The 72,089-nt window shown below is 40.2% G+C and overlaps 1 protein-coding gene across 1 annotated transcript; it reads right to left on the reverse strand.

Moving 5' to 3' along the window:
• Positions 1-33,570: 33,570 nt before the first annotated feature.
• On the reverse strand, positions 33,571-57,010 carry triqk (triple QxxK/R motif containing). The gene is made up of 4 exons (XM_074613262.1): positions 56,817-57,010; positions 53,441-53,515; positions 43,893-43,978; positions 33,571-35,586 (listed from the first exon to the last, which is right to left on the reverse strand). Exons 2-4 carry the CDS (start codon positions 53,499-53,501, stop codon positions 35,479-35,481), a joined length of 255 nt encoding a protein of 84 aa, XP_074469363.1. The 5' UTR covers positions 53,502-53,515; positions 56,817-57,010; the 3' UTR covers positions 33,571-35,478.
• Between the last annotated feature and the right edge of the window lie 15,079 nt (positions 57,011-72,089).

The following is a 72,089-nucleotide window of genomic DNA, read 5'->3' on the forward strand; positions in this document are numbered from 1 at the left end:
CTCGGCTAGACTGAAGACTTTGGCAAGTTGCCACCTTCTTTTTCCACAGGCTGGTTTCAGTTTGAAGAATTATGGTCATGGCAATATAGTCTGTCTTTTCAGCCCTCCTCAGCTTTCTGAATGACTTGTGTTTAGTTTTATTTCCCATTCAGTGTTCCCATATTCCCTTTGCTTTGTATCATTTGCTATTTGCAAACCAGTTGTTAATTCATCGTTAAAATATAACTTGAATTGAGCGCCTGTCTTTTGAAAAGAGAGACCGACGGCCAGCATTAATCTGCACTCAAGAAAAACAAATCGAGATGTTAACTTCCTGCATGCCAAGAAGAATAAAAATGCTCAAGGGATCTTTTACAATCACAAAATGTTTGCACGACCAACACAGTGTCCCTGAAGTTGTATTTCACACATAAAATGTGGTTTTGCTGTTGTAGTTTTCCTCGGGTAACCCTGTTTTATTTTAACAGCTTGTTCTCAAATAAGTCAGATGTATCCCAAGAGATCTCACACACAAACACACCAACTCATACATTCTTATTCAAACGGGTGGAAAGTTACTGTTTCTTTAATGAAATTCTTCTTGTGTAAACATCTACTTAAACAAAAATAAAATGATAATTAAAATGTCCTTTAAGTGACGTTTACTTATTAAAACACAGACTGATAAACAATAAGACCCCACATTACAGAAGTGACAAAACAACGCAGACATCTTTAAAACTATTTTAAGAAAAACACCTTAACAAAATGAAAAAGCCAGACTCTACACGAGATTTCCAAGAGTCTTAAAGGTATAATATGTAATATTTCTGTACCAAGAGTCTAAAAACGACCAGACCTATGTCATATATTTGTTGAGTTGTGTACTTACATCATCCCAAATGTTTCCAACAATGTTCAAACCCAGAGAAATCCGTAATTTTATCAATGTAACGGTGAGTTTCATTGGGTCGCCTGTCAATGACGTCATATCCCTTCTACCCCCGCTGGTTGCTCTAACTTACGGGGAAACTCGGGAATGATGCACATGATACGCCTGTAGCTGTCGTTGACAATGTGGGAGTAATAAAGAGTTTGCCATCTTAGTTCAAACTATGTCACCTCCGTGTTCTTATTTTATTACCTTCATAAGTATAATAACTCTCGGCAAAACCTTAATACATTACCTCATCCGTCAGATAGATTTTCATCTGCAATGGTGGTTGTTTAACAATGAAGACAACAACTCCCATGATCCCAAGCTACTTTACAACGTCATCAGAGTCTGTTTTTTGTTATTGATTTGATTGAGTGACTCCTAAAGGCGGAAATTAGGCCTACATAATGTGCGTTTAAAGTGGATAACAATTTTGGAATATTATCTGAAGGTTACAAAGTATGATTTTGGATGAAAACAGACAAATACTGTAATAAATAATTGTGAAAGAATGTATTTTTCTATATTCAATTTCACACTGTAAGCTTACTGGACTTTAATTTCTGAAAAAAACGAATGTGGAAACTGGTTAAAACATACTGGTTAAAAATAATGTTAGCAAATCAGCTGGCCGGTGGCTATCACGGATACATTTTAATGTCAGGGCCTACAGCCCACACGCTGTGCTCGTGCAGACCTTTTACAAGCAGCTAACTTCATAGTTTCTTAAGTTTTTTTTCTTTTACAATGCAACAGATGCATAAATGAAGCATCCCAAATGCAGCACAAGAACTGAAATTTCAATAAAGTGAACGCTTTTTTACAGTGAAAGATACATAAAATTACAAGTAAATAGCATTATCTTTGCAACTGTAACAAGAAACATTCACTTTCAAGCCTTTATATATTGGTATAATGTCCAAATATGGGATTTGGTTCAAGTTTGTTCCAACCAGTTTTACATTATGGCGATGAAGATGAATGATTATTTTCTTGAGTGCTCCTACTACATAAATCCAGTGTTTCTATATACAATGTGGCACAAATACAGTGATACGTGTGTGTGTGTGTGGGCGTGTGTCTTTAGCGTGTGTTTACTCAGTTAAGCGGGCTTGAAGCCAGCCGTCCCACATGTGATCCTCTGTCTCCATTCCTTATCAACAGCACTTTGTCGTCCCTGCCTCCCTGTCAGTGCTGTTTGTCTGCACCACCTCCCTGCCCGATAGCCAGCAGCCGCCTAAATACACCTGCACTCTGTCACACTGCCGCCGTCGCTTTTCCCTGCTCCCTTATCCAACACACCCAAGTTTCACGTCCAACCGTAGCCATGGCTTTTGGTGTTATTTACATACATTCCTCAACAATTGCATGGGAAATATGATGCATTTAACTACACATCAGAAATTAAATGAAATGTATAAATTAATGCTATAGTTCATTCTATATACACACAAATTAGTAAGGAAAGTTGTGAATACCAAGGCTCGATCATAACTTTTCTCAGAGAATAATGTCCCTTCAATCAAATGAATCGAGAAACAAACATAGCCAATCATTAGCTACGCGTGTTTCCACACATGGCAGCAACAAATTGGACAATTAAGCGTAGCTGCAGGTCTGTCTGTCTGTTCTAGCAGCGACTGGATTGTGATGAGGAAAAAACGGCAAAACGATTATACTGAATTTGCAAGCAACACTTTGAAAGCTCAAGCTGTGTTTTCTTCTTTTGGAGTTCAAACAAGTGAGAGATAGAAATTTGTTTGACGACTGCTGCTGTTAAATTTGTGTGTAAACTGTAATGATGTGTTTAAAGAACTGAGATAATCCACGGAACATCCATCCTTTCTCCTGTTTGCCATTACGCACAGTAAGATGAAAGATCTACTGTGTCCCGCCGAAAGCTTTTCCCAAATCCATCCCACTCCACTCCACTCCACTTTACTCACAAGTCACTGAATGTTTATCACATTGCTTCTCATATTTCTTTCTACTGTACCCATTGCTCTTATCCATTCCAACACTCCCCTCTCTAATACACTGTACTGTATATCTTTTCTCTCCATCCCTTCATCCCACTAGTACTTCACCTTTCAGCTCCAGACTGTCTGGTTTCCATCAAGTGAGCCCGCTGGCACCATATTGACGCCCACCAGGCGTGGAGCCTGCGGTGGCTGATAACCTGCCCCGAGGCTGCCCTCATCCACAACCAAACACACTCCCTTTCTTTCTGCCTCGATCAGAGCAACATATCTTCAGATGAATAAAGCACAAAAAAATGTGGAAATTCCAACTATTTCAAACTTTAGTTTTACCACAAAAACATGTTTTTAGTATAAGCGTAACTTTGAAGGAATGAAGGTATCAACTCTGCCCTTAAATTAGAGGACTCAAGACCGGCGGGCTTTACTTAAATGTCCTTGGGCTGGAAATTTGATTCCCACCAGCTGTGTCATACACTAGATGCTGTGTCATGTCTGGGGGGAAAAGCAAAAAAATTATGGAAATGAGTCATTAAAGTAGCACAAACAGGAATATGTAGCCTTCTTTGCCTTTTATAGTTGCGTATGTGGCATTGTCAGTTAAGGGTGACATGATGGCAGCAGACAGTACAGCGCCATGGGGGCTATTTACAGGCTGCATGCCGTCATGGGTGAAGTGGGTTTGGAGTGTGTGTGTTTGCACAAAGAACAAACAAACCCTCGGGCAGGGTCAGGTATGTAGGAATGAAATTAAGGTCTAAAGCAATCACCTTTAAATTGCTTTCGAAGGCTGCTGACGATATTTAAACAAGTTTCATTTTAAACATCCTTTTTCTTTTTTCTAAATGTATCACTGTCTTTGCGCTTAGTGACGGACAAACCCAGAGAAGCCACTGACAACATAATACACCCAAAACACTTTCCACAACCCCGCGTCTCTTTAGAATCAATCATCCGCCACAAATCACTCTCTCATGCTTTTCCCATCAACCTCGCTTCCAACTATTTGTCATTCTCTCATGAAAAATCCTACACCCATATAACACTACAGACAGATCTGAACAGAAGACAGGGCCGACGTACACAGGAGAGTTGTGTGAGTACTTTAACAGAGTTTGGTGGAACAATAGCGTGGCGTCCAGGATGCTGATCTCTGCCCTCTGCACCTTCACCGGCAAACAGAAAAGGGAATCGACAGACAGTGAGTGGTTTAAGATGTGTGTGTGGCGAGTTGTGACAGGAGCACACATCTGTGTGTGGGCGGGAGAGAAAGTGTGTTTTGTGAATGATGATTGCATGCATTTCTTTGTTTTTGTGGGTGCATTTCTGCATATGTGCAAGTGTCTGACTATATGTCAACGTACATGTTTGTGTCTGCCCACGCATGCACGCCTGTGTGTGTGTAAGCAAGTGAGCGGCCTACAGTGAGTAGGCTCTGTCTGCACCAGCTGTGTGGGCCATGTGGAGGAGGATGTATCAAGGGGTCAGGAGCTGGCAGCTGGCAGGGAGGGAGGGAGTCCAGCGCCGTGTCTAGAGGCCCAGACATTAGGAGCTGCTTTAACACACTGCTCAGTGTGTGTGTGCGTGTGTGTGTGTGTGTGTGTGTGTGTGTGTGTGTGTGTGTGTCAGTAGGGAGTTTTGGTGAGAAAAAGAGAAAGCGAGAGGGAACACGAGCTTGTTGTGCAAGCATCCATGTCTATTAAATCTGATAAGCGCATTAACACTTGCACAACAATGAATGAAAACACCTCATAAGAGTTCCTCTCTGGTGATAGTTGCACCCCAGAGGCAGCGCACACACTCAACATCCATCCACACGCCGTGTTGAGTTTTCTGGCCGAGCAGTCATTAACACCTTCAGCAGGCATCTGGTTTTCCTCTGACATCACTGATGGTTTTGACCTCCGGAGTGGAGGGGTCACACACAAGTCACATGTGTTGTTTCCAGGAGCCACATAACATAACATCACCACAACACGTCTCACACAAGATATGGTGGATTAAAGCTTCTGGGTTTTCTTTGATTCACTAGATTAGATACTTTATTGGATAATTTAAGTTTATAACAACTGGGTCTTTTATTTTTGTAGTTTTGGTTACCGTTTCTATCAGTCATGATTTACTCACCAATATAATTGCTGAGATCTGGGAACATGGCAACATCGCTGCAATATTTGATGTGGCAACAAATGAGCAGTCAGACGGGTTGAACACAAACCAATAGAGAGTAGTCAGATTATCTAAACCACCTTATTTGGAGGTAAAACTGAATGTGAAATAGCAATAATAATAGCTTATTCCACTGGAAAACTGTATGCATACAATCACATGAAGTAACCAGGAAGTCAGTTTGTAACCAGTGATGAATGTTTTTAAGTTAAATCATAATTTTGGGTAAAATTAGATAATAATTAAATTTTTCTCTTTCAAATATGTTTGGTTAAACGGGAGTTAGTTTAAGACATGTCTGTCATACTTGTGTTTCTTTTCTCATCAACCTTCTTTTTTATTTCAGCAATTAACTTGGTACCATGTACCATGTTATTCATTACTGTACCAATAACAATGATGGCAACACTACAAGAGCAATCAGCCCAGTCGCCATGGAAAAATGTTGGTATTGCACGTTTAGAGAGGAAATGAGATGGTATATCAAGCGACCCTTATTTTGAAGGTACGTGGTATGATAATGAGTATAACAAGCAAGAAAGTCCACTTAGGGCAGGTGGGAGGGTTGGTGGACGGGTAACACAGGACTTTCACCAGAGACCATTGTTTGTGTCCCGTGTGACACCAAAAGTAAACGTTGACTTTTTTGTTACGTTGTTACGTTACGTTGTTACGTTACGTTGTTACGTTACGTTGTTACGTTACGTTGTTACGTTACGTTGTTACGTTACTTTGTTACATTACGTTGCGTTGTTACGTTGTTACGTTGTAACATTGTTACGTTGTTACGTTGTTACGTTGTTACGTTGCTACGTTGTTACGTTGTTACGTTGTTACGTTGTTACGTTGTAACGTTGTTACGTTATTATTTTAACACACATCGTGATCTTTTTTCTAATCTTAACCAAGTAGTTTTTGTTGCCTTAACTTAACCAATTGTTTCACAACTTAAACCATGTGTGTTTCTGCAAGCATTATACAAGGCTGATATGAAACGTATCTATGAAACGTATTTTTGGTTCAGAAACGTCGACATTCAACGTATCCTGTGGTTAGCAGGAATTTACAATGCCAACATTTTATCTGGCGACTGGGTTGGAGCAAGACTCAAGTTTTAATAAACTGGAATTATCCTTTAATAATAATGACTTGGAGTTGACATATTTTCTCACAAGGCAGTTGCGCTCACAGAATTGTGAATGTTTCATTAACAAAACTTGACTACACCAATAAAAGACGTGTTTGAAGTTAAAAAATCTGTTATTAGCCAATAGCCAAAATACTGCCATAAGATATTATCATCCACAGCAACTGTAACTCCTAAATGTTATACAATATTCTGTATTTTTCTAAACCTCACAAACCAAATGCCATTCCAATCAAACCACCTCTAATCATTACTGTCAGTGACTCCCCGAGGTGGATGTAATGTGTCTCGATCCCTGATAAAGCTTCTGTGTGCTGGCAGGTCTAGAAATATGCTGCAACATCTGTGAAGCTACTTGGGGTCCTAACGTTTCACTCCGCTCCCAGCTAAAGCAAACAAGGGGAAACATATTGAGAAGGAATTAAGGGCAGATTTGAGACAGGCTGTATTGTTAAGCCTTCACCACTGACGTGTCTGTTTCAGACGGCCTGACCTGGCAACCGCTTCATGGACCTGGCAACCCCAGTCAAGATTTGTGAGGTACTGATTTGCAAGGTCTGGAGGTTTAGAATATACATCTATTAGGAAATGTACTTTATCATGGACTTTTCACGTGTGTTTGAGGGGAGAAATAGAAATAATGGAGAAAGAGAAACATTTGAAATAGAGAAATTAAATATGAAAATTGGGGTCCGCTGAGGCCCTAACCTTTGCATCCATCATTGTGCACCTCACTCTATCCTTCCAATCCAATCAGATACATTCATGACAATCTCTTCCAGTCCTCTCACAGATGCACACACGCAAGCAACCACAGACCGGCAGACAGACGGACACCCGCTCATTTGTTCATTTGCTAGCTGAAAAACTGAACAGATGACGGCTTCTCCTTTCGGCGTGGTGCCGGTCGTGGTGGCAGTAGCGGTGGTTGGCGGCAGCGCGCTCATCATTCCACAAAACCCCAGCCAGATGTCCCCGAGCCTGGGAGGCAGGTGGGCCGGGGCCCCCCCTCTGCCGCACCGCGACGGTGCTGGCAGCTCTTCAAACCTGCTGGGTATAACCTTTAATTCACATGCTTTTCCTGGCACGGCGGGCCGAGGGGCTGCCATCTGCCCGGCCTGTTGTGGTATACGCAGAGAGATGGAGAGAGGAAGAGTGGCTGTGTGTGTGTGTGTGTGTGCGTGTGTCAGTGCGAGTGGTGGGGTGGCACAGTGAGTGACCGAGTTGCCCAGAGGCCACCTCACAGAATATTGTTCTGGTGGTCCATCAGTTTGGTATAACACCCTCTTGGCCCATGTGGCACATACAGGCATATCAAAGCATGAATGCAGCTACAGTATATTCTCAAAATCATCTTTGCTTAATGCTTACTATTCAGTTAATGTGTCCTCAAGGTAACACATGCTAACTCATAATGGCTCACACTATCCAAAAAAAGAGGAATTTGAAATATGCCCTAATAATGATTTAGCAGATTACTGCATCAAACATCAACACCATGTGGAGCGAACAAATTACTGTTCTCTCCATGCAGATGCTCGCCAGATGCAGGGATTTCCACTTGAGTCAAACACACCTTAGATTATTTCACAGTATCCCTTTCATCTGTTAGCTAGCAGAACCTTTCAGTACACTCCGTCATGGAGGAAGGGCTGGTTTGGTTCAGAACAGATGTCATTAATAATCCCCAACATAATGAAACGCCGCAGATCCCTAAATCACGATACAGTCAACAAACATGGCAACACTCAGCCTGGAGGTGAGCGGGAAAATGGGGCTGCTTGAGTCGTATAAACACACAGGGAAAAAAAATCATATTACAATGTGGGGAATTATTGCCAGACTGAATTAACTGATAAGATCGAGGGAGGAGTGGAAAACAAATTGAAAGTGTGTTATCGCTCGATGTGGGGTAAATCTCAAAGAATTGTTTCTGCACTGTGTTGCTATTTTTTATTTTTTGGACATCCTAGTTGGTGCAACGTTTATAAATGATACGAAGAGGTTTCATTTCAGGGGTTTGAAAGAAGATAGAGCTTTTTACAGTTCGAGCTTTAGAAGACACAGTATTAATAAAGTCGCCTATGAAAGCGAATGAAGTGTTTTACAACACATTAATAACTAGCAAAAAGCCTTTGACATAACTATAAGTGACAAAATATAATGCCAATATACTGTACAGTACTTGTAGCTGTAGAGTAAATTATATAGTCCTAAATGTCAACTGTAATCACACTACCACTATTGTCTTAAATGCTAGAATTTACAGCATCTAAAGATTAAAGAGTACCTATTGTGCTTATTTTCAGGTGCATACTTATATTTAGGGTTTCTACTAGAACATGTTTACATGCTTTAATGTTCAAAAAACGCTTTACTTTTCTCATACCGGCTGTGCTGCAGCACCTCTTTTCACCCTCTGTCTGAAACGCTCTGTTTGAGCTCTTCCCCCACCCTGAAAAGCCCAGTCTGCTCTGATTGGTCAGCTGGCCCTCTCCGTTGGGATTGGTCAACCAAACCACACTCTTCAGACTCCGCTCCGCCTCCGCTCTAACTAGCTTTGTTTGAGGGTGTGCCAAACTAGCCGCTAGGCACGTATCATGCAAATTTATTACACAGCTTTGTTTTAGTACTCGATTCTTATTTGGCCAATCACGGCGTTCTACGGTCTGTTATGTCTTTATAGTAGACCGTTGCTATGTATAACAGACCGTTGCTATGGGTGCAGTTCTGATGTCGGACTCTGGATAATGTACAGCTAGCAGATCATTGTCAGGGTTTATTTCACAACAATGACCGGCTCACTGCACATTATCCTTTACGCATTACTTGATGACATCACCATGTTACGGAAGAAAAGGCGGGACTTCAATCAAGGTGTTTCAGGCAGTTCAGGAGCAGTGTTTCTGTGAGGGAGAGTAACTCCCTTTGGCCTGTACTTTGGGCTCTGTAACTTTGCAGACCTTTTACATGCACAAAAAAAACTATATGACACACTAAAGGAAAGGGAAAAAGCACAAAAGCATAATAGGTCCTATTTATATCAGCGATCTGAAATTATACACCAAAACCTAAGCGCATATGCTCTTACCCGTTAATAATAGAAACAGTAATACTACAAATATTACTCCCGGAATATATTATAATTAATTGTTGAATGAGGATTCAGACATTACACTGTGGCATATTGGCGTTTGAGTATGCAAATCCATGTCTGGGTCTGATCTTTCACAAGACAGTTTAAAGTCAATCTTGTCCCATCCCTACTTTTTTTCCAGCTTCAGAGGAAATGGAAGATAAAACAGGAGACTGTGTCGGAGGAGCAGAGAGAGAAAAGAAGACAGAGAGGGAAAACAGAGCGAGTCAGATCCAAGGAATTAAATAAAGAGACGGAGTGATAAAGGCAGAGAGAAAGAGAGAGGGAGGCAGAGTTAGACTGAGAGAGGATGGATAGATGGTGAGCAATACGTAGCACATGCGAGAGATAATGAATAGAAAGAAAATGCCAGAAATAGAAAAAGAGGAAGAAGTAGAGAGATAGAGAGAGAGAGAGAGAGAGAAAGAGAGGGGTGCTGCAGAGAGGCAGCCACAGGCCTGCTGTGCGGGGCATGGCGGAGGCTCATCATTCAGCTAATTATGATCAGGCTTTTCCCTGCAGGCACAGCAGCGCTGGAAATGGAAAGTCTTTGTTCTCGCACACCCCAATGGAAGCGATGGGGCATGGCGCCATGCAGATGAGATGTGTGTACACACACACGTACACTGGTATACAGACACATACACACACAAACACAAGCAAATCGCGCGGCCTCATTAACACTGTACATGCGCGCACTGTGCTTACTCCCACACGTACATTCTTGTATACAGGACACACACAATCACCATTCACACCACACTTCTCTCTTAATGCATGTTGCCAGCCGTTTATACATTCCCCCTCACACACAGACACACACCTCTTCCTCTCGCCCTCACTCATAACCATGCAGCGCCACACACACACACATGCACATACAAATGAATACGAGCTCGAGGGGTTGCACACATGCACGCTGACAAACACACACACACACACACACACACACACACACACACACACACACAGAAAATTGTACACAAACATTAGATTCCGCTTTTCTCCAAGAATGCATCGGAACATTATGATGATACTATCAATTAAGTTTGCACCTACTGAGCCAAGTTATCCATCTCTATTACAGAGTACAGACCTCATTTAGGAAGACCAGTGGGGTATTCAATTAGAAAAGTGAAGATAACAAAGAGATTCATATCCAACAAGGACTAAAGAGACTCCTAAATTCGAGCTTCAGTGACCGGCTCTTTTTGTGCCAAGTTGGAGCAATTAGGACAAATACACAAACACATTATTCCTAAGCAGACATGTGGGGTCAAATATCAAACCAAAATATCCATAATGGCCACAACTACCTGTCAGTACCACGCTGTGAAGTTCATGGCCACTGAGCAGCACTCATTAATTGAAATTTATGGATATTTCAAACACTTAATTACAAAAAGGACAAATAATTGCTTTATTAATAAATAAAGCAAAAGAGAAAGCCTGCCAGGAAATTGACACTTGGACTGAATGCATAACTACTCTCCTTAGTTCAAATATTTTATAATAGTTTAAGAGGGCCTGTAATAAAATCTCTGTTATTCAAATATTTCTGAGAACAGAATATTGGTATGCTATTAAAGAATCCTCTACAGTATATAAACGTGGCAGTCATGAAATCAGGATGTCAATATGTACATTTTCACTCTCTTTTCATCAATAATTATAACGTGACATAAAAGAAAATACTTCTTTTTAAATATGAAAACACTTTTATACAGAAAGAGTAGGCGGTGAAAACAAAACACACAAATGTCAGAGCAGACTTTAAGTGGAAATAAAAGTCAATAAGTTAAAAAATCATTCATTTCCTTGATGTATTAAAACTGACGGTAGATATATATGGTATAAATTGCAAACAGACCGATTTCAACTGTTCCTGTTTCAAGAAGAAGACAGAAAGAGCAAGAAATAGCTACTAACATTAGTCAAAGTTGGTTGGGATGTTTAAATTTAAATCTTAGAAATCAAGTGTATATAATATATCATATCATATCATATCATATGCAAGGGATAATGTACAGCGAGTTGGTCATTGTTGTGAAATAAACCCCGACAGAGCGATGTTCGCGTCGGGTCTTGCATCTTGCATCGTCCTGAAGGGGTTAATTTCACAACAATAAATCCGCTAGCTGTTACTACTTACTTAAGAAATCAATAATTTGACACAAATATGGTCCGCCAGAGTCCAACTAGAACTGCGTCCATAGCAAAGGACCGTTATAAAGAAATAACAGACCGTGTGACCGACCAATCATAATTGAGAATTCAACAAAGCCGCGTAATAAAATATAATATTGTGTATTATTTTTGGCATGAAAACCACTTAGTTAGGTGTAGGAAAGAACAACATGGTTGGGCTTAAAACTACTACATTTGTACAGCGAAAATTAAACTGAATGTTGTGAACACGGGACATGAACGAACAGCTGATTGTAACGTGACAGTGAAACTTAACACACGGGACACAAACAGCGGTCTCCTGGATGAAACATTTGTGTTTGTTGGACCCTTCCACCTCCCCTCCTGCCTGCCCTTTGTGTGTCTTTTCACTCTTTAAAGTACGTCCAGACTCCCAGCGCACTTTCTCAGAGGGTCTACTATTTTTTCGGATGTGTTTACATTATAGTTAATGGAACACGTGTTTCATACCGGCCCTAAATGGTGCCTTGTGCGGCGGTATCGAACGCCGACGGCTGTAAAAACGCCTTGGTATTTGACCCCCTGGGAATGAGAGTGGGCCGGCAACACACCTCCACCTAACACAAAAGGCAAGTCTAGTACAAGCAGTTATTAAAGTCATCCTTCTGATGTTATTTTCTCAGTGGTTGCACAATCAATAGCAACATATAAATAATGTAGGCCAATGCTAACACTAGCCTGTTAGCTGCTAGAGTACGTTCCATAGCAACCACCTCGGTATGTGCAGACAGACAATCCAGAAAGGCCTATTCTATTAAACAATTTAATTTACGGCCTGTCATGAGATATCGCTTATATAAATTAGTATAATAGATATAGTTTACTGTATACATATAGTGATATTGTGGAGCACAGAGCAGGTAATAATTCTGTTTCATACTCTTTTTGTGGGGTCACTCTCGGGTGGTTCACACACTTGGTAAGCAGCTCTGTATCTCCCAGGCTGTGCCACTACCCAGGCCTGCAGAGCTGGCCAGCATATCCCTCGTCTCGCAACAACACTCCAGAGAACGCACTTACACAGAATAACCATCTATTATTTCCAATGACAAGTAAACTGTTGCAGCTTGGAAAAAATGATGTAATATTTTACATTGCCACAAATTAAGTGGGCTGTGTATCTTGTGCCTGTTGCTGGAAAAATGAAGAGGTCAGAAAAAAAAACCTGCAGTGATGGACTGAGCCAGCGCGGGCGGCTACTTTGCCTCCATATTGCTGATGAAGCAATGTGCATCACAAATCATCTAAAGGAAAAGGGCTGGAATAATATAGGCCAAGAGAGGAGGAAATAGCTGGAGGATAGATGTGATTAACTACATTTTGAACTGTGGAGAGCAATAAGTAGGTCTACTCTATTCAAAGGTTCTGATAAACAGCACATCACTGAAATTACGGGGGGGAGAAGGAGGACACAGCCCTTTTCAGAGTGAAATCTCATTGTGCTGCAACTTACAAGAGCAGTATGTCAATTAGTAGAAGCGTATCTGCACATTGACGCTGTGGAATGATTTATGATTGGCATAATTTGTTTTGTGGGGAGTGAATGAATGCTTCGTAAGGACACGGTTATAGTGCCTCGGAAAGCCGATGAAAGGAAAGGATTCCTCCAACATCTGCCAACAAGACTGATGCTTGAACTTAAATTAAATTCTATTAAAACTAAGTTTGTTTGCTGCTTTCAAAATCAATGAAAGATGATGAACAGGTTCAGATGTGTGTGTGCTTTACACAAAGAGGAATACAGTTGATTTGCTACAGTCTTTAGCCGCATACCGGCGTGTGCAAAAGAATTACATAAACATGTATTGTTGTGCATTCATGCAAAGCATATGCTCCTGTCCATATTTTTTCATGAAGTCTAGCATTGCAGCCCCCTGGCAGGCAGCGAGGATCTCTTGGCATGGCTCCGCACCGCTCTCCGTCTCCCCTCTCTTGTTTACAGTACAAACACATCTGCCTTTCACGCATAAGTGGCTCCTCAGAGTTGTGCGACGGTAAACGATATCCCCCCCCGCTCCCAGATAGAGGGGTGTGTATCGCAGAATAATGTCCCCAAAGCTGAGAGGACTTGGCAAAAACACACAGGTTGTTTTAATGAGCTGCTTATCATTGGGCGCGTGCCTATTGTGTGTTGTATCCAATAGACACACACTGTCACACAAATGCAACCAAGACTTTTTGTGTAAAGCTTCCATGACTTGGCGTTTCTTTAACCGGGTTTGTACAATCAGCGTATTTTATGAACAGATGATTTTTAGGCTGTTGACAGTGTCAACTATAAACTTTGATACATTTTGATTTTGATGATCATCCCAAGTAAATGATGCAAACACTTTAAAGTAACACTTTCTATGATGCCCATGTCTATAATTCATTATAAACATACTTATAAGTAAGGGATAATGTACAGTGAGTGGGTCATTGTTGCAAAATAAACCCAGACACGGTGATGCAAGACCTCTCTGCTTCGCATCAAGGTCGCAACAATGATCCGCTCGCACTGTATCATAAATATTCATAATGCTTTATAACAATAATCATAACACAATATAAACCATTTGATAAGGACTTAAAAGTTCAGTTATCATAGCACTTAATACATAATTGCTGGTCACTCTGACATTTTACTTTTTGCAAGGATCATAGTGTATTATAATTCCAATAGTTGTAATACATTACAATCATTATGATCTTTTTATAATGCAGTAAAATTACTGTTGATGCTGTACACACATTACAATGCTGTAATGCATTATAGTGGTGATGTATAGCATTTATAATGCATCATAAACATGTGAATAAATACCAAACTTAATTTAATACAGTGATGGAAACAGAGCAATGCATCAGTTGGTGATAGAAATGTACTTTAGTTGCCAATAGTAACAGTGACATGAAAGTGAGTGAATTAATCTGAATGTGTGATATACTGTATGTTGTTGCTGTCCAGTGAAAATGAAATGAAAAATTGAACTGAACTGATTAACTGAAGGATTGGAGTGTACCTTACAGGCAGACAGAGATGTACGTACATAGAAAGATACTATGGCTGTAAATCGATTAAAATATTTAATCGTGATTAATTGCATGATTGTCCATGATTAATGATCGCAATTAATCGCAAATTAATCGCACATTTTTTATCAAAATGTGCTTTAAAGGGAGATTTGTCAAGTGTTTAATACTCTTATCAACATGGGAGTGGGCAAATATGCTGCTTTATGCAAATGTATGTATATATTTATTACTGGAAATCAATGAACACTAAACATTGACAAATATTGTCCAGAAACCCTCACAGGTACTGCATTTAGCATCAAAAATATGCTCAAATCATAACATGGAAAACTGAAGCCCAACATGCAACAACAGCTGTCAGTGTGTCAGTGTGCTGACTTGACTATGACTTGCCCAAAACTGCATGTGATTATCATAAAGTGGGCATATCTGTAAAGGGGAGTCTCGTGGGTACCCATAGAACCCATTTTCATTCACATATCTTGAGGTCAGAGGTCAAGGGACCACTTTGAAAACGGCCATGCTGGTTTTTCCTCGCCAAAATTTAGCATAAATTTTGAGCGTTATTTAACCTCCTTCTCAACAAGCTAGTATAACATGGTTGGTACAAATGGATTCCTTCACTTATTCACTCTAACTTTAAAACTGAGCCTGCTACAACCTCTGAAATCGCAAGTTGCACTAATGTCTTAAAGAAATTAGTGGCGTTAAAACAAATGTGCGTTAACTTGTTATTATCGAGTTAACTTTGACAGCCCTAATAGATATGTGTTTGCAAAAAATGTTTACTTCATTCCATAAAAACCAGACATTTATCTCCTGAATCATTACTGATGCATAGTATGCACACACAGCACAACACTGGCTGTAACCTTTGTGAAACTTCTTGCTGCCCAGACTATCATTAGAGGTGAATCAATATGCCACAGAATGGGACACCTCTGAGAGGAATCTGGATGGGGGAAATTATGTGCCATTACCAGGCAAATGCCTTTCGCGTAATTATTACGTGCTGGACATGGTTACAAGCCATTATATAAATGCCCCATTCATACTGTGCCTGCATATTGATGCATCTATACGGGCTTATTGCTTCACTCACATCTCAGGTGTATTGATGGGCAGGTGGTGATGCTTTAAGTTGTGTCCTGCAGGGAAGTGATGGTGTACAAATGCAGTATACTGTAAATTTATAGCATGTACAGATGTTGCCTTATTCTGTTTTCTCATATTTTAAGTCACTCAGAGGAATATTCAGCTAGAGGAATATGATTGTATGTGTTCAATGACATAAAGTGCTGCAATGATGTGAAACTAGAGCCAAAATGTCAGGGTCATCAGCTACATAATTAAACAGTTAAATTAAATGTGGCAGATTGTAGACTATCAAACCATTGTTGATACAGATAAGGTCATGGTGAGATGTTGCTCTATAGACAATTGAGAAAACCATGTATTGGCCAGACAGTATTCAAAAATACTCCAAAATACTGAACTACCAGCTGATAGCAATCTGAATCCCCAATAAGCACAAGGCTTTCATCCAGGAGACTGCTGTTCCTGTCCTGTGCATTAAGTTTCACTTTCACTTTCCAACCAGCTGTTCGTTCGTGTCCCGTTTTCACAACGTCAAGTCACATTTTCAAATTTGAAGCCCAATGTTGTTTTTTTTCTTAAACCTATAGTTATATTAATTCACAACATTAAGCACGTGTTTACTGCGACCAAAAAGTGACACAATATATGAATTTAAATGCATTAAACTCCTTAAACTCCTCCCACTGCACTGTATGTATCAAGTACAATTCCATAAACATATAAACTCATTTAGCCCATTGTGGCTTTAACAATGTCATGAAATCAAAACATACATACATAACAATTCCACATGCTAAAAGTCACAGGTGTCAACTTGGCCTGAATCGACCATTTTCAAACAGTGTCATTGTGAAGCAGCAGCTATACTAAGTGTGTGACTCAGTCTGTACAGAACAACAACAGCTAAATCAAAGAGCGTCACTCTGAAATTACACATCTCTTTAATTGGCCTAAACTCTGGCATGCTGGGAAAGTGGATCTGAGGTTTTGACGGTCACATCAGACACAAACGCCGTCTCTCCTCTTCATTCTTAAACTCCCTCTCACTCTCACTCTCTCCTTCTCTACTAAGTGCCTCAATGTGTGGCAGAGCTGGCCTGAGAGGCAAGTAGAGAACAGTGGACAGACAAACTGTACAGCAACTCCCCAACAACCCAACTAACCAGATAGTCAGTCAAGTAGCCGATGTCGGAGCCAGTCAGCCAGCCGAGTGCCTCCTCCTCCTCCTCCTCCTCCACGCTGCCAGCTCTCTGTTTTCTCCCAGTAGCTACAATGTGGGATTGTTTACAGCTCTTTTTATAGTCCAGTGAATAAGCCCTTATTTTCTCCCAATCTACCCCTGCTGGGAGAGCCAGCCCAGACAGTGGGAAGTGGCCCTGGGAGGTCGTAATTATATTTGGCAGTGTGTGCAGAGCTGCACACACGCACACACAAACACACACACACACACACACACATAAAGCAGTGTTTAAATACCATCACTTGCACTTATCCAAAGACACCTGAGAAAGAAGGTGTACTTACAGGCGCTTGTCTGCAGCTAAAACACATCATACAATCACATACTCTTTGAAAACAACACACATATTAAAGGTACAACGCCGTAATTACTCACACCCTCACAGAAAAGCCAGCATCCATACAGAACAGAGACTCCTCCGCAGCCTTGCAACTTCGCACAAACTCGCCTGACGTCTTCGCCTGAAACATATGTTTAACAAGCACTCTGGCCCATTTGGATGACTCACTCTGAGGCGCCATGGGGACAGTGGAGGATCATGGGATGCCTGATCCCTTTTCGTCAACCAAACTGCTTCACACCAAGAAACACCACCAATTACAGTCTTTTGAAAACACACACTTCACTTTGTGAGGCTCCTTGCATGCTCCAGTCGAATACACCTAATTTACTCAGAATATATGGTATATGTTGTACACTTCCCTGCTTTCATCATGCAGAGATAATAAACGGTATATATTACACAATAAATATAGTGTAGGAGAGGGTACTTGGCTCATTTTTCAGACCTTTTTTTTTTCATGTTATGTCTAAAAGTTGATACCAATTCCTCGGGGAGCAACAATGTGCAAGTGAATACAATTAATAGTTAAGTAGCGATGGCGGCATCTGCATATATGCTACTCCCACAGAATCTGCGTTACCGTGATGGCAGATTAAACTGATTTGCAAGAAGTAATCTGGGTGTCAGCCTCTCAAGCGAGGGTCATAGCGAAATAATGGGAACAGTGGATGTAATCGTTTTGCCTTTTTCTCTGGCGGCAGTTCCAGGGGTCCTCTTAAGTGCTCTTTGTGTCTTGTAACATGTGTGAATACGCGATCCATTCCTTCTCCACGAATGCAATTCAGCCTTTCAGTGTAACAACATTAAATGAGATGAATAGGCCATCAATTGCGCCACAGAAAATTTGCAGCGGAGGGCAGCACGTGGCTCCAGCTGAAAATTGCACTGAACTGCAACTGGGTAAAAATGGTTGTATATTCATTCATCTTCTACACCTCACATTCCCTTGTTGTTGTTTTTTAACAAAGAGGCTATGGTTAATGTTAAGCCAGAGTAAATAAAACGCTGGAAGCAACAAATTCAGAGAATCTTTTCATATTCAGCTGATGCTCTGACAACACAATAGCTATGGGCGGAGGATGAATTGGATCATAGCTCTGCAAAGAAACCATTGGAGCGCTACAGGAATCCCATTTATCTACAGTATGTGGTGCTCGGATGTTGTTATCATAGCAACACCTTCCTCTGCAAATCAGACTTAACATGAACATCCAAGGTTGATTTATTTTTTTTTTTTATACTGTCAAAAGAATGCTTCGACAACGTGTCATGGTGCAGAAGAAAAAAAAACAATGCGGTATTAGTGGCTACTTTGCCATGCTTTCTGGTTTAGGTGCACGCTTTAATGTGTGACATAACCAGTACATCAACCGGTCATGGTATAACAAAATAGTACTTGTGACGGCAAACAGCATCTGTGCAGCTCTGTATACTTGAAAGCTTAGGTTTCTATGTGGTGAATGGTTACCTTGTTATTAGTCATATAACCTTTAAAATAATTCATATAACTAACACTCAGACTCATATTTGAATGCTCTTCTCAACCACTACTGTCGCCAAGATCGCCAGTTACCATCAATCAGAGCAACAAAGGGTCGAGTTAATTGGTATCCTGTGTGTGTCAATTGATTAATGCCTGATTTCAGTGTGATGTGGATAGATTGTACTTGACATGGTCGGCTTGGTGGCTCCTGTATATACTGTATCGCAGCCTGTTCACACGAAAAGGCGTATGAATGACACAATAATGCACAAGGCATTTAGCAGTGCAATAAGAACGCCTTTCTTGCATGTGTCGTTTGTACATCATGTATCCCGTATTGACTACAATCTAAACGCATCTGCGTAAATATGCAATGCTCAGAGCTAGTGATGTAGAATAAAAAGTGAGAAAGACCAATTATAGCGGGCGAGTGGGGAGGTGCATGGGTCCAACAACCACAGGACTTTAAAACCAGAAGACCGATGTTTGAGACTGGTGTTTTGTTTTGTAAGTTAGTGACGCTTGGCACGTGTTTTTTAGTGATTGTGACGTGTTTTCCGTACTTATGTTACGTTGTTTCCGTAAGTATTTTACTTAGTTAACGTACTTATTTTAAGCCCAACCATGATGTTTTTCCTAAACCTAACCAAGTGGTTTTGTTGCCTCAACCTAACTGCAGACATTAACATAGTTTGTTACGTGGCGTGTAAATGACACGTGAAAAGCCTATAATGCGTCCTCATGACAAGCGAAATGTCATTGTAATGTTGTTCTATTTACACGCCTTCCTGTGAGACCGGGTTGCGTATCACTATCCCGCTTGTACCTATCTGAAACGATGCACTAAAGACATACTGTATCGTAATATTTAGTCTCTGTTTGAGTTTCAAATGTAATTTTCCTTAAAGCAAGTGTAAAAATAGGCAGATTGAGATAGTAAACACTTGTTCATTATGCAGTATTTATCTTTCTACAAACCAGATACAATGTAAGATATTTGTATTTGTTTAAAGATGAATATATTTTAAGACCAAATACCAAAAGACTGTGAACATTAAACAGCTTTGAGAGTTCCCTTTGGGGATGCTATACTATGGTTTCATTTGATCCCAGGGAGAAAAGCAGGGGTCATTTCAGGAGGCAACGGCTCTCTGTACAGATCCCACACAATGCAAGATGATGAAGCACAACCCTCTGCAATTGTAACCTTAAGCAATACAGTTTGTGATGAGTTTATGAATGAAGTGTATTAATTATTTTCTTCATTTCATTGGACAAGAGCAGCATATTTTATCATTCAAAAAGCAAAGTAATAAAATTAGATTAGTGTGTGCTATTCATTTTACACAGGCAGGGTGACACTACAAAGATGGCAATGAGTAAAAAAGTGTTAAACCTGCAAATAAGCAGAGCATGCTGATTAAAATATTCCTCCATATGCTCTGATATTTATATTTCTTTGCGGTTTTTGCATCTCATTTTCATTTTTATGACAAACAGACATTAATGGAAAAAAAGCGTGAAGTCAAAAGTGGAAAATAAAAATGAAAGTCATATCAAAGCTAATAAAACGGTCACACAGAGAGGTTATAGTGTGTTGTGATAAAAAAAACAAGAAAATGGCTAAAAGCAAAGACCGTGAACAGAAAAACAAAAAGGGAAAAAAAAAGAAGAGAGACGTGAAAGGTGAGACAGACGAGCGAGCGAGCGAGGAGGGACAGGGGTGCGTGGGAGACAGGGGAGGGGGGGAGCTGGATGAGCTCACCCCAGGCTCGCGGGTGAGTCAGGGGGCAAGTATGCAAGGGATGCTCCCTGTTTCACCCTGGTACTGGCTTGTGTCGAGGCCTGGGATCCGTCTGGCTCACCCCCGTTTTTACACTATCTGTGGCTGAGGGAGGAGACGTTGGGTCAGGGCTAGGTGTGTGTGTGTATTGGGGGCAGTAAGTGTTATGAGCTTGGGAAGGAGAGTGAATATGATGGTAAATAGTGTGGATGTGCAACAGGGTTCGAGGGGCGAGGCAGAGGCAGGAGAGATGACCTGGGAAACTCTGAACTAAACCACAAGCTTCTGCTTAAATAAGTCACAGGTGGCAGAAATGCACGCACAAGCCAAGTCTATTTAGAGACGTGGTAAGCACCTGTATATGATTTTCAGGGACTTTTTCATTCATTAGTTCCCTCTGGTCAAGGTGATGGGGTGATGAGGACAAGGTGTTTGGAAGGCCATTCTTTATCTACAGCCTATAGTTGAGGTGGTGGGAGTTTACTGAGGTAGGCGGTTCATGTTCAATTTGAAAACACTGGTCCGTGTTCGCATGAACATAGTGATTTATAACACTCTGAGCAGCTTTGTTTATTTTTGGGAGGGAGAGTGGAGGGGAGACAATTAAAACAAGCTGTGAGCTGGTTTGGCGGAACATATTTTGAACGCTCTACGTCAGCCCGCTAAGCTGCAATGAGCACTTTTGACGTGATATCATAGTGAGGATAATTAATGCATGTTTTTGCGATACGGAATTAAATATTGTTGTAAAGCCTGCTGTAAGAGCATAGACTGTATAGAATTCAATTCAATTCAATTCATTTTTATATAGCTTCAAATCATAACAGAAGTTATCTCGAGACGCTTTTCATATAGATCATGTCAAGACCGTACTCTATAATTTAGAGTACCCAACAAGAGTTATGAGAAGTGGACGTGGTCACCATGATGTCACCCATTGGTTTGTGGACTGCCGTTTTGAAGCCTCAAATTCGACATTTTGGCTGTCGCCATCTTGGCTTTTTGCAACCATGCAACCAGAAGTGACACGAGAGGGTGGAGCTAAGTACAACCGAACAATGAATAACACATTTTTAAGCGACCGAAATGTTACAAAAAACGTTCATGAACTGAAAACATACTGTGAAAGAGTTCAAGTTCTACGACGAAAACACGGACAACTCCCAGACTGGACAACGCCGTAATAGCGACCTGTCAATCACAAGGTAGCCATGCCCTAAAGCATACCGTGCTGAACATCATGCTGTATTGAAGAAGACTTGAAACTAGCAATGTAGACCATAAACTCATGTTTACTGAGATAATAAATCAAGTGAGAAGTAGGGTCATTTTCTCATAGACTTCTATACAATCAGACTTATTTTTGCAACCAGAGGAGTCGCCCCCTGCTGGCTGTTAGAAAGAATGCAAGTTTAAGGCACTTCAGCATTGGCTTCACTTTTCAGGGCCGGAGGTTACCGCCCGTGAAAGAGCTATGATCATGGCCATGATCTCCTAAGTGATTAAACCTCCAGCTTTTTTGACAATGTACTCAGAATTGTAATATGCATCTTTATGTGCAATAAAATAAGAAATTAACAGGATATGTCCAAGATGAACATTAGCACTTTGTCACATTCTCTGGTTTGCTGGGAATCTTCTACACACAAAGGGAATATTTCTATATACACAGGGGAGCAGCAGCAAAAATTGTTAGAAATTGCAAGTATTAAAACTAACTAAGGCTAAAAAAAAGAAGAAGAAGAAAAAAAAACACAATAAACTGCAAACATTTTCTTTTTGTAAATTTTTATCTTCACATTTTTTGTATTGTTCTCACCATCTGTATTGAAATTATTTGGATTTGTATTCAGCTGAAAGGCATGTTTTGTTGTTTTGAGCCGTTTGTTTTTGTCATTGTTTGGATATTGATGCATTAAAGCCACTGTGCAATAAAAAACATAACAACAGAATAACAACAACAATTGCCAAACAAAAACTTTAATTCAAGGAACTGTCAAACCCACATTTTCCTTTTAATGACATTCATGTTTGCTCATTGTTTGTCATCTGAAATTGATTTTTTGTTATTTCTGTGGTTTGACAACATCAATAAAAAAAGATATATTCACTACTTTGCTCAAGGAAGTTTCATTTCTCATGCCAGATGATTTTCATACCGTATTCAAATAATGAAAAACCGTTGGCTGCTGCAAAAATATGGTGTCAATCTGAAAATCACGGCAGATGTGATTTGCAGCGGACTGGAACTTTCCTCAGAGGCTTTCAGGATACAAACAATTATTATCACATTTGGGAAGAACTATATAAAGAACATTATTTGTACTTAAGAGGATGCCATATTGGGTATCAGGAACATTCTTAGTCTTTTGAGGGTTTGTTATGGAAACCAGCTGTGTTATTTTTGGTAGACAGATAATTAAGATGAGTGAAGTGTTTGGGAGCTAACCAAACTGAGAGGAAGGGAGGCATGTTGTAGTTTTAACATCCAAACAAACAGTATATGATCGTGCATTAAGTGATCAACAATTCTGTGGTGGTAGACGAGCTAAAGTCGAGTGGGGTGGGGCGCCTCAAGCAAACATGGACAGTGTGGAGACAAACACAGGATCAGCTCAACGGCCAGCCATGCACCTGATTAGACTGCTGTCGGGCCATTAAATAGGTGTTATCGATCGCTATGAGCACCATAGATGTGGGTCAGTAGGGGCCTACTATGTTGTAAAAGTGGAAGCAAACTTAAAAGCAACACGTTCTAACACATAAGACTGAATGAAATGTTACGTTTTTAAAACAAACAAAAAGGCTTCTTTGGGTTTAGGCAACAAGAACTACAACTTCTTTAAGTTTAAACCACACAAACTACAACTTCTTTAGGTTTAGGCAACAAAAACAACAACTTCTTTAGGTTTGTCACATCCATCAGCCCCGACCTCCACCCCATATGGAGTTTCATGCTGTGTATACTACAGCGCCTGACTTTCGCTTCTGCTCCTGTCATAATTACGACGGTCGTTAGAGGTCACTGTTGTCTTCTTTTAGACCTTCTCTCAGTGATCTACCAAGTGAATAGATGATAAAACCTACTAGTGGGTGTAGTAGGCCCCTATTGACTCACATCTATGATCCTTATAGCGACCAATAACGCTTATTATATGGCCTGACAACAGTCTAATCGGTTGAGCCATAGGGGTGTGTGTGTGTAAATATTGAAAAGGCCACAGGTGTGTGTTATCTAATCCCATCATTAAAAATAGGTCCGGTACAGATAGGTGTCACATACACACCCGTACGCACACACACACTCACACACACCTACATACTGCCCTCTGATGTGTATTAAATTTAATGAGACATACCCACTGTGGTGTAAGAGTCGTCCTTCAGAAAGGTATTGGTATTAGGCCTGTCTGTGTAAATTTCACTTTAGCCTCAAGGCCTGTCAGCTCGCTGTCTCTCTCTCTCTCACTCACTCATATGGTGTGTGTGCGTGTGTTTAGGTGTGTGTGTGTGTGTGTGTGTGTGTGTGTTTTAGAGGAGGATATTTAGAAGTCAAATGCAAATATCACAGGAAGTTTTTTTTTTCTCTTTTGGTGAGCGGACCTGTGTAAACTGCTGTGTCACTCGATATGTCACTGTGTGTGCAGACGGCCCAGACAGCCGCCTGTCAGGTGATGTTGATCCTGTGATAACTTTAAGCTTTTTGTACACAATGACTTCGAGGCACATCTTGATGATATAAGCAGCTTTGTAGGGTGCAAACTTGTTGGAGCCTTAAAGGAGACATATCATTTTCATTTCATTTTTCATTATTTTCAGGTTCATACTTGTATTTTGGGTTCCTACTAGAACATGTTTACATGCTTTAATGTTAAAAAAATAAAAATTCTAATACTGTCTGAATATACCTGTATTCCCCCTCTGTCTGAAACGCTCTGTTTCAGCACCTGTCTCTTTAAGACCCCCTCCTGAAAAAGCCCAGTGTGCTCTGATTGGCTTGCAAGAAAAATATGGTGCACCTTTCCAAAGGTAGTTTTCAAGCTATGGGTGATATATTCTAATGAGCCTGTATGTGACATAGGAAAGGAAGCCATATCTGGATGGCTTGTTGAATCACATGTTTTCTGATCGGCAGCCCACTGAAAACTGACTGGGTTGTCTTATTTCACAGTTTGTGGGTTGGTAAGTACTACAGATACCCAAATGTATGTGCACAAGCACTGAAAAAGTGAGTTTTTCATGATAAGTCTCCATTAAGTGTCCCAGCAGTAATAATTCAGAATTTATAATCTCTGAAGGATGACAATAAACTCTTAATGCTATAATAATAATAATTTTGCTCCGCTGAAGCTGGTATGATGTTTCTCTTTGCTGAGGTAATTTATAGCATCACTAAAGTGCCTGGAACATCACAAATCAGCATAACAAGGCCTTACAGTGTGCTAAACACAGAACAATGCTTCCACTGGCTGATCTCTGCACTACAGAGAAGAAATCAACTGGACCTGAGGAGAGCAGTGTTTTGAATAATAGTGAGTGTTACTTTGAGATGGCATAATGTCAGAAAAACTGTATTGCAGGAAAGTATTTCAAAATCAATGTTATACTTTTATGAGTCACACTTTTTATTAAGACTAAATGTGTGTACAGAAAGAAACCAAAAGTGAAATTTTGCCTTCTGTCATTCATGCGAATTTGACCACTATGCCATTTGTGTGTATGCGCCCCAAACAACAAATGTACAAACCGTATGGGTTAGGGCTGTCACGATATAAGATTGTCACTACATGATTATCGTGGCAAAAATAATTCATGATAACGATATTATTGCTTTATCTACAGAAAATGTTAAAATAATAATAATGCCATCAGTCAAATTAATCTTTATTTTTATTTATTGTGCGTTTTGTCTCTTTTTCAGCAAATTAATTACACTCAAAATAGGAGTTTAGGGAGGTGGAGAGAGAGTCTGCAACCATAACTGTAGGCTATATAAAAATAATTTAAGAGGCGCTGGATTTATTACACAATATTATAACGTGTGTATTATTAACATGATATCAATATTTCATTTTTAAATATCACAGTAATTGTCAATTCCAGTGTGCAACATCCCTAGTATGGGTATTAGCTGTGAGCTAGCTAGCAACGGACAAACCAGAGTGTCAAAAACACAAATGTCAATGTTATGGGCTCTGGGTTGACCGCTCCTTATTTCGTTTTAGTCTGCTGCGTTCTCCCTTTTCTCCCCTTTTTCTCTCTACTTTCGCTTGTTAACTCGTTTGATTGTGTAACTGGAGTCAGTTTACCTTATCTTCTTGTATCTGTTAACTTGTAAGAGGCACTAGTTTTGTGGTTTTCTTTTGGGTGGAGTTTAGTTTGTGTATTTGTTAAGGGATCTACTGGATTAGGAGATGTGCTTTTTCTTTCTTTGTCAAACGTCTTGGCGGCACCGAAGCCCTTGCTTTTTGATATTTAAGTGCTCTTAACATAAGTGATTGTAAATTTTTTTCCTTTATTTTCCAACCAAGGCAATAAATCAAGTGATTGCCTGAGAACACTGGCTGTTATGTTGCTTCTCTCACCCCTACACCACCTCTGGGTTGTAACGGTCAATCTCATGGGGTGATAGGGAAAAGTGAAGGGACCACCAAAGTCATTACAAGTTATCCACAGGGGATCTTGAATATGTGCACAAAATCTCATGGCGATCCGTCCAATAGTAGCTGAGATATTTCAGTCTGGACCAAAGTGGTGGACTGACCAACTGCCCACCACTGCCATCGTTAGGATGGCTAAAAACATTCCTCCAACATCTATACATCAAATATACATGTCATAAAACAAAAGATCTATTCACAAACCATAATGATAGCACAAAAAATTATAAAATGTATATCCAATGTGTGTCACGGCAGGACAAAACCCAAGTCAAGCCCTTATCCAGGCACAATAAATCCAGCATCTGGCAGCCATGAAAACATCTTTGAACACTGACCATAGCCCGTTGTCTCACTAGCCCTTTGACAGAGGACTTTTCTGGCGCCAAATATCTAGAAGGACAGAGGTGCAGAGATGGAAGAAAATGAAACAAGAGAAAAGAATGGCACTCTTTCTTCCACTAAGGCCCCTCTGACTGAATGATATCTGCCCTGACCCCGAGTGACCTCTGGCTTAAGGGGACAAGAAGGAGAGAGAGTGGACAGTGGCATGCAAATAGAGAGGGCAGTGTGTGAGGAAAAAGGAGAAAGAAAGAGCATGTCTGTGGGTGCCTGCTCTCATTTAGCCTCCGGGGTATGACTCCTGTTGCTTCGACTCTTCTAAAATCAAAGACAAAGATGATCTCTGAATGACCCTCTCAACATCCCCTAAAGGAAACCATTGAGAGACCTCGCTCAGGTAAAAAAACAGAAAGTAATCACAAATCAAAATACTCACAGAAAGACACACGACCGCTACATACATCTCCATGGTCCCCGAAAAACTGGGACTGCGTTCTGGCTCGTTACCCCGGTGTCATGTGATATCTGTTCGGGTTTGTTTCACCCACAAAGAGGGAACAAGTGAACAAGATGGAGAGGTGAACAGAAAGATTGATAGCCACCATCTCCTCGGACCATGTATCATCTGCCATTGTCGCTGTTGCCAAAACACAGTGACTGCTGCTTCAGCCCGTTAAAATGTCACCGCTAACGATGTGGGTTACGCTGCTAATGTAACTAATGTGTTGTTCCTTTGGGGTTTGGTATCGTGCCCAGGTCAACTCTGGGCCTGTAAAACGTGAAGACGGAACAATGGCTAATTGTTCATCATCTGCTGTTACGGATAAGTTTAGAGAAGAAAAACAAATTACTAAATTGAGGTTGAAATCAATTTCAGCGTAACTGCATGTTTATTGTATTTAAAGCTGCGCTAATCAATTTTATTAATCCATCAAAAGACTATGTGTAATGTGAAAGGTATCGCTTGTAGTAACTTTCACCCAAATCTGCCGCTTCCTTCAGCTCTACAGAGCCGTATAGCGTCCTTCAGCTCATTTTTTTGGTTCATAGCAATTGACTATGTTTACATGCACACTTATGTGCACATCCACTTATTCTAAATTAAGTATTTTCTGCTTAAGACATGTGGGATATGCAGATATTATTAAGGTTTAAGGAGCATTCTACTGTGCATCCTGAATATGCGTCTCATTCAGGGTTTTTACGGCAATTTGCGACACATATCTTCTTGCCCGTTTACGGTCAGCTCTGTGTGTTGTACACAAACCAACTAGCCGACAGTTTGCAGAGATGCAAGCCCAAAAGAAAAGCCCACATTTCTGGTCAGAAGGAGAAACACACCTACTTTTAAACAATATGAAAGACTTGGATATCAACAGGTTTTTGGATATGTGCAAATATCGCAACACCGACCTTTTCAAGAAGGTGGTTGAAGGAATGAAAGAGGGAGGCTGTGTTTGCACGGTCAAACAAGTCCGACACCAGTTATGTTAATCGGAGTGTGCACGGCTGCATGTAAACGGAAATATCAGTGGAATATTCATTTTCATTAGCCATGTAAACAGCTTAGTAGGAATATTGTTTTTGTTAAATAAGGGCAAAAACAGGATTTTTTATGCATGTAAACGTAGGAACTGAAATTGATTTGGTTCAGTCTTGCTACTCTAACCATCCTCGTCTCCAGCTGCATCAGGCAGTTTGTTTTCAGTGAATTAACTTGGATACACCCAATGTAGGATAACTGCTCAGCACCAAACGACAGACAGACAAATTGAGAGACTAGTTGGTGAACGCAGTGGAGCATTTAGCAACTAAGGAGCCAATCAGTACTTGGTGGAGACCAAAACTGAGCTAAAAGAGAGTGAATATTGGAGTACATTTGTCAGGTTTCTAACACATTATCCATAACAACTTTATAAGGTGATAATAAGTCAATATTGTGTTCACAGCTTGTCCTGTTGCCTTTAAGTGGTTGGAAAAAAATGCATCACTACTGCTATTAGAGCACAAACATTTAAATAGGCAAATAATATACAAATACATGTTCGAAAAACAATGAAATTAAAGTGTTTTAAATTACAAAACAAGTAAGGCAACCCCTGTATCACTTAAATGAATAAATAACTGAAAGTTTTTTTTAAAAACTGGGTAGTGATTGGAGAGCCTGATGGTTGAGAAACAATCAAGTGAGCCACTAAGCCACTTGAATGCACTCATCAGTGCTTGCCTACTCTCTGGAACAGTGACTCACAGAGAGAGAAGGGGGGGTTGCTGAGATCTCCTTATTTCAGTAAAAAAAACAAAAAAACACAACAAACCAGAAAGAAATGGAGACAACCTGTTTGTGTTATTCCCTCAGGTAATCCCACGCTCACTAGTGCATGGCCAAGCAGACCATTGTGAGAAACACAGAAACTCTGTTCGGTTTCTTCGAGGCCTCTCTTTTCTCACTGGGGACGACTTTGTCCTCGTCTCCGGCACAATAAAGGGCAGTTATTGATTAATACAGACAACAAGCAAAAATCAAATCAAACCTGCTGTCAAATATTTTGACTATTTTCCATGTATTTCTTTCATCGTTTGAGACACTTTTAAAGCCTCTAACACAAGACATTAAGTAAGCAAAGGGCTGCTCGTGTTTTTAGCTTATTTAAAATATAGTTGTCTCTGTTGCCTGGAGAGGTACGCTGATCTAAACAGACGAGCCATGGCCGAGTTTGGCATCTGCCACCGAGGTTTATTCACTGGAATTTAGCTCAGAAATCTCTGATGCATACTGCCGCTTTTTGTTGGCATGATAAACCATGCTTGAAAAGGCAAAACAAACGGATGCCCAAAACAATCAGCCTTAGAGAATCCAACAGAAGTACCCGATACTTATTAGCTTAACGTGCTAACAGAGTCCTCAGTGCTCTCCTTTTCCATTTAACCGGTGTGTACAAGAGGGACGATTCTCAGGTGAGCCGGTCTCAAGTGGGTCTGACTTGGATGGTTTACTCAGTGTGTTGAGTCTCCTGGGAACTGGAGGATAGGATGTCAGCTGCTGCTTCCTGCTTCAGCCAGTAACAGGAACTGGCTGTGTTCCAGTGTGTGTGTGTGTGTGTGTGTGTGTGTGCGCTGTCAGACCAAGGACTGGGCAACAAGCCCAGGTACAGCAGAGCCCAGGTGTTCCTCTATGAAGAACACAATGAGCGTGTGCAAACATGGAGGGACAGACAGGCAAATGGAGAGGGACTGGTATCAGAGAGCACACCTGTTGAGCACCTGCCCTATGCGCTCATGACACACTGATTATGCAAACACACACGCACACACACACACACACAAAAAAAACTTGCACATTTCCTTCAATTCACAAATACTGCAACAGAAAGCTCAGCGACGTCTTTAGTGTCAGTCAGTAAGAGTTAAGTCATACTTTTCTATCAGACCTCGAACACCTTCTGAGTCGTCGCAACTTTTCCTGTCACTTTCCCCCCTGCCCTCCCCGCCTTTCCTTCCGCTCTCCCGCTGAGTTCTCCGGTCTCTGTGTCATTAGGCAGCGCATCAGGGATTAAGAAGGGCGATGGGAGGATGTGATTCGCAGCGGAATCCGCTAAGTCTGGCATTACCACACACCTCACAAAGCACAGGGGAGTTTCTAATCCACCGCACAGCGCAATCCTGCTAATGCATTCATATCAGACACACGGGCAACAGAGGTCGGCGGAGAATTAAACACCAAAGTCTTACTGTCAAGTTCGGCGTTGACGCGGTCATGTTTGTTTTTCACATTAAAGTCGGCGGATACCTGCATTTTGGTAATGCGGTGGATAGGTAGAAGAACCTGTATGAAAAAAAACAATGCAAACAGCCACATATTGGTACAACACAATACTCTACATCACTCACTGCATTAATTAGATGAGTTACAGTTTTCAAATATGCAATGCATCACTCAGATTAAAAGAGAAATTTAAGCTTTTATGTCGTTTTACCATTATGACCCTCTGACTGTGGATGTATGCACCAAAAAATCTTACATGTTATTTATATACATGTTTTAATTTTTAAGCAGAAGTGCAAGCAGTTAAAGAAATGCAGCAAATCGACGAGATGGGGAAGACAAAAGGAGGAAGGTGGGGGGGGAGAGAGAAAGAGGGAGGCAGTACAGTAGTACTTTGTGACATGCATCATCAGTCCTGTCTTCTCGCTATATCTCCCTAATGGGAGCGCAGCAGCAGTGTGTGTGTGTGTGTGTGTGTGTGTGTGTGTGCACATCTGTGTGTAAGAGAGAGAAGGAGCGATGAGTCTCCCTGTCAGAGTGACTAGTGGAGTCTGTGTGTGTGTGTGTGTGTGTGTGTGTGTGTGTGTGTGTGTGTGTGTGTGTGTGTGTGTGTGTGTGTGTGTGTGTGTGTGTGTGTGTGTGCGTGCGTGCGTGCGTGTGTGTGTGTGTGTGAGATAGAGATAGGGACTAAATGAGCTCCTGGCGGGACTGACCCTCCTCACTTCTCACCGGTCCGTCAGAGAGACTGAGCGCTCCATTGGAGCATGGCCAAAGGCACGGTGCTGAATACTGAAAACACACACACACACACAGATGAACACACTCAGGAGAAAGGCAGCTGCACAAGCCCCTCTGTACGGCATGCTCCCACACAACACAAGAAATGGCACCAAAACAGAAGTAAACGCCGTCCTAGAAACTAAACAGAAAATTCTCTGAGGTCAACGTGCATTTATGTTCACATGACGTCATGGCGCGGACAGAAAATGTGACAAAACGCACGTGTTTGTTTATGTCTAAGGCAAATACCACGAGAGCCAAACCTAGCGTGCTCCAAAATGCGCAGTGTCGAGTTCACCAGCAGTCGTAATTATGATTCATGTCTCGGTAAACAGCCGTACATGTATGAGAACGTTTCCTACTGGCTCGAGTGTGGGAAAGTGCAGCAACATTACGTATGTGTGTGTGTGTGTGTGTGTGTGTTGTTGCATATGCAAGTTTGGGGCTAAGTATAATTACTCTTGGTGACATACCTCACATGACTAATGAGTAGGATTTGGGCGCGTGGCGTCTAGCTCATTTGTCACAGGATGGTAGGTAAAGCTTCAGCGCGTTCAACTCCTGTGGAATGCTGTTAAGGTCATGCTAAACGCTCATACAACGCTACTGGCTGATTAATTTCATGCGTTTGACTTGCGGTGAGCAGGAGTCAGTGAAACGCCGTCAATTAGCAGACGAGTGCTGACGTCACACCCGTGTCCTTTTGTCATTGGTGTGGATTATCTCTGCTGTGTGGATCTATACTGTAGCATCTCACTGAGGGAACGTCGTCACGGTTACACTTGTTGACACACAAGCAGCCTTGCTCTTATTAAGGAAAGGCCATGACACGACATATAGACCAATGAAGACATTACTAGTCAATACAATTTAATAAGCCATCACTGATAGAACACCGTTGTTTATAGCTTGGAATTGAAGCAATCTAAGAGAAATAATGGGATGCTTATACCCCATAAAAGTAAATCGACAATGGGATTTTTTTAATTCATTAACTTTTAAGACTCAAGTAATGACTACACCTGCATTTAACAGCTAAATATAAACCTTCACGGATAAAGAAGTATAAAACATTACTGGTAGTTAAGATAATGTCAAGGTGTTATCTAAAGTATACGCTGCCTGATCAGCTGCTATTGTGTTTAAATGCAACACTTCCTTTATATTATTGAATATTTGCGATAATGGTCAGAGCTTTGCAACAGAAATGGGTTTAGACACGTTCAAGCATTTGGAAAAAATCTGATACTGCTGTCTGTTTATGCTCAGGACACCCTCACTGTCTGCATTAGCTAGAGTATTCAGTTTTAAAGGGGAACACCACCTAATTTAAGAATTCCAATATGTTATTTCCATGGCCTTGTAAAGTTCAATCAGTATGTGTGAACATGAGCTCCTCTCTCTCAAAGCCAGAAACCAGAGAAGTGAGTCTCAAACTTGTGATGTCATAGGGTATAAAGTCTGGACAATGAATGACAATAGACAATGAATGGAGACTGATTTTGTGGACCCACAGGATGTTTGTTTTCTTTTTTATACCCAAATGAGCTTTATTCTATTGTAGTGTTGTCAGATGTGAAACAGAAATTGTACCTTTATACTCAGATCATTCCTCTGGGTGCTCTCAGTGTCATCTAGAACATCTCTCCCCATTCATCGTCTACGGAGCAGCTCCACACTTAGACTATATATATACAGTACGAAGTGGATGTAGTCACCGTGAAGTTGGTTTGTGGACTGCCTTTTTGAAGCCTCGAGTTCGGTATTTTGGCCTTCGCCATCTTGATTTTTGGCCAAAACCATCTTGTATTTTTGCAACCACAAGTGACACAAGAGGGTGGCGCTGAGTACAACCAAACGCTGAATAAGACATTTTTAGATGAACTTTCATGAACTGAAAACACAGTGTGAAAAGGGGTGAAGTTGTAAGACAAAAACACGGACAACTCCCAGACCGGACAACGTCGTGGTAGCGACCTGTCAATCACAAGGTAGCCACGCCCTAAAGCATCCCCTGCTTTATGGTCTATTTGACTCAAAATGGGACCATAATTTACTAAATGAACATCATGCTGTATTGAAGAAGACTTGAAACTAGCGATTGAGACCATAAACTCATGTTTACAATGTTTACTGAGGTAATAAATCAAGTGAGAAGTAGGCTCATTTTCTCATAGACTTCTATACAATCAGACTTATTTTTGCAACCAGAGGAGTTGCCCCCTGCTGGCTGTTAGAAAGAATGCATGTTTAAGGCACTTCAGCATTGGCCCACTGCTTTACTTGATGACACCACAAATTTGAGTTTTTTAGCACCCTAATTTAGGGATTTGGGAGAATTGTTTATGTCTACTGATATTTTTTTGGACTGTATAGACCATAGGAATTACATGTATGAATTTTTAAAATAGTCGTAGTTCCCCTTTAAAAGCTGAAAATTTATAGAAATTTATAGAACATGCCTTTTTTCTAATGTCATGTAGGCAGAAGCTGACACATATCTTGGTTCACACTTGAGATTTATTAAAACAGAAAAAGGTCCTTTAATCTTATTTTGCATTATTTATAGTTTCTTACAAAGAGATGCATGATTTTGATTTTTAAAGCAATTTAATAAAAAAAAATACAGAAAGATAATACATAATATATCACATAGTATCCTGTAACTGAATCAAAACGACAAAGCAAACAGTAAAAAAAAATGTATATACCAAACAAACCAATTCAATAATAGCACTTTTGTGATCTCATCTTGCCAAACGTGGGTCTGAATAAATCGGTTGCGCTGCCAGATCCTTCCCATCGTGTGCCGATGTCAGAGCTCTTGAAGTTGGTAACGGTGACCTTTTAGATAACAGGTGTCACATATGAAGGTCTGTTAGGTCGGACTTTCTATTGTTACATGTGAGTGACTCACGATGGTGAAGGAGGGGGGGTCTGGATGTACCAAGGCCAGATAAAAGCCAGTGGGAGGGTGCACGCTTATCATAATGGTTTCTTGGACATGTAGTCTTTTACTAGAGGTTGAGAGGTCATGGGAGAAAAGAGGGTAAAAGGCAGAAACTGAAAGCTCAAAATCAAGTCTCACATTTCATCTCAGCCACAGTCAGGCACAGACACAAGACTTGTTTTTAAAAGAGACTCAGTGGGAAAGAAACATGTCAGGAATGAAAGAAGTCACAAGGTCTTGTGTGTATTTTGTATTGGCCTTCAATGCATTACACTAATATAAAAGAGTCATATCAAAACAATGCCTTTTAGAGAACAGTATTGCTATTGATAGAAAGACCTGATGTGTGCTGAGAAAAACACGGAATAGAAAGTGATAACATGGAAAAAAGAAAGTGCCATTTCAAACAAAATGGACTAAATAAATGGCCCTGACTCTTTGCTAACAAAGAAGCTCTCAAACAGTGGAAGCACTTGGACTGGAATGGTTAATGGAAGGTCAGACCTTGCACCTTGCGGTACTTGTGCACAAAGGGTAGCGATAAAGAGGCTCTGACAAACCTTCATACTCATATAGAGACACATCACATCCTTATGGGGACAACAATGCATGCATCTGACAAGAAGGGAAATTATCAAGGTGTTCCTTATGAGAAACATAAAGGCTCACCTCTATTCAGTCACCATTCATCTCGGTAATTTCCATTCAAATGAAAGAACAGGATCATATTTGTAATGCTAATCCCGTGGATGCGTGTCTCTGCAGCTGTATGTTGAAAGGTAGAATGTGTTGTTCTGTATTCTGCACACACTTTCAATCAGGGCGAGGGCTTTGTGGATTCTAATCTCACACTTTGTGATCTCCAGATATCCGGGAGGAGAGGTTTGTGCACTGGAATGCGAGGCAAGTGTTTGTCTCGATGTGACGGGAGGTTCGGCGGGAGATTTACATTTTTCTATTAGTGGAGAAAACAGTGGGACGTGACTCCGCAGAATATGATTAACAGAGGACTTGACTGTAGTTTGGAAGACTTGTGTTAAGAAAAAAAAAAAAAAAAAAGGCTGCTCATCTTCTTTGCTGTTATGTAGATTTTGCAGCAGGATGTTATACAAGTGCCACGAAGCAAGAGGTCACTGACTTTTTCAGGGAAAGATAATCAAAGCTCAGATCTAGACTCAGGGAAAGAAAAGAAGAAATTAGAACCACAGTATAATAAGTGTCAGTATAATAATGATTACAGTTGGAAGAAAATAAAAAGGAAAGAAGAAACTGTGTCTAGATACAAAACAAACGGCCTGAAACACGAGTTATTTGATGCATCGTCTCATTTCTCCCGAAGAGCCAGCTCATTGTCACCGTGTCACCAAAGATGCGTAAAAAAAGCTGACAGACTGTGCTCCGTCCTCGTTCGTGAAGCGTAGAGACGAGACGTCGTCGTCGGGCACACTGTCCACCTCTTATTAATCCACATCCAGATCCAGGTTAATCTCGGTGCTCAGGTTGAGGTAGAAGAAGGCGTAGACGCAGAGGACAAAGAACAGAATTGCAGCGATGACCAGGAATGCATCCTGAGGAGGAGATAAAGAAAGAGGAGGTTTTATGAAACAGTGTTTTTCTGTTGAACTATTTATACATCTACCTCCCTGGTATGTCTTTACGCACAGGAGTAGCTCTACTGTGTTTGCAAGGCTCTGTAATTATTGTGCTCATCTATTAGTGTTATGTCTATATTTGCCAAGTCCTTGTTGTGTTTCTTTTCATCTAAATGTTATTGACTTTGTGTGTGAGAATATATTTTTTATATTAGCTTTGTTTTGAAAACTAAATATTAAACATTAAAAGGTAATTTGCGAGTGTGCTTTTAAAGACAAATGTAATTATAGCACTGTCAATCATTATACTTTTATTTCAGCCATTAAAGAGAAAATCTGTTTTACTACGAAGACGTAAACTGTTCAAATAAAATTAAGCCCGGTACACACTATTGCAGGTAAATATAAAAACACTGTCTTAAACATGTAAGAACATACATGTCACTGACTGTGACAAATACTGACAATTGTAATTCTTGAATTGCTGCATTGAGACCTCAATCAATCCTACTTCAATCAAATCATAATATTTTATACTATCACTGCACAGAGAATGACATTTGCATATTGTATTTTACATTAAAAAAATAAGCAACTGCGAAGAGAAAGCCATGTTTGTTCAGTTTAAAAAGGTTAACAAGCTCATAATCTGTCAGCGTTTCCTGTCCACACAACAATACAAGCTACCCGCGCTGAAGAGCATTTTTGAAAGCTTTGTTTACAGCGGTGGAAAACAAGAGATTACTGAAGATGGAAGGCCAAAACAGACAAACAAGATGCGTTTTCAAATTTACCTGCATTTTGTGTGGAAATGGTTTCAGACTCTTTAAAAAGCAAACCAAATCCCTGCAGTAGGTGTTCTAACTCTAATGACAGAAATACTCTGAGCTGTGGTGAAATCGTTACCTTATGAAATGAAAGGGACACTGACGGTAAATATACTGCGGTAAAATTGCGTAATTTATAATAGCATAAATATTTTATAGTATATATTTACATCAAACACAACATGATGTTAATTATGGTGTATTATAAAGCTACAAAAGCTATGGCTGTCAAAATAACCACAATACCACGCTGTTGAAATGCCAAACGCAACCGCCACAACCGATATGTTCTCGTTTCCCTCTTTTAAATTTTCTTGCAATGGCAGCGTCATGTATTTACACTATGCTACGAACGTCAGCCACGTGACAAGGCGCCGAGCGTCTATTCCGCACTAAACGCTGCACGTTTGGTGTTTTTTTTCTGGTTGTCGAAAACGCTGCGCTTGCCACTGTCACTTTTTTACCCAGCCGTCCAATCACGATGGAGGAAGGGCGGGATAAATACCATAAAGACCAACCATCACATCTTACATGTAGGCTACAAGTGCTAAAAGAAAAACAATGGGGGAGAAATTAATACACATAGACCGGCGTGTCGGTCCTCTCTCCCTACGTGCTTCAGGCTTACCTTCATCCAGAGCAAGTACTCTACCTTGTGCCACCATTATTACTTCTGCAGCTATTCCATATCATAGCAACCACATGCAACCAAATCATCTCAGGTGAGAAAAACGCTGCGCTTCATTGCCCTTCTGTGTTCTGCATTTAACAATAAACAAGTATTTAGTTTAAAGACTGTCATCTTTGTCATTTAAAAAGCAACAATACTCCAAATAATAGCCTAACAATAACGCCTATTTATATAGCACTATTACAATATCAGAATAAATTAAGTAATTTGAAAAAAAAAGAGGCAATAATACCATATATTGCGCTGTTGAGCCAATTATTATCACCGCAGGGGAAATTCCTTCACCGCGACAGTCAGCCCTAACAGTAGCTCCCCTCCACACACTGTGCCGGGGCTAATGTTGGGTCTAGCTGCCAGCTTTGGGACATTTCCCAAAAAACGGAGAAACTACTTATTTGGGGTTTGTATAGTTTAGTTTGAGGAAAGTGTGACAGCACATCACGTGCCTCTGAATCATTGAATTGTTTCAGGTTTTCTGTTTAGATTAAGTGGAAACATATTGTGCAGTAAAACCATCCAAGAAGAAAAATGTAGTATCACATTTCAGAAAATCAAGCATTGAGTGGCCACAGTATTATAATCTATTCAAACTGCAATCAGTCTCCTCTGTTCTCCTGCCAGGTTTACCGAGAAGTTAAACTTTCTTCAACAAAAATGGCCTATTTATTTTATTTATTTTTTTTAGATTTTCTATTGGTTAATTGTCAAACAAATTGAGGCTTTCCAGAGGAGTGGCATTCAACTTGAAAATGGGAATTTGGAGCGCTCGTTCATTATGTGGCGCTCGCACGATTACAATCTTCATCAGCTGGAGTTTCATTAGGGCCACTCAGAGTATTGAACAATGCCAGTTATTCTTTATCAGGAGAACTCATTAGCAGCAAACTTTCTAATCAACACTGGAGAGCTTGGAGAGCTTTAAAAGGGTGCGGAGTACAGTCTGATTGGGGGTTATTCAAAAAGAAATATTTGATTTGAACAAGGAAATTAGTTTTTACATGTAAACTGGGCCACAACAACAAAAGGTGACAAGACAAGTGTATTCAAAACACATGATTGTAATCCTACGCAAACTCATTTAGAACATCGGATTCCAAGTTTTACAGATATCTATAATCTTGGTCTTCTTTTGATAGATTCTTTTAAAAAGGTGCTAAATTTGATATCCATCCATTAATATAGCAGCAAACAACTATTTGCTATGTAAAGATATAGAGGGGTAATATCTACCTGAGTAGAGAATGAAATCACTCTCCCTTGACATCCGCTATTTAGCGCCTTTAAGACTACCTATCTAAAAATCGACCTGAACCATGATAAACTAAATCAGCCTGTAAAGTCCTAATATGTGGTATAATTATGAATGACATGCTGAGGTGACACAAGGTTACAATGAAGGAAAATGACAAAACAGGAAAGCAGCAAAAAAATTGTAAAGTAAAGTAAGTAAAACAAAAATAGAAGCAAACAAAATATATGAATTATTATTTGAGAAAACATCAGTTCAGTAATTGCCATACGTAGCACGCACACACAGAGATGAGTGCAAATTCAACCCACTGGCCAAACTGCAGAGAGGAATGACAAACACAAATGAAAAACAAGAGAGAGAACGAGAGGGAAAACAAGAGAGAGAACGAGAGGGAAAACAAGAGAGAGATAAGGCGGTGGTGGGGGGCTAATAATAATTCCTATCCGACGAAGGGGGGTGGGGGGTGACAATTAAAAGGCGTCACGGCGTCCCCAGCTATCTGTGTACACGTTGTAGTGCCTAGTCATCAGCAGCATTGGTCTTCATTAGCCTCAGCCCACATTTATCTCCATCCCGGCAGCCTCCAAACAGCTTTAAGTCCTTGCTTAATTGGAAAACTTTTAAATTTCATGCACTTTAGTTTCATATATTAACCGCCAGGCTCCCACTGCTTGATTTACTTTTCTATTTCGCCCAGGCCTCGGAGAAAAGAGAACCGTTATCAAATCACGGAGGCTTGATTGTTTTCTGCTTTTTTTCTTGTGTTCTCTCGCAGCTTTGAAAAAAACATGACAAAGAAAAGCGTTTTGTAATTCTGCCGACAATATCGGAAAAGAAAATTCGGTGCTTCTGACGCAGGTACGCCTTTCACTGAATTGCGACTGAAACAAAAGGACACACAAAAAATCGCAATCCAGGTTTTGATTTTTTTTTTCCTTTCTCTGCTTCAGGTTTCGGAGAGGAAGGGAACAGCTGGTTACAGCGACTTGTCTGTGAAAACAAGCTGGAGGGGTTTTGGTGAAAACACTCGAGTTGTAGGAAGCACCTGCACTTGATTGAGATCATTGTTTTCGAGGAGAGTGGCCCACTGTGTTGACTCTTGCCTCGTCTCGCAAACACATTTGTGTGCGCCCACTCACACACATACTCAGACACAAACACACAGCCTCTCTGCCCACATTGTGATGGAGACCCCTGGATGGGGCCCAAGCATCATCTTCATCATGTGGCTCTCTCAGCACCGGCGGCAGCTGCAGCGCACTCGGCATGCTGGGAGCTGGGTCCCTGTCACCCTGGCGACAAGCCACAGCTCAGCAGACATCCCCTCATCTGGTCCGCCTTTTATTCTCCTCCTGGGTTTGTTTGTGTGGGTATATATGTGTGTGTGTGTGTGTGTGTGTGTGTACATCAGTCTGGATGTGCCTACGTGCTAAGCAAGACAGATTCAGTGTGTTTGTGGCTGTGTGTGGGCGGCAGATAGACACAAGCCACAAACAACTGTTGGTGCATTTGGGCTGCGGTTGGTAAGCATATCTCATCTGTACAAGTCACCATGACAAATAACCAGCCATTAGGCTATAATTTATGACTGGTTAAATAAAAGTTAATGGTGATTTTTTTTTTTTTTTTTTGGTGGCTTGATGGCTGTAAAATGTGATGCAATGCCTTGATATCATTATACTTTGGTCATCAAACACATCTTGTATCCTTCATACTTTCACTCTCATCCATTTAATATCCTTCCAGTGCTGCAAGTAGGGCCGGGACGATATACCTATCTCCCGATCGATACTATCATGATACTTGGTGACGATTTGATATGTATTGCGATTTTACAAATATTGCGATTCAATATTATGATTTATTGTGATTTTTGTTAACTTTTTAAACACTAGACTATGGGCAGAGTTGAATCATACACTTCTAGGGACTTTTATTTTGGAAAATATCTAAATTAATACAGTAAGAATGTTTGATTTTCAGCATGTATTTAGTCAGAGATGTCCTGAAGTCAAATATATCAATCATTGGCAGGAATTATTTATTACATTTTTCCAGCAACCCAAAAATCAAAGAATAAAGACATTTGCCTCACAAATTAGTGGTATATTCTTTTTAATTTATAAAGGACATGTAATGTTTTATACTTCTGGTGAATATAACCCAATCAATCTTATTTCCATATATGTATTTTGTATATACAGCTCCCTTTGTTAACACCTTATTTTGAAAACCGCCGTTTACTGCTGTGTCTCTCTCTCCGGCCGGCTACGGCTTGTTTTGGTTGACGGATACGGAACGGATATGACGTCACGTTACGCTGACTACAACAATAAAAGCGGTAACTTCCTTCGACCTCCACATAGACTCAAATTAAGCAAAAAATTTTATTTTGGCATTAAAAAAGTCGCAATACATAGGTGAATTGATTTTTTTCCCACCCCTAGCTGCAAGTAATGATTATTTTCAATATAGATTTATTAATCTATTGATTTTTTTCAGATAAATCATTATGTCAGAAAATAGTAAAATAATACATATCAGCATTTCCCCAGAGCTAGAGGATCACAAAGTTTACTTGAAATAATTACTTGATATCAATTTCTTGCATTCAACTAATCATATAATAGACTAATTGTTTCGGCACAAATCTTTTGTAAAATATCATGAGCTGTTATCGCAACTTTAAAATGAAAAGATTACCATGTGAAGAACTGTAATTAAAATAGCTACATGCTGTAACCTACTTTCACTTTTTTTGCCTGCTGATTATGTTAAGTGAAACAAATGTGCCTTTTACATACAGTAGCTAGAAGCCTTTTGTTATACAACCCTGCCCTTTCTGCATGCTTTAGAGACTCTTACAAAAAACATCTCCAAGGACAGAAAAACTCTTATCGCCACTATTACAACTCATTGAGTCTTTTCATAAAGCTTTCTGTAAATTAAATGGCATAAAAAGGCCATAAAACCTACAAATTCCCATGTGCTATCTGTCCACGCTCCTAACCAGCTCCAACGTGTGAACGAGCCTCATAAACCTAATGGCCAGCACAGATAACAGATCCAGTCTGCTTCAGTGAGAGGCTGAAGCAGATGCTACAGTTTGGCAGTTCTCAGCACAGCATCCCTCACAGTTTATACTGATACTTTTTACTCAAGTGTTTATCACCAATGACTCTGGATGGTGCTCAATAATTACAGCGCCTGCTCATCTGAATTGCTCCTTCTAGACAAAACTAACTGCTGTATGACTCTAGTTATATATTTGTATGAATATACATGTATTGGTACCCAAAACTAAGTTGAAGGAATCACAAAAAGACATTCTATATAGTCGTACATACATTCCTAAATGACAGCTGGAAGATACCCAGAGTCATTATCTGTATCCTCCATCCTCCGCCAACTCCATAAGCTATTTTTCCCCAACTTTCTAGGCTCAGCGGCTATATAAGACCGAGGGAAAATAGTGCAGGACTGAACAGAAGGCTAGTGTGCCAATTAGACGAGGCAGCAGGCTTGTTTCCTGTGCTGCAAGCTAGTGTGCTGGAGCTACTTCGAAGGCGCTTCTTCTTCTCCTGGCAAACTGAGGAGAGACTGCCGACGACTTCCTGCCAGTTTCTTCATCTATGCTGTCGTGACCCCCACACCCATCCAGAGTTTGAAGGAGCAGGACAGAAAATATGTCCACGCTTGTATTCAGGCAGTAACAAGCTACCTTTGTAAACACACCGTGACTCAACGTGTGAATAAGAACACACGCAGCCACAACAAGTGGCTGGTTTCCACCACTTCTGAGGTCAACGTTTTGTGCAGCCCGACAACTGATCGCTGTTGTGGGAACAGACGTTCTCCCTCTTCCTCTCTCCATCCTTTTCGCTGCCAACTTACCCAGACTGCCCTGCTACTAGGACAGCCCCAAGACAGCCTGCCCTGGCAGCTGCCAGATTCTCTGTGCCCACATGTCTGCTGGTCCTTCTGAGATGCCAGCTGCATCTGAGACCAGAATCTCAACCAGGGACACAGTGAGAGAGGGGGAAGAGGAGAGGAGGAGAGAAACTTAATGCACACAGCAACATGCCTAAAAAAAACTGCAGCCAAATAGTTGCAGTCAACCAAAAGGACAGAGAGACGGAGACAGAGAGGGGGGCTTTCTACTGTCATCACAGAGCTGTGTAAAAATCACAACTTTATATAACGCTAAAAGGACTCGATGGGAAAGCAAGCGTGACCAAATATCCATTACATTTGGGCTGAATTTCAATCGAACTCGGGGGCCAAAGGGTCTAAGTCAGTTTAATATCCTCGTCCCAGAGGTATTTTTAATCCGACCTCTGAAAATTCCCCTCGTCTTGGGCGTGAAAAAACCTGAATTATTCATAAGCAATATCAATATTTCAAGATATGGACTAATCTAATTGGATTAAAGACGTGCTTAATGAGGCCTTGCGTGTCTAAGAGATGCATATTTTAAAACCTGACCATTTCACCCAGTGTTTAATCCTCACTATGATTTGTTCGTCTCTGTGTACTACGTGCCAACTGAGGCTTAATGAGGAAGTGAAGCCTTTTGGCTTTTGATGTACTGTAAACAGAAGCAATTTTCAATGCCATGAAGGAAAATAAACATGCAAAAAAAAATATGTCTGAATTATGTTTCTTTACAAATGTAACAGCTATATAAATAAATTAAAAAAAATCACTGAGGACCTGACTTCATGTGATGGTATGTGCAATTTCAAAGAGGATTTAAAAACCTGTGACGGTAGATTCACAAGCTATTTAATTGGCATGTGCTTACGCTATATGGAGAGACCTTGAAATAGTAAAAACTGTTTATTGGTAAGCCAACTGAATGAGGAAAAGCATAAATAACGTTTGCCAGAGTGATAAACGCGGGGTCATCCATCTTTGCCTGCACAACGGCTCCTAATCGCTGCGGTGTGACAAAGCAACGGTGTGAGATGCACTTTTCTATCCTAGCAACACCCTCACCTCCCTTTACTTTCACTTTACCAACTCCATCTGTCTTATCACCTTCTTATTCCTTTTCTTCTCTGCTTGTTATATTTCCCACTACTCTCTCCTCCTCCATTTCTTCTTCACCATTAAAAGCGAAACAAAGTCCTTAAATTTCAATTCTTCCAGGAATTCATGTGTTCAGGATATTGTAAACTTTATTCTATGGAGGACTCCCCCATCTCTTCCTTTTCCAAATGATAGTTTACAACACCTATGTCTTCAAAGGACAGGCAGGGGGCCACATCATTTCAGGTAGCTATATATTGTTACATTCCCAAAAGACCTAACGGAGAGCTAAGAGCCGGGGATATGAAAAGTGATCTAGTGAGACACGCTCTCAAACAGGCAGACAGACACACAGATGGAAAGAAGATGGTTGGCAGACAGAAAGACAAGCAGAATCACAGATGGGCCAGGACGGACAGAGGAGCAGAGATAATGGAACACATGTAGTCCTAAAGAGAAAGCAAGTTCAGGCCAGTCTCACCTTGAATCCAGAGGAGGTCTTCTTTAGGTCAGCTCTCAGCCGTGTGGCCTTTAAGGCTGACTTCGTCTTTTTGTAGTCCTGCTTACCTGAAAGAGAGAAAATAAGATGTTTCATTCATTGTTGCCAGGCAAGCAGACTCCAGGAAGTCACTGCACCCGGCCAAGAGATAGTCCCTCACCGAGCTTCCGGGAAACCACAAGTTGACATTTTTATAAAGATTAAACAAACAAAATATAAAGTGTTTTTGTTGAGTTGTATTGGTAGGTAGATTTGTTACTTTTAGACAGAGCCAAGCTTACTGTTTCCCCCTGGTTCCAGTCTTTATATTATGATAAGCTAAACTAACAATCTCCTGGCTCTAGCTGCATATTTAACGGATATATCATCTAATTCTCTGCAATAAAGTTCATAAGCCTCTTCCCCCAAAATGTGGAACTATCCTTGTAAGTTCGGCTGCAATTCCAGAGCCCAACTACAATAGCTGTGAATAACAAAAACAAGGCTAAATGTAGCGTTGTCATTTCACAATTTCTACAATTAAATTTACCCACACGCGCCGCGTTCTGCACATGCATCCAAAATACAAAGAATCTTTTCTGGCCTGAGCTGCACACAGTTCACCTGCACTTGCTTGACTTCCCATGGACTCAACTCTCAAGGGTGAGTGTTGTGGGCAAACCGGCCACCTGGTGAAGCATGTGTGTGTTTGTGTGAGTGTGTGTGTGTGTGTGTGTGTGTGAGCGTGCTTCACATGAGGCAGAGCCGGCTGTCTTGGTCTAATTAGAAACAACACACTGCAGGAAAAGGAACTTTGCTAACAATAGGGTGGAAAGGCAACAGCTTGCTGAACAGTGTGTGTGTGTGTTCAAATACTTCTATCTTTATGAGAACCAATTTATAAAATAGGATTGTGGACATATTAGCGAGTCCTTAAAGATGTTACCTTAGAAAATTTCATTCAGGGTTGAATTTAGATTTAGGATTAAGTTAAAGCTATGGTGAGAGTTGAGGTTAGGCATGACGTTCAGATGTTTAACATTTACAGTAAATTATTAGGTGGGGAATAAATGTACGGTCCTCACAAGGAGAGAGGTATGACAAAGGAATATGTGTGTGTGTGTGTGTGAGTGAGACAGAGACGAAGCCCCCGGGTCAGCTTCGAGGTTTTCTCAGTTGGTGATGTGATATGCGGAGGCCACTTGGAGTTTTTACTCCCAGCCAATTAAGCTTCATTTACATCGAAAGAGAAAGAGGAAGGAAAGAAAAGAAAGCGTCTGTATCCATCTGGAAAGGTTGTGGTGGAGAGAAAGGAGCGAGGGAGGAGGGGTAAGGAGGTGTGTGCGTGTTGTGGTTCTGAAAACAAACAGACAGAGCTGCCTACCACTGAGTATCATGTCTCTTGGGGAGCACAGGTTCTCCTCTTTTGGGGACAGCCAAGGAGGAGAGAGGAGATGACCATTAGCATGGCGCTAAGCAGCTGCTCTGTCTCACTACACACATATACACTTTCTCTTGCACTCAATTCTTATTCCTTTCTCTCCTTCTACATCCCTCCTGGTCCCGGACTCCTGCTCCACCTCCCTCTGACTCAGTGGAGGGCTAATAGAAATGGGGAGCATGTTGCCAGAAGCAGACAGTGAGCTAGTGGGAATTCATTAGGAGGGCCACTGGATGTCTCCTCCACTTGTCAGAAAGTGGAGAGGGGGGAATTTGATTGGAGGGCACCTCAGGTTGCTCACCGTTCACAGAAATTGTGCAGGGATTTTCAGACTCCGAATGGCTGGTTGTGATAATGTCAGACTCCAGGAAGCTACATTAAATGCTACAAATCACATATCAAAAGGAAACTAGAATTACAGCCTCGCGGTTGTATGCCTCTGCCAGCCAGTGAGGTTGTAGTTTACATCCATGTCTGTCAAAAATGTCATCACTTCATCATTTTATCCTATTAGACATTTCTGTGAAATTGTCATAATTAGCACAAAAATTCTTAAGTTATGTCCAAAAACATCTAATCACTTCATCCTTGAGTCCAAGTGGACATTTGTGCCAAATTTGAAGAAATTCCCCTCCAGGCGTTCCTGAGATATAGCGTTCACGAGAATGGGATGGACTGATGTACATATGTATGTATGAACGGATGGACAAACAACCCAAAAACATAATGCCTCCGGCCACGGCTGTCGCAGACACGGTGTCATAAAAATACAGAAAGTCAGATAGATTGTGAAATGTGTAACAGAAAAAATATATATGGTGAATGCAACATGCAATTGGCCTCAAGTGGCTGATTTGCAAAACTCCTTCAGTATAATTCAATATCTATAAAAGAGCTTTGTCACACCAGAAAGTGATAAAGGGAAATGCATCAGTGTCCCTTCGAACATAATGTATTTCTGGAGGCTTGGTGACATAGGGACTACAAGCAGGGCTGGTTGGTAAACTGCTTTAGCTTGCGAGCTAACCACAAATCCACTAGTCGCATCGTTTTATATGCCTGTGTGACTGGGAACTTTATGCTTTTAAATATAAACAAGATTTGCTTGATAAATCCTATAACACCTTCTCATATTCAGTATATCTGGGAAATGGCATTCTTCATATCCAGTAACGATAATCGAATGTGTCAAGCAGGTTACCCGGGGGGAAATTTATAGAAATCCATGATCTCTGCCGTCTGTGCAACCTGTCCTGCACCCAGTTAAGAAAACGAAAACTTGTACACTTCAATTTAAAATTGAAACAATCTGTACATCCTGTTTTGATACTAGTTTGCTTTGTCTGATTATCTGTGTCCTCAGGGTACCTTTTCTGCAGCAAAGTGCCCAGGATACTCAAAGACAGACGAGCTGGGGTTTCAAATTTCAAAGGCTGAATTCTTTTCAGCATTTACAACATTTCCCACAAAGGGCTCCGAACACACACACACACACACCTGTGCTGTTTTTTTATTCTCTCATTCGTTTGTGGGGCTCAAATTGTTCTACATGGAGAAATTACGTTTATATGCAAAAATTCATCACGACCCAATACACCCATAACCATCTGGTAAGAATCAATATGTAACTGGAGCAAAATCAGAACAATTAAAGCAAGTATGAATGGTTGATGCCAGAGAATTACATCAGGCTGTGTAAGTTATTGTAAGGTTTGTTGGATTATAGGGGTGTACTTCTTAAAGCCTCATGTTCTCCTGTGGTTTGTTTGCATGGGTCTGGAGCGCGCACACACACACACAGTCCTGATGATATTGCATTGGGCTTATAAGCACTCCTATTTGTCATTACTGTTCCCCTTGTTGCACCGGCTCTGTAGACACTTTCTGTCACAAATTATCTACCTGCGCTGGGCTACACGCCGTCCTCCCATCCCTCCCTCCCTACTTCTGCCTGCCACACTGAAAAGGCATCACTGTCCGTGTCTCAGAGGAACATTAGCCCCCGTAAGGCGGCCTAGAGTGCCTGCTGAGAGGCTTCCCTGAGTGTGCCTTTCATTGAAGTCATCACTGATTTCATGTCAAGAGGACAAGAGAAAAATAAAAGTGGCCCTCCCCCCCATACCACCACCACTTACTGTAAATTCCCTTAGATGTGCGTTTCATGGGTTTTTTCTTGCTTGTTTGTCGTTGCATTTACCTGTAAATGGTGTCTGATTAAGACTGAGGAGAAATTATTTTTATCTGGAGCTATTGTTCTGCTTAGCATAACGAGACAGGTAGGGGGTATTAGCTAAAATTAGCCACAAGTGATTGAGCACTCAACGGAGGGAGGGGGGTGGGGGAAGGTATGTGATTTTTGTGTCACACAAATTGGCCATTTAAGTGAAGCTAGAAGAGGGGTAGACATCAAAGAGTGTCACAGTTTGTGTGACTTGAAAGAAACATCAGTAACAAAAAGCAAAAAAAAAAACTCTGACAATATCTGTAATGATAAAACCTGTCAAGATGTTGCATTAAATGCACTCCTGCAAACTTGAGCGCCTACAGTGGAATACTGTAAAGTGGTGCAGAGTGAAAAGACAATGTGGATGATGAATTACTTATCATTGTTCTTTGGAGTATTAGTTGTGTGAAATTTGATCACCAACAGGATATATAAGTTACATTTTTAATATAAAAATCGAAATCTGCATATTTGATTTGAGACTGCATCATTGTTCAGAAATAAAATGGTAACACTTTATAATATGATACACAAAAATTAGGGCTGGGCAATATATTAATATTATATCGATATTGTGATATGAGACGAGATATCGTTTTAGATTTGGGATATCGTAATATGGCATAGGTGTTTTAAGTGTTGCCCTTTTCTGCTTTTAATATTTTATTATCTATTATTTGCCTTTACCCACTTAATCATTATATCCATATTATTGATGATTATTTATCAAAAATCTCATTGTGTAAATATTTTGTGAAAGCACCAAGAGTCAACCCTACAATATCGTCGCAATGTCGATATCGAGGCATTCGGTAAAAATATCAGGATATTTGATTTTCTCCATATTGGCCAGCCCTAACAAAAATGTGAGCAGTTACTAAGGAATGACCTGGTAATTAATGAATTGTTAAATAAAGTATTACCAATAAAATCATTTGACTAGTTACAAACCAAATCACTTCAAATTGTGGCTATGCACACATAAGCTGTATACAAATGTTTTTGTGAAATTTTACCCATTGATCCATTTAAAAAAATATATAGGTTCATGAGGTCACGGCTGAGGTACTGTACCACCTTTGCCTCATTTTGAGCCAGGAAAAACCCTGCATTAATGGGTTATACTGTAGAAAGATTCAAGTATTCTTTTACGCAATGTTAATATTCTGACAGGCAGGAAACTATCTTTGACAGTGTTATGGTGGAACCGTTGTTGCCTCCTGCCAAGTTATGATTCTGGCATCGAACAATGCATCTATTTGTGGTGAAGTCAGTCATGTCTTGCACAATTTCAAGTAACCTCGTGGTACTAACGTTATACAACTGTCTACCACATTTAAATTTACAGTAAGTCATGCATCATGTAGTAAAAGACTGCTGCATCATCATTTTACTTTTACCAGAAAAATGAAGATGAGCTGACCCACCAAAATTACATTTCTGAGATGCCCACTATGGAATTAACAGTTTCCCCAAGTTGCTGCCTTTTTGTTTATATCTCTGCTGATATATGTCAAATAACTGTGCTAAATCCAAAATCAGCTACTGCAAAAATAAGTTGCTCTTCAACTGTGTTGGTCTAACACGTGCAGCAAATTTAAAATTCTTCCCAACATGCACCTACATTAGATTTCGTCCCTAATTAAAAATCAGTGAAACACACGCAACCTTGACTTCTGTATGTCAAGCCTTTAAATGCTAGTTTGAAAAATAAAAGTTACAGGTTTTAACAGGAGCAAACAACTTAGTAATTAACTCTAATGCCACTTATCCATTAAATTAGCTTCTCTGTTAGATGCAGATATGTGACCTCAGGCCGGTATATTTCTAAAGAAACAATCCATTAGATATTTAAAGTGTCACATTATTGAATTGCAATAATAACATTTACAGATGCAACTGTAGCAATATAACACTTTTTGTTGGTCTTCGTAAAGTGCTGTTTAAAAAGCTACTTGTGCGCAATTATCATGAAGGAAAAATTACACCAAACAAGCACATGAATGTGTCAAGAGAAACACAAACATACCTGAGGAATTCAGTGTTTGTGTGTGTTTTGTCTGTGTCAGTGGGGACTAGCCGTCCTGCAGAGTGATGGGGTGATCTGGACAGACAGACCACTGACTGTCCGGTACTCTGTGAAAGCCCTGGGACGATGCGGGCAACACTCTTGACAGCGTGTCTGACAGTTCCTCGTGCTTTGCTTCTGTGTTTTACGTGGCATGGCAGCCAAATAGTCAGTGATCACATGGTGCGGATCGCTGGCACCTGCCAGGATGCATGCTCGTGGAACTGGAGGGCTGATGTCAGACGCACGGGAGATATATTTGCCTCGTCCTTTGCATCATGTGCGGCAAGGAGAGCAGAAGTAAAATCACGCAATCCATGTGAGATTTACAGCTAAATGAAGATTATCCACAATATAATGACAAGAGGAAAACAACTAGCCTACTCACAAATGTGAGTGACAACTTCCACCTCCATTTAAGAACACTATAGCTTTAGCTCTCCTGAGGGCAGCTTGGCACAGTCAATTATAAAAGGCTTAATAATGGTATTTAAAAACGACAGTGTCAACAGTGGGCCATCATGACAAAAGCACTCCAGCAGAGATGATGGTACAGCTCAATGACAAAACCTGGACTACTGCTGATGTTCCAGGAATAAGCCATTCTTTTCAAAAAGAAGGATAAATTGAGGGTCTGGAAGAAGGCGGAGGAAGAGAGAGGACCAAAGTGTCCCTGACATCTGTGTTACATATTTTTGAATTGATGAGATGTGCTGAGAAGCAAAACAATAAATGGGAAGGAGAAAAAGGAAAAACAACATCTTCAGCGCTCCTGGTAGGGAGGTGACAGTGGGAGATGAGCTTGTTATGTTATGTCCGTCTCTCATATGTTGAACCTGCTGGTTTTACACAATAGCAGACGGTAAAGGGATATCTGTGGGCTAAATAATCCTATTCTTCTGTCCCATTATGAAAACATATATAACCATCACTCACATCACTGCTTTATGAGACCACATTCCTTATAACATGGTAGAGTAAACAAGACAGAGAAAGACAAATATTGTTGTCAGAATCACGATTCATTTTAGAGATTTGACGTGAAAAGTAAAGAACTCAAAAAGATACAAAATGGTGCAAAAACTAAAACACGCACCAACAGCAATCTTTTAGCTTAAGAGACCATCTCACGAGTCCTGTTAACACAGAAGTAACACCAGGAAATATAAAACCTGGAATAATCAGAGGATGTGAATCACCAGGGGCCAACAAACGACCATCCACTGGGAGGAAGGGACCAGAACAATGCCACAGTTGACACAGTCTTCTTGTGTTATAGCTCAAAAGCAATAAAAGACGGACTAGACCACTTAACAGTAACAGAACCAAATAACTGCATGCATTACTGGAATTTTTGCATGCAACACAAGAATGGTATAGATTTAAGACAGGTGTCTTTTTTTTCCAATTCTCTAGTCAAGAAAACAACTTCAAGGCTCCTAAAAGCCTCTCAAGATGCTTATTTGTGTGCAGCTACACCTCTAAGGTAGCTGGTAGTGTGTCAGAATCCTCCCGGTTAATGTTCAGTTGAGATGACTGATCAAAGAAAATCACTAGTATCTTTAAAATAAGATGGCAAATTGGATATGATAGGTGGCAAGATATGATTCTGAAACGTGCTCAGCCAATTGTTTGGGTCTCTTGGGTCCGCACTATAGTGGACAAGTTAAATATTAAGTCATCTAGGTTCTTCCCTTGTATGTTCGACGTCATCCCAACCCCTTGTGTTGTAGTTGGGTGGATGACCGTCTTCTGACTGATGGGACGAATTGTTCTTGTGCTGGTTTATGTCCAAATATGAATCGTAATATGAATATCGTTGATATACTTTATACTTTACCCTATAGCTGTGATTGTTGCCATCTCTATGAAGGAACCCATTACCGCCTTCATCTCAGCTATTTCAGCCCTTCAATAAATGAGATCAAGACTAACACCAGGGCTTCAGTAAAGGCCTTTGCACACCAAGTCCGTATTTTTCGTATGCGTTTTTAAATCCGTCATCCGATGAAGAACGTTATGCCCAGAAACCTTTCATATTGAGTCCAATGTGTTTTAATATTCTATTTGTTTCGAAAATTTGCAGTACAAAACAAAACTGAATTAATTATGTGTTTGCCGTGCAATGGATAGCGCTAGTCCCAAACAGGCTAATTTATGAATGACATTATCAAGAAACTATTGTTTAGCTGCCTAGAGCACAATCACCACTGTCTAATCTTTCATACATCCTTTGTTTTGCGACCATCAACAATTAAACCGAGCTGTTTTGCAATCACCTGCCACAATATAGCTTTAAATTCTGAATCTCTGTATTCTTTTATTTCTTTATCGTAGAGAGCTTTGTGCTGGGAAACAAAGTGAATGTTTATCATTACCATTTTGGATGAGACGCGCAGAAAATCATACCCGTTCCAAAAACTTAAATGACGGACAAAAGTTCTGGAGTCGGTGTGATTGAGACGTGAGTTTGAATTTATTTTGAAACATGCAACAATTTTGGACAAGAAATACGGTCTTGGTGTGCAAAGGTCTCACTCCTTTTGCATCTGATCAGACTACTTAGTCACATTTCATGTGCATAATATGCCACTCCTGGGATTTGAAGTATAAACTTATGCCTTTAAGGAGAACGGAGCTTCCCTTTGCGTTTGCGTCAGTCATAGCTGCTCACAATTATCCAGCTTTGCCATTGGCAACCTTTTGGTTTTGCTCCGCAAGAGGAAAACAAAAACAAAAAGACATGATGTGAGCTGTGATCTTCAAGCAACCACAGCTGGCATGCTAAAGGGGACCAAAGTTTTGATTGATACCGACCATATTGCCTTAGTTAGGCCTTTGTGATGTAAGGGGAAAGATGGGGAAACAAAATACCGCAGGATGAGAGTGCTATTAAACTTTGATAAAACAGCTTCTGACATGATATCAAAGGGAGTCGCTTTATAAACTGTCTGTCAGTAATGTGACCTTAGATGCTGCGTGTTCGTCCCCAAGCGTAACTACTTCCACAGCTTGTATACTGGTTCTACTCCACTGAGTCTGGTTAAAGTTTCTTTTCAATCCAACACAAATTGGAAAAGTTTCAAGGACTGTGCAAAGAGATTATGTTAATTTTTGTACAGTCAATGTTGATAAAGGTCTTCAAAAGAGTTAGGCAGTTTGGCATGTATGTGAAACTACCACAAAAATGCTCACTGTGACACAGTATCGTGTGTGATTTATTGAGTGTGACATTAGCTTGTTTCTGTAAGAGGACGCTGTGTTGTGGTAAAATTGCCCACATCAAGCACTGAGTTATGATTTGTGTTGAAATGGAGTTACACAACAAGTCGAAGACCAATCTCAACTGTCAAAAATCATAATGAACTAATTTAAAGACCTTATTGTTTTAATAGCCAGTTAATACATTATCTTTTTGATTAAACTATCAATCATTTAGTACTCAAAATACTATATTAATGAGCCCAGAGAATTTATTTTATGTTATGAAACCAAAAGTAATCTGTGCACTTCTTTCAATGTGTTTCTAACTAATGTCAAAATATCAAATCACTGACAAACATTGTTACTTGATTTGTTTACAGTTACTGAGGATTAGGGATGTCAGAAGGGATGAAGACAATCGATACTTCGTGGGTGTACTTTTTTTTCTACAGTACCACAGGTACCGTCAGGATTTGAGACTAATGGCGCCCTGTTGTACCAGGGACATGGAATTTCACTGGTACTGGTATCGACCTCTAAATTTCTGGTATCGTGACATCCTTACTGATGATCAACAAATTGATTTACCAGCACCAGGATGAATGAAGACTTACCAATCTGTTTCCGGTACTGATCAACTGGTAATCCGGTCGCAGTGGCATCCTTCTTCCCCATTCTCCTTCCTCAGCCTGACGAGAAATGAGAAGAATAAAACACCTTCTGAGTGAGAAAATCTTACAGCTGGGTCTCGATTGTAACACCTGATCATTTAGCCTAATCAAATACGGATATAGCTCCATTCCTGCTACTGTAGCCCGAGATAACTTGCGAAAATCTGCAGGAAGGATTCAAGTTAATACACAATCATATATGGGGAAGAGTAGTCGGTTTTGATCAGGCAGATGGTTTATCTTTCACATACATCTGCTACACATAATTAAATTAATTCTCACCACCTTCCGTGTGCGTTACGTTCACAGTATGCGCACATCCTATCCATCTCATTTATTCTAACACCATTTCACTTCACACCATGAGCTCTCTTTGATTACCCTGACAGCTCACAGGGAAGATATAAAGAGAAAGAGCTTGGAGTAATACAAATAGTATCCTTAGGCTCCGCATGTAACTATGCAAGTGTGTGACAGAATAAATGTCAGTCTACACGGGGCTGTGTGTTAACATCAAAGCATGTGTCTGTATAGATGTACAGTCACCAGAAATAACAACGCTTGTATAATACTTTTCTTTACAAAAGTGCTAAAACTCAATGTGTTTGTTTGTTTCATGCATCCATCCAACATACTTGTTTCTCAGTGAGCACTCGGCTCTAAATTTCAGACAGGCTCCCTCACAACACACTGCATCAATCAATATTGTAGCCTTTTGTTTAGAATAGTGGAAAAAGCAAGTATGAGTCGAGATGCTTTCTGATGATACTCGTGTCCCTCTGACCTGTTCTCTGGCTGAAAGATTTGAGTAGGGCTGCAACTAACAATTATTTTCAATGTTGATTTATCTGTCGATTATCTTCTTGATGAATCGATTACTTGTTCGTTCTAAGAAAATGGTGAATAATGTTGATTATTGTTTCCCAAAGCCCAAGACGACGTCCTCAAATGTCTTGTTTTGTCCACAACTCAAAGATATTCAGTTCATGCATTTATTCATGCCTGTAGAAAGAACATTTTGTAGCCTACATTTAAAAGTTAAATGCATGTCTGGTGCACTTTGAGAGCAAAACTAAGAGGCTAGATCTATGAAGTGCTCTTGTAAATTATTTAATCATAAACACATTGGTTGTATAGATTTGATGATGATGACACGGCAAAAAAATATCTATCAAGTCCTGCTACTCGAACAATAATTGATAATACTTTTTTTTTTTTAAAAGCAAGTTTAAGTGTGATTGGGAGAAAATGTGTACGGATGTTTACACAGGGGAGAACAGAGAGAGGAATACGAAAAGGAAAAAAAAACGTATCTATGTGCATCCAAGAAGAACGGGAGTGGTGAGGAGTCTGGCGGTGCAGCAGGGGAATAGAGGAAAGAGACTGAATTAGCATGTTCAAGGAGCGTGGCAGGCTGCCTGTGCTGACTGATGCCTTCTCATGGGAGACTGCTGCCTTGGGAGACCTGAATTTTACCTTACACTAAAAACAATGTTTTCAGCTATATTTCAAACAACTGTTAACGCCAGCAGAGACGGAGGATGTATGCTATTGTTCTGCAGTGAGTGGAAACCAGAGTCAGCAAATTAAAGGACGCAAGGAGGAGGACAAAAGGAAGAGAGGAAATTGTGAAAATGTAATGTTCACAGTCGGACACAGTAGGCTCTCAGATCTGCAAGCTATGTTGTACTGTGCAGCAACATGACAGTGTTATATCTAAATTGCCAAAAGCAACACATTTAAAGCCTCTGTCATCACCTGTGGTCATTCCACTCAGACATTTCTCCAGATGTGTAACTGAATAATTTGCAACAGTGGTGTATAAAGCCGTACAGTACTAGGCAGTGTGCTGACTATTAGAAGAAATATCAAAGCAGAGTGACAGGAGCTTTGCTGATGCTGATAAAATAATACATTCATGTCCATTTTTGCACATTATATGCTTAGATGACAAGCCTGATTTTATGTTCTTGTCATTAACAGTGTTTATCATAACCTTAATTTACTGGAAGGTACAAGGTAATTTAAGGGTGAATTTTCCCTCGTGATTACACCAATAAGTTTAAGTCTAGGAAATACAGTAAGTATCTAAAACACCCACAAGCAGACTAAATTGAAAGACTAAAAATTAAGTGAATTCAGAGCATGACCGTGGAGTAATGCTGGATAAAATTAGGGCTGGGCAATAATTCCATATGTAAGGGATAATGTACAGCGAGTCATTGTTGTGAATTAAACCCCAACAGGGCGATGTGGCACCCCAATGCAAAGCTGTCCAAGTTTATGAGAAAAAAAGTTGTAATATTATGAGAATAAAGTCAATATTATAAAGTAGTAATTTTACATGTTACTTTATTTTTTTCTCGTAAAGTTAAGACTTTATTCTCGTAATATTACGACTTTATTCTGGAAATCTCAGATGTTTTTTCCCTCAATGTGACCCTAATACACCGTAGTACAATTACACTTTGGCCCTCACTGCATTAGACTTATATACTATATACTTCGACTATAAACTGATGAATAGACTTCAAGGTTTCTGAAAACCAAACAACTATGCATGCATTTGCACTTATTTTCTCTCTGCAGTCCCGGACATGAAGAAGAAACTCTTAGCAGCTTGCAGGACACTTTGCAGAGCTCCTTTGTTCGCTATTATTATTACTTAAAGGCTACATGCCTCCGTTTTTTGTAATGTTCAATTGTTTTTAATAAAAGAGTACGTGTTGAATTACATGGGATTTATTGTTGTTGTTGTTTTTTAAAGTGGTATTGAATTTGGTATTGAGAATCGTGGAAATTCACTGGTATTTGTATCGACTACTAGATTTCTGGTCCTGTGACATCCCTAATTAGTATAATACCTCTAAAAATGTAAACAATAAAACGAATATTCTAACTTTATTATGGTAGTATTATTGATTATATGTCAGATGTATTAACCTGCATTAGTTTTAGTTGTAGGTGGACCTAATAAAATGGGAACTGAGTGAAAGTACATGCAACTTTTATAATAATAATAATAGCTTTGTGTTTATTGTGGTCTCTGGAATTTAGAAGTATATCTTTCTGTTTATCAGCATTGTGGAAAATAAACCTACTAAAGACTGTTATGAAAAGACTAACTATGTATGCATTTGTACTTATTTTCTCTCTGCAGTCCCGAACATGAAGAAGAAACTCTTAGCAGGACACTTTGCAGAGCTCCTATGTTTGCTTTTGAGCAAACAGATATAGCATTCAGCTCTACAGAACATTCAAGAGGAGATGTAATTGACAACAAGCAGCATCCATTCATTGCATTCACGAGGATACTTACACTGTTCCTCGTTTATGGAGATACTACGTCGCTTAGAAGAGGTGTTTCTGCATAACGAGCCGACTGGTTGATGTATGTGGACACGCTGAGGCGACAGAAACCACAGCTTTATTGCACTTTGATCCAGAAATCTCTCCAGAATGCCAACACAACACTTCTCCTATTCCCTTTTCCGGGTTTACGCGTCAACAGCAATGACAGACAGCGCTCTTATCCAATCAGACACGGGTATATGTCGGGTTGACCAATAGCATGCAAGGAAGGCGGGGCGATCAGACAATAACACTGGAGGAGGAGCACGTGACGAGTTGACAGTCTGGACACTACCACGAGATACTTCCTATATTGATATATTGCATTTTTAATGATGGAAGACAAATTAATAGTTCTTAACGTTACAAAACAAATCAGTTTTCATTAGAACTATGATATTTTGTGAACATTATAAAATTAATGATGAATGAAAGACTTTATTTCGAACATAAAAATAAATAAAAACAGATACAAAATAATAACAAACAAAACAAGAGTAATAGTGTCTGAAAAGGAGTAGGTAGAAGTAAAACTTATATTTCCCTATACCCCTTTCTTACTTCTCCTCTAATAACTCATATATCATAGAATGATGATATAATATAATATATAAACTATCCCAGATTTATTTACATCCCAAATTAAATATATGAACAGCATCCCAAGTTTATTTACAACCCACATATCCATCCGGAGTTAAAAAAGTAGATATAAACCGACCCTTAACACAACCCTTATCACAACTCTTCCTCAACCATATACCTCCCAAAAATATCTTTTTTGTATAGCTTTTTAAAGTGATTTATATTTGTGCTCCGCTTCAACCCATCACCTAAAATAGATATACAAATAATTATAAAACTATTCTGCCTAAGTGAAGCACAAAAAATCAGTTGTGAAAAGTAAATTTACTCACATACTATAAAATATTACATACTGACAGTGACTATCCTGCAAAATTAGATATTTTATTTTTTATAATTAAAGCACATTTTGTTGCTAGTACTTTTACTAAAGTATCATTTGAAATGCAGTACTTTTAAAAAAAATTGTATCTGTTCAAAATGTACCTTAAAGGGAGATTTGTCAAGTATTTAATACTCTTATCAACATGGGAGTGGGCAAATATGCCTTTTTTATGTAAATGTATGTATATATTGATTTATTATTAGAAATCAATTAACAACACAAAACAATGACAAATATTGTCCAGAAACCCTCACAGGTACTGCATTTAGCTTAAAAAATATGCTCAAATCATAACATGGCAAACCCAAGCCCAACAGGCAACAACAGCTGTCACTGTGTCATTGTGCTGACTTGACTATGACCTTGCCCCAAACTGCATGTGATTATCAGAAAGTGGGCATGTCTGTAAAGGGGAGACTCGTGGGTACCCATAGAACCTATTTTCATTCACATATCTTGAGGTCAGAGGTCAAGGGACCCCTTTGAAATGGCCAAGCAAGTTTTTCCTCGCCAAAATTTAGCGTAAATTTGGAGCGACAAGCTGGTATGACATGGTTGGTACCAATGGATTCCTTAGGTTTTCTAGATGTTGCCAGTATTTTCCCTTTAGTTTTAAAACTGCTACAACCTAAAAATCGCAAGTTGTGTTATACTGCGTTAAAGAAATTAATGGCGTTAAAACAAATCTGCGTTTACGGGTTATTATTGGGTCAACTTTGACAGCCCTAAATTTAATACTTTTATTGTGTGGTAAATGATTTGAATACTCCCTCCACCATTGTAAAAGATCATCACAAAGACCTTTTGCACGCCTGAATGTTACATGCAAGGACGTCTGCACCCTTGCATCTTCCAAAAATTGCGACAAAGACAAAAATGACAAAGACACATGTTCTATTAATTAAAAAGTCATAGTCGTTTGACATGCTGGCCTTAAGTCATCCTTGCCTTGTCAGATTACAACAAATGGCACACTTATCCTTGTTGTAAACAGTAGCATTATGCTGTGTGACAATTAAAGGAAGCAACAGCCGACCTCATCAAAGACGAGGCAATCTCACTCCGCGATGATCATTTCTCTTTCATCAGTCTTTTTTACATTTTTTTTCTTTGTTTACTGTGTAGAATTTTATTTCCCCCCTAATTGCATCCAGCCTCGCTGCTGCCTGGGGCATTGTGCAGATTATGTGTCGACTTGCCACCGCGTGTAACTTATTGAAGTTTAAAATGATTTTCTGCTCTCCCATGGGCATGCCTTTTGCATGCAGCACAGCAGTAACTAATAGATGTAATCTGCTTATAATGTGTCTGCATTATGCTTCACTTTATTATTAAAGCTAGGGTTGGTAATGTTCTTCAACAATGTTTTTGTTACATTAAATTCTCTTTACATCCCGACAGTGATCAATAAATCAAGTGCTCTGACAAAAAAAAAAAAAAATCTGGTAGCCTATTTGTGGCTGTCGCAGCACTCGACCAAAATGAAATGATTGGACGGGCTACCTGCTTGTCTACAATACCTGCCTCACTGCACATCACCAGAGTCTTCCACAAGCTGCTAGCTTGACAGCTGTGAGTGTTGCAGACTTGGTGACTTCCTTGCTACATTTAGGGACTTTTGCAGGTAGTTCTGCTAGCTACTTTCATTAGAAAAGAGTTGGCAACACTGGGCTGTTTTTTTTCTTTTTTCGGTTGGATCATTTTAAAATATCTAGCTTTCAGTTGCTAGTTTCTCAACATTACCAACCCTAGCTTTAAGATGTCATTGACAGTGAGCACTTTAACACAGCTCTTTGATGGAAGAATAAGTATTCAAATGACATTTGTCAATGATGATAATTTTACCCACAGAAATATTGCTCAGGAAAGAGGAAATTGTGCCTCATATTCACATAAAAGGCTTTCATGAGTGTGACACTGAAATTACACAAAAGTACACTTAAGGCCTGCGCTTTCACGTTTACATGCTATAATTTTATGCTACATACATTTAACATACGTGCAAGCCCCATGAGCTGCCATGACAGCTAAGTTAGAACTGTTAACAAATAGCCTCAATAAGAAGCCTGAAAATGTTATCTTAATATGGCCATCAAAACCAGCGTGAGTGTAGTTAATGCAGAGCTCAAATGTTCTCTTGTTATACTAAATGTGTGTGATTAATTTCTCCCGTTGAGTGAAACAAACCAACGTGCTGTGCCTGTCACATTGATAGATATGGAAAGCATTAGCATCGACTGCTAGTGTGAATGAAAACTAGGCAGGATGGATTTGCTCGATGAACAGTTGTAGTGTATGGACTGTGTGCACATCACTGTAATGTATAGATAACACTTGAGAGGAGATGATCCCTCAGGGCCTGTTAGTGTGATGTGAACATTTTCACCAGCGATTGAGTACCCCTTGTTAGATTAAATAAAATTTCCGCTGTACAAATGGCTGCTGTTTTAAGTGACCACACCACAGAGACAGTATTAAACAGAGTTAAGCATTGGCAGGTTTCCTAACATGATCATCTAGTTTTGAGATCTTTTTGGGTGTGTGCCTATCTTTATGTGTTTCTCTCCTTTCTTTTCTGTTCTCTCTTTGAGCATCACTCTTTCACACTCAGTCACACTCCCTCTATTCCTCTCTCTCTTTCTCTCCATCACTCCTTCTCTCAGGCAGTTAGACGGCCTTTAATTGCCAGACATTAAAAAGAATGCTAGAGGAGAAGAATCCCCTGGGGCTATTGGCAGGCTAAATGGCAGCTCGGCTGCCATCGCCTCCTCCTACATGCAGCAATGAAGACGTGTCAACATAATCTTGGGCAATTTGCAGTCATCATCAGGGGGACTGATTAATTTTCTGACTGAGTTTCAGTTGTAAACAGCAAGATTGTCTTTCTACATTTTCATGTCTTAGGCCATTTTAAATGTTTCAAAGCAAAGTAGTGATCAACAATCAACAGATTGCTTTCACATGGATATGGACCTTAATCCATCTGTTTAAAGCTGCAGTGGGTAGAAATGGAGCAAATATGATTAAAAAGGTTATTTTTATAAAACGGTCACTATATTTCCTGACAGTAGTGCATGAGACAGGTAATCTGAAAGAAGTCATGTGCCTCTCTGTCCTCCGGTGCTCCTAATGGCATCTGCAGGATTTCACAGACCGGAGGAAAACAACCAATCAGAGCCGAGCTGGAGCCTGCTATCACAGGACTGACACATAGAGACAGACAACCTACAGTATATGTTAATTGTTAATAATCATAGCTTTATTTTAAAAGCTCACGGCTGATGTTATTTTTTTATTTAGTAATTAATTTAACATGCTATAATGCTGCTAACATGTAAATGAAAATACTTCAGTTATATAACATGTTCTAGTTACATGCTATTTTTTTGTTATCAGGTTTATAATTCTGTTTATCATAATTCTGTTCTCCCCGTGTTAGCGTGGGTTTTCTCCAGGTTCTCCGGCTTCCTCCCACAGTCCAAAGACATGCAGGTTAATTATTGACTCTAAATTGCCCGTAGGTGTGAATGTGACTGTCAATGGTTGTCTGTCTCTATGTGTCAGCGCTGTGATAGTCTGACGACCTGTCCAGGGTGTACTCGCCTTCGCCCAATGTCAGCTGGGATCGGCTCCAACTCCCCGCGACGCTGAATAGGATTACAGATAATGGATGGATGGATAATTCTGTTCTCATTCCTTTAAGGGTCATTTTAACTGATACTGCTACTACTACTAATAATAATAAAAACAATAATAATAGTGTATATACCATGAAACCGTGATATTTTCTGGGATGGTTATTGTACTATGAAATCTCATACCGTTACAATCCAAGTCAGACGGTATCAATTCTGTGGCATGTACGATTATAAAAATTAATTCCTTGTGAATTGCAGTTTTATGATGTAAATAGGGGGAAAATATGTATGGGGAAAATATGTATGTGGAGACATGTCAACAACGCCGCTCTCACGTTTTGACTCTTTCACTTGGGACAGCCCAAAATCTAAATTGCATATTTGGGCCTTTAGACCAACATGAATCTTGAAGTCTGATAGATATACTTGAGGTTCCATAATTAAACTGAACCATGTTTTACAATTCACTGCATGTCCTACGACACACATGCTCATACATACTGTAGAAATACACAGAAACACGCTCTACTTTGTAATATGAATTCTTAGAGACTGAGTGTTCCCTTTTCATTTCCATCCTCAGTCATATTATTGGTTCGGAGGAGAAGACACAATTCTTTCTCCTGTTTAATATTCTTATCTCGGTTTTCCCGCTCTGCCTGCAGTGTGCGGTGAATCCTCTCCCCTCTCTATCTCCCGGCCCCAGAGTTCCCTCTCATTGACGGGGAAACTGTATCAGCAGATGAAATGCATTTGGGGTTTATGAAACGCAAGGCCTCGTATAAGAAAAAAAAAAAGTCCCACAGACCTAGTGAGATAAGTTATCGTACAATGAATTTAGTCCCGTTTCGCTCCAGTCATTATCCTGTATCGGAGCATAGCGACTCTGATGGCTGGGAGTTATCCTCCAGTGTGTGCGGAGGGTTTGGATGTGTCAGGACTATCACGACAGACGTTCCTTTGTGATCTGCACCAGTTGGCAAAGACTTGAGAAGAATGGTAGGCAGTGAAGTCACAGGTAGGAAACAAAGTTAAGCATAAAGCACAAACCCAATAAATACAGAAAAAATATATATACCTTACCCAGCTTGTCTTTATCTGTTTTGCCAAATGTCTTCGTGAAGAATCAGATCAAAAAGGATATTAGGTGAAAATATATGCAGCTTTAGCCTCAGACTTTTTAAGTGCATATTTACGTCCCTTTTACAGGGTTCACATTTTCAAAGTCAAACAGAGACGGCATTTTCAGCCAACTTATGGAGCAAAGATTAGCTTAACTAACTACAGCCGGCAAATCGACAGTCAACGGCTTGAATTGAGATGCCCGCTTTAGTCTACTACTGTTTGAAATCAAGGATCAATTGTTTCAAACAGCCTGGATTCACTGCCAGGGTGTCAAATACCGACGTTTGGGCAGTGGCCTTTGTGGCGTCTTGATCTGTCTGTATGAACGCACCAGGCTTTCAACTAACTCCAATGCAAACCCATCCGCGTCATTATTAGACGCTCAGAGCAACGGACTTAGTATTAAGAGAAAGAAAGTCCGCGAAGTGCGGGGCGGAGGGGTGGTGGATAGGTCAAACAAACGCAGGACTTTTACTCAGGGGACAAACGTTCGTATCCTGTGTGAAACCAAAAGTTTCGTGATTTTTACTGACTGTCACGAGACGTTATGTCATATGTTACTTTACAAGCTCATTTATTTTATTATAAGCTAACCCTGACCAAGTAGTTTTTGTTGCCTAAACCTAACTGCTTCAAAACATTAACCACGTCTTACAATGTTAACCGTGACCGTTTCACAATGTTAACCTCGCACAAACCTTCTGCATCAAGACACTGCGCCACACTATGCTTCTGCCCTAGCGGCAAAATATGACAAGTACAGTAGGGGTGAGATCACGCTGGTTTCAAAAATTACAAAAACATTTAAGTGGTAAATATGCATCTGTTATTGTTGTAAACTGTAAAAGCAGGAAGCCTGATAGGCGTAGCAACTGAAGCGTAGGGGGGGCAGGACAGGACTACCCTGATATCCACAGTTGCCAAAATTAAGACATAAATATTAGAGGAAGGGAAATTAGCATCTAACACCAAGTGAAAAAGTTTAACCTTGTATTGCTGGAGAGAAGAAAGGGATTTCCTATTGACTTCACTACATCTTATGTGACTTCTGACGTTAACTAGCGTTAACATTCAGCTTTATTTTTTAATTCTAATTTGGACCCCCATTAGCTTCCACAAAGTGGTGGCTATAGTCCTCCAGGGTTCTACGTGCACTGTGATGGATGATATGCTGCCCTGCTATTCCTGTCTCCCTCATCCACTGTAAGTTAACTGACAATGCCTGCCGTTTTAGATACGAATGGAACTCCAATCGGAGAGTAGTGTCTACTTCATTCTCCCAGACTTAATGCTAGCTTCTGTCCCCAGCTGTGTGCGGTGGCTGCCCACACTGAGTTTTAGTGTTTATGCAGGTGCTGCAGCTGGATCTCTGCTATAGGCCCCCCCATGGACACACTGCAGACCGGCTGACTAGGCTAGAGTATTTCTTTTCACTGTTTACTATGGCAAGTCAAATCTGGGCCCTGCTGAGAGCTATTCTTGAGGTGCTTAATTTTTGTCACTTTGACTCATGTGGTGATCCACACCAGGGCAGACACATAGGCACTCATTCTCTCTCTATTTATCTCAAACACACTCACACACATGCGCACGATAACTGACTGGCTCACTCAGTAAAATACCCGTAATAATCCACATCACACACACACACACAACCATCCACATAATCCTGCGCTGCCCTGCCAACTAAATTTGGTACACCCCACCACTACCTCGCTTGTTTGTCACGAGACAGCTGCAGAGTTCTGACATGTTAATTTCAGCCCTGAGTTGACCCCCAGCTAATTATCCTTCAACTCTGTAAACACTAGTAGCACCAGTTAACACCAATTAATGGCCACTAATCATTGCCAGATGCTGCATCTTGAGTAATTTGCCCCACTTCCTACACTTGCGCTTACAATTTCACACATTCACTCGATTCTGGATTGCTATGGTTTGTTGAACCCCTTGCAAGGACTATTAACAAAGGGTGTTTGTGCATCACTGATTTCCTGCATGCAAACTGTTTCACATACCACTATATATACACACCTACAGTATATGGCTTCAATAATCAAACCTGAAGGTCTTCCTTAACCTGAATCTAGTCCAAATGTGTCCATACCATAGCTATCACAATATGAAGTTCATGCAAGTGAATCTATCTAAATAAATATAAAATATATAAACATGCAACCTGATATCACGCCAAAGCGTGTAATAGACCCGCTGGTTTACCAGAGAATAGTGTGTCAGTCTCATGTTTTGCCTTGGCGAGGCGTGAATATTAAACGCGTGCATTAAAGGAACAGTGTGAAGGATCTGGCGGTATCTAGCGGTGAGGTTGCAGATTACAACATCTCCCGTGTGCCAAGTGTGTAGGAGAGCTACAGTGGCCGACACGAAAACACGAATGGCCCTCTCAAAGGCCAGTTGTTGTAAAAGTAGCGTAGGTCATTTGGAGCAGAGCCAGTGCGAGTGTGTGTATGCATGGGAAGAGAATGGTGAAGCAAGAGAGAGAGAGCGGCGGTGACGGGAGCGATTGACTCTGGTCAAAGCAGGAAATGTTAACAGTGTTTGGTTTGTCTGTTCTGGGCTAGTGTAGAAAAATGTCGGTGCAACATGGCGGACTCTGTGGAGAGGACTATGTAGATATAAACGGCTCATTCTAAGCTAACGAAAACACAAAAATTCTTAGTTTCAGGTGATTATACATTAAAGAATATATATACTTACTTACTTATACTTATTGATATCATATTCCATTTCTGTCAATCGATCCCCTGAATCATTAAACACTGGTCCTTTAAGGTGCAGTATTAGCAGGCAACAACTCATTTAGGATTAGGCAACAAAACCACTTAGTTAGGTTTAGGAAAAAACGTCATGGTTCGGCTCAAAATAATTACGTAACCTAAGTAAAATACATACAGAAAAAGTGTAACATCACTAAGGAAAACACGTGACAAATGTCACAAACATAACTTGCAAAATAAAATGCCGGTCTCCTGGTTGAAAGTCCTGTGTTTGTTGGACCCGTCCACTTCCCCTCCCGCCTGCCATATGCAGTCTTTCTGCCCCTTTTTCTATGTCATTCATTACAGTCAGACTACATAGCGTTAAAATGACACACCTAAAGCAAGAACGCCATTCTTATTACACAAATTTTGCCTTGTGTCATTCACACGCCTTTTCGTGCGACCAGGCTGAAAAATTACTAATATAATACAAGTTTTGGAAGTGCTATTGCCATAAAGACAAACAAGGGAATCAGATTTCCTCACACTAACCATCTACAGATGACAGACACATCTGACAATTATTTGCTGTGCATGCATTATTCATATTCCTTTAAACACACACAGAGAGAGAATAGTTAAGCATTATGAAAACACATTTTACTAGATCCCTAAACAAAATAATTTCTGAGCAGCAAATAATCAAAAGCTTTATTCTGTCTGCTCTAACATTATTCTTGATTTGCTGCTTCATTGTTTGTATTGATTAGTCGAGTGCGCACTGCTCGCCGTCTTGCCTGCCAACTGTACTGTTGCCAAGGGAAAGCGTGAACAAACCTCTGCCAGCACCAGCCTCCTCCGGCAACAGCTGTGCCACATATGCTGCCGATCAATATAAACAAACATGGCCTCCCCTGCACCAGGGATAAGAATTGACAGGTATGATTCATCTTCTGTGCCACTGGTGGGAGGTGCGAGTAATAATAAGCAGAGACAGATCTTTTCCCATTGCGATGCGACCACTGGGGTTAGTAGGGGTGGGTCGGAGAGATCATTCGCCCCCCAAGGTAACTGGCAGGGTTCCCCACATAACCCCTCACAGTTTTGCTAAGGATTAGAGCAGCATGAATCCACCAGGGCTGTAATTTGCGGCGTTCCGTACACAGAACAAGCGGCGAAGATGAATGGGGAACGGGCACGGATCATTGGTGCCGTGCCAGTCGCACTGCAACTGAGCATATTCAACACAGACAGTAGGGAAGATCACAAGTGATTCATGACACTCTGCCTTTTAATAAGCACTTTGTAAGCTGCACCACTTCAGCATATGAACATCTCATCAAGCGAATGGTGTTTGATGCATTTCACTCCCAAAATAATGATGAAATTTCTATGCAAGCGCCATTTAAGGATTTCGATCATTGCGCCGCGGTCCTTTGTGGGTACATGACGGGAGTTCGGCAGCTTGTACATCACGTATGCCATTGTCTCAGGGGCACAGCTGAAGACACGGGCCATGGAGGACAATAGCTGCACAGAGTGGGTATGACGTCCCCCTGATGAAGAGTAATGGCTTGAAACAATATTTCCCCAAGGAGTCGAATTGAAATCTGAACACTGTGATCGCCGTGTAATTTGGAGATGTCAGATCAGTTTTGCTGTATGAAGGAGCAGAGCACACAACCAGATAGCAATGCTGTTTTCATCAGCTACACCGAAACTGGGATATCTCATGGTGAACTGGTGAATAAATATAGTTTCTGGGAGTAAACATAAAGTCACAAGTCTGTGGTTTTAGAGTCAATATTCCAAATTCCTTACTGACTCTTTCTACTTTCTTTTTTTACTCCTTCTTAAAATTAAATACAAGTCATTGAAGCTCTTTAACTGTCCACACTTTAATGTGAAATCTTTTTGATTTACTGTCTTTATCAAAAAGCTCAAACGAGCCCTATTTGAGTTTAAACATCAGTATTTTAATAGGGCTGCACAATTAATCGAATATTAATCGCAATCACTATTTTGGTTTCCCACAATTAAATGAACATGATCAACTGCAATATTGACATTTAAAATGCATGCTCCGCTCATAGAAAACTCCACTGCATATCAAATCAAATGCTTCCTAAACTAACGGCCAGTTACTAGGGGGCGATCGAGGTGTTTTGGCTTCACTTTTGGGGAGCTGTCATGCCGCTGCGATCGCACCCTACAGCAGCAGTCTGTGGAAAACTTTCCTGAATGTTGTGGCTGCAGTCCAGAGTACACAAGTAATATACTGTATATAACACTCTTTTTAACAGAGAGCAGACGGGCAAAATGAAAATGCACTGCATTTAGGTGAAAAAGATCCTTATTGTAAGTCTTATTTTGATGCAAAGATTTGTACATTCACAGGAATGTAGCACAACATGGAAGTGAAAGCAGTGCTCTGTTTGTTTAAATGTGAAAGTACAATGAAAATATCTTGTCCCTAAAATCAAATGAATAATCGCGATACAAAATCGTGATCTCAATATAGATCAAAATAATTATCTGAAGTATATTCTTCTAACTCTTTTACTTCAATGAGTCAAAATCAAAATTTTACAAACTGTGGAAAAACTACATCCTATCCACCGTCGACACCCAATAGACCTTTAATATAAATGCTAAAAAAAACTCTAACAGTTCTTTCTTTTGACGACTTTTGCCCAAGGTGATGTTCCTTTTTTAGCCCCACTGCCAAATGGCAATTAACCAAACTTTAATTAAATTCCATGCAATAATTTGATACTGTTAAAACCAGATACTTTGAAACATAATGTCTCCCTGAGCTAAGATTATTGGAATAATTAATAATAGAATGTCTTCAATCAGTGCTACTGATACGGAGCTACTTAATAATCAGGCTTGATATTTAGATAAGGGTTGATTGGTGCATTTAAATCAGGCCCATTGTGCGGAGCAGTCATTAACAAGACCATGACTCTGTTGGAAACCTCCATCACGCAGGCTGTCAAAAGTCACTACTGACAGCTTCCTCTGGCAACCTCACACCGGCATCTCCGCTAGTTACGGCTGCAAGCGATGAAGTTAAGAGAAGTTGAGGCACGAGGCGGTTCTATTAGTTAACTGATGGCTTCAACCACTCAGCTTAATGGGCAAAAAAATGAAAAAAAACAAAGTCAGAAGAGGTAGCAATTATTGCAATGTTAACAAGAAACGCTCAAAAGAAGGTATACTGCTGAATCCAAAACAAGCATCAAAAGTGAATGCTAATGCATCTGCAGTCAAGGCCGTGGCAACAATCTTTTTCTTGCCTATTCTTTGACTGGAGCTGCACAGCTGTGGAGATAATTTATTTGTTTACTTTATTTACCAGTCAATTACATTTTAATGTGACTCGCCTAATGTCCGCATTCTGTCTTCAGATGTGGCCCATGTAATGACTGTGATAGATAAAAGACAGTTTAATTACACAAGACCCTAATTGTCTGCATGCAAAGCCCTCCATTACGGCCGCCTCGAATCCATACCATCATCGAGAGGGATCATTTGACGTCTTCGTCTGATGTTATATCTTCCTAAAAACGTGACGTAAATGTTGCCCGTGGGGCATCAGACAATGACAAAAGATTTGTAGGTAGCTACCAAAGCTGGAAATTGGAAGGATGGAGGGACTGTTCGAGCGAGCCCCTGCACCTCAAAACAAAACGGCTGAGATAAAAGATGATGAAGACGTAATGGACGTTTTATGGCAACAACAGCTGCACTCCTTTCTTTCTTCCCAGTGACATACACAGCAACCGCCCACACACAGTTATCATTCTGTCTCTGCGAGAAGTTGTTAAGAGGAAATAGAATATTCTGGTCATTCCTCGCAGTTCGCTGGGTGTATTTTAGTCCCAGTATGGTGCCATTCATTACTGCCCTGTCAGGGCTCTCACGGCTCGGGGCTCAACAGCTAATTGAGATGACATTTCCAAACACACACACACACACACATACACACACTGCCCACGTTGCTATGAGCTACGAGTGGTTACAGCGACACACGCACACACACAGAGCCCGATATACTCAAACAATGACATAAAACCTTCATTAGAGGTTGTGTCAACAGAGTGGACTCCTGGTGTAGCAATGCCTGCATTATTTTCCACTATTTTTTCTGCACTCAAAGCAGGAACGCTCTTCTTATTTTTAGAACTTTTTTAGATGAAATTCTGACAAATGATATGTCAAAATTTGCTATATTGTCATTTACTTTGTCATATATTATGTCATTATTTAAATTAACAATCAAATGTGTGAATTGATTGCAGATCCCTTAATGAGAACCTGCCCGATAGTAACAAAAATGGGTCGGTATTGTGCCATGGTAACACTTTATTTTACAGATCTGCATTTTCCTAATAAATTCCCAATATTTACTTTATATGTTTCCTAAAAAAAACTATAAAATTTGTAAAATATGAATAATAGGAAATTAATAATAGGGAATGTTAAATTGGTACACTTCCAGTTGATTGATTCCTATTAACTAACCAGAGTGCAGAAAATGTCTCTACAGCTATAAGCATACAATTCAATATATATGAAGAATAAAGTTGCAAGTAATAAATAAATAAATGAACATTTGCTTGGGTTCAAATGGAGCAGTTCTTTCCAGGAAATTCCTATTTCACCCATATTTAATACCAAATTACGTGGAAAACCTCCTAAGAAATAAAAAGGGTAAAACATTTTTATGTCCCTCGCCTTCCTGCTATCATGCACACTTTCATGATGAAGTATCCGTTGCATTCCTCCATCCTACTTTGCAGTGAGCTTGACTCAAAGAGGTCATAATGTGTGGGCACTCCAGTGTGCTTCACAGAGACAGGGCTGCAGGTTGGCACTGTGTGCTCACCCCGCAGAGTCTTTGGCTTGTGCTGCCATGCAGAGAAAAGAGACATCAAGCAGGATCAGTTTAACTCAAAACTAGAAATAGAAAAGCATGAAACTGAATGTTGCAATTTTCTTGATTAAAATATAGAGAAGTTAGAGAAATAGAGAAGTTAAAACAGGTATTATTCCTATTAAAGCTTTCGTGAGTTTGACTTACATGGGGGACACAAGGGCAAAGGCTTGTTTCACCTCATTTTGGGTTTCACTTATTTCAATATGAGATGAAAATCTTGCTGGTCGTTCTCTCAAGAAACATTTGGTACTCTAGTTTCTTACGGTTGTTAAAGGGTAACTTCGGTATTTTTCACCCTGGACCCTATATTCCAATGTTTTTTTGTTTAAGTGACGAATGGAGACAAGAATTTTTTTAATTGGTCCAGTACTGAGGGAGTACGCTGTAAATGGCAGCTGCTAAACGAGCTGCGAGGGCAAGTGAGCAGCGTCAATTATGTCCACTAAAAGTGCTTGTTTTTGCCAATGACAGGCTCAGACTGTTATAATAAGGGTCTGAAAACATCTCGGAAAGGAACCTACAGACAAATAAAATGGTCTTCTTACCTTTCCCTTGATCCGGTCTGTTTATTGTGTCCAAGTCCCGCTCAAGGAGAAGTCTTGTTGAGAAATCTGAATATCCGTATACTCTGGCTCAAATAAATACTGGCAGCCATCGAATCCAAAGACCCCGTCCACATTGTCGAAATCATCTAAATATTCAGCCATGACATTGAAAATCGTTTAGATAACACTGAGCTACACTTTCTGTACTCCAACACAACAAACACTTGCAGTGTTTCCACCACGGATGTATTCCACTATTCCACCGCTGTCTTCTGGCAACACGTCACATCGCGGGATTTCAAAACAAGAATTCTCCTTGAGCAAGACTCTCTCCATAATGTCAGACACTTATAATAACAATCAGACCCTGTCATGGCAAAAACAAGCACTTTTATTGAATGTAAATGACGGTGCCAGCTTGCCCCAATAGCACGATGTTGCAGCCTGTGAGCAGCTACTGTCTACAGCGCTCTCCCTCAATACTGGACCAATTTCAGAAATTGTTGTCGCTATTAGTCAGTTAGACACAAAAACATGGGAAATTAGGATCCAGGTTGAAAAATACCGGAGTTACCCTTTAATTTGGCGGTAGCATGAACACAATCTGCCATTTTCAGTGTCAGTCAGCAAGAGGAGGTTTCCAGAACCATCAATGTGTCTTTGAACAGGGCTGACTATCAATAGGAGAGGCCAGTACGACATTAAACAAATAGTAATGAAATCAGTTGTCTAACTCATTTAACTTTCTTCACATTTAACATCTCAGGTATTTTCTTTAGTGCTCAGCGTAATGCTCTCTAGCAGGCCCCTCACAGTGAAACAGTGTTTTTTTCTGTCTCCATTCAATGAACTTCAATCATTGCAGAGCAGTTAAAGTATTCAAAAGTGAAGCCCAGCTTGACTGAGGGAGACTGAAATAGAGTCTGTGTTGTCAAACATACCTCGCAAGTCCTGTTTGGTACTTTGAAGCAGTGTTTTTTAGACTTAAACTTAGAAGACACTAATTTTACACACCAATTTTACACTAATTTATAAGCTGCTAAATTATTAGAGGTGTCTCTGATTAGAAGAAGATTAGAATTGTCTGTATGGATAACTATCAAAACTCACTTGACAATAAAGTACTTGTCTTTATTTAAATTATCCAAGAAAATCAAACTCACAATACATCAACAGTTCTTTTAGTTAAAGGATTTGTTTGATTTCTTTTTAAAACTGTGTATCATTTATTATTAAACCAAAACATATTTCTTTTCAGATCACTAAATAGCAGCGACCTGGGGTCAGATCTTTTAGTT

The sequence above is a fragment of the Sebastes fasciatus genome, chromosome 17, assembly GCF_043250625.1.
Source record: "Sebastes fasciatus isolate fSebFas1 chromosome 17, fSebFas1.pri, whole genome shotgun sequence".
Lineage (NCBI taxonomy): Eukaryota > Metazoa > Chordata > Actinopteri > Perciformes > Sebastidae > Sebastes > Sebastes fasciatus.

Coding starts and splice junctions, on each gene's coding strand:
- triqk (XM_074613262.1), bottom strand. CDS start 53,501: ATGGGGAAGAAGGATGCCACTGCGACCGGATTACCAGTTGATCAGTAC. Junction 43,979..53,440: donor TCAGTACCGGAAACAGATTG/GTAAGTCTTCAT, acceptor TCTCTCTTTCAG/GTAAGCAGGACTACAAAAAG. Junction 35,587..43,892: donor AGACCTCCTCTGGATTCAAG/GTGAGACTGGCC, acceptor TCTCCTCCTCAG/GATGCATTCCTGGTCATCGC.